The 72,089-nt window shown below is 41.9% G+C and overlaps 1 protein-coding gene across 1 annotated transcript; it reads right to left on the reverse strand.

Annotated features, from left to right (window-relative positions):
- Positions 1–8,186: 8,186 nt before the first annotated feature.
- On the reverse strand, positions 8,187–55,722 carry GNA13 (G protein subunit alpha 13). Its single transcript, XM_002827733.6, has 4 exons — positions 55,222–55,722; positions 52,418–52,644; positions 17,122–17,172; positions 8,187–13,704 (listed from the first exon to the last, which is right to left on the reverse strand). The coding sequence occupies exons 1-4, from the start codon at positions 55,502–55,504 to the stop codon at positions 13,132–13,134; spliced, it is 1,134 nt and encodes a 377-aa protein (XP_002827779.1). The 5' UTR covers positions 55,505–55,722; the 3' UTR covers positions 8,187–13,131.
- Positions 55,723–72,089: the final 16,367 nt, after the last annotated feature.

A 72,089-nucleotide genomic window follows, 5' to 3' on the forward strand; every position in this document is an offset into this window, starting at 1 on the left:
AGCACTCCATATTAGAATCTAATGCTCGATGATCTGTCGCTGTCTCCCATCAACCCCAGATGGGACTGTCTAGTTGCGGGAAAACAAGCTCACTGCTCCCACTGATTCTACATTATGGTGAGTTGTATAATTATTTCATTATACATTACAATGTAATAATAACAGAAATAAAGTGCGCAATAAATGTACCATGCTTTAATCATCCCAAATCCACTATCCGCACCCGGCCCGTGGAAAAATTGTCTTCCACAAAACCGGTCCCTGGTGCCAAAAAGGTTGGGGACCACTGCCCTAGAACAATCTCCCTACAACCCACGGCTTCAGCCGCTGTGCGTGTAGCTTACATTCTGTTCTTTTATTTATCAGACCTCTCCACTGAGCTTGAAACCTGTAGATCCAGCTGCAGGTAGATACCCCAAAAGGACCTCAGACTCAGCATGTCCCTCAGAGCCCACCTGGCCCACCCAAGTCTGTTTCTTCCCCCAGATGTCCTATTTCAGGAATGGCTCCATCCAGTTGCTCCACCAGAAACCTGGGGAGCCTGCTGGGTTTCACCCTCTTCCCTCCACCTGCTGCTTCCAAGTGCTCCGTCCAGTTTTCCGCCTGAAGTATCCTTTTCATTCACCTCCTTCTAATTCCATTGCTAATGTATAAGCTCAGGTATCTTGCTTTTCCTGTACCTCAGCAGCCCTCACTTGAGTTCTTGCCTCCGGCCAGTTGTCACCCTCACTGGGATTACTGTGATACTGCTGAGGTCATGTCATTCTGCTTCTCGTTTTTCTTTTTCTTTTTTCTTTTTTTTTTTTTTTTTTTGAGATGGAGTCTTACTCTGTCACCCAGTCTGGAGTGTAGTGGTGCGAACTCAGCTCATTGCAACCACCTCCCAGGTTCAAACGATTCTCCTGCCTCAGCCTGCTTAGCAGCTGAGATTACAGGAGTGTGCCATGCCCGGCTAATTTTTTTTTTTGACAGAGTCTTGCTCTGGCGCCCAGGCTAGAGTGCAGTGGCGTGATTTCGGCTCACCGCAACCTCCACCTCTCAGGTTCAAGCGATTCTCTCACCCCAGCCTCCTGAGTAGCTGGGATTACAGGCTTGCGCCACCATGCCTGGCTAATTTTTGTATTTTTAGTAGAGACGGTGTTTCACCATGTTGGTCAGGCTGGGCTCAAACTCCTGACCTCAAGTGATCTGCCTGCCTTGGCCTCCCGAAGTGCTGGGATGACAGGCATGAGCCATTGCACTCGGCCCCATTCCACTTCTTATAATGCTTACTGGTTTTTCATGCCCATGGGATAAAAGCCAACGGTGTTGATCTGGCACGTGAGGACCTCCATGACATGCTTACTGCTCATTTCCTCAGCTTTACCTCTTGCTACTCATCCACCACCTTTCTATCTTCCAACTGGTTGGGGTTCTTGCTGCCACCCAACTTGTAAGCCCCACACACCTCAGTGCCTTTGCACGTGCGGTACCCTCTGTCTAGAACTCCCTTCCATACCTGTGTCTGACTCATCTTTTATCATAGTCTTTCATATTTTTGTTTCCCTTACTAAACAGTGAACTTTTGGGGGTGGGGATTAGGGAACTCTTTCTCCTCCTTACCCTCATCATCTTACAGAAGGCTATTCAGTGAAAGGTGCTCGATCAAAGCTAGATAATGAAAGAACTCCCGGCTTTCTTACTGACACAATGTTCCACCATCTGGCATGCAGCCTTTCCTGCGGGTTAGGTCTAGGTAAATTTAAGACATCTTTAAAGCCCCAGCCCAAACACCTTCTCTTCCACAAAAGTGTCCCTGCCAGGCTGGGCAACACAGTGAGACCCTGACTCTACAAAAAAAAAAAAAATAGTTGGGCACGGTGGCATGCACCTGTGGTCCTAGCTACTTGGGAGGCTGAGGCAGGAACACCACTTGAGCCCAGGAGGTCAAGGCTACAGTGAATTGTGATCCTGCTTCTGCAATCCACCCTGGGTGACAGAGTGAGACTGTGCCTCAAAAAAAGAAAAAAAAAAAAAAAGGCTGGGCACAGTGGCTCATGCCTGTAATCCTAACACTTTGTGGGGCTGAGGTGGGCGGATCTCCTAAGGTCAGGAGTTCAAGACCAGCCTGGCCAACATGGTGAAACCCTGTCTCTACTAAAAATATGAAAAATTAGCTGGGTGTGGTGGTGCACGCCTGTAGTCCCAGCTACTTGGGAGGCTGAGGCAGGAGAATTGTTTGAACCCAGGAGGCGGAGGTTGCAGTAAGCCGAGATTGCGCCACTGCACTCCAGCCTGGGCGACAGAGTGAAACTCCATCTCAAAAAAAAAAAAAAAAAAAAAAGAAAAAGAAAAAAAGTGTCCTTGATTCCACCTAGATGGAAGGAATTGCCTTTCTCTGAAGGCTTGAAGCATTTTATCTAATCCCCTCGAATGGTATCTTGGCTTAAGTATTTATGCACCTATATTTTCTCCCCTGCTGGACTGTAAGCATCTTGAATTCAACTCCATATGTGGATCATTTTCTTATCACCCAAAGTGTCCAGCACATGGGTGACGTAGTAGACATTTAACAAATTCAGTTAAATTCTACAAACATTTTTTGAGCACTTCTATATACCCATCAAGCTACTAGACTGAGGATTCAGAGGCAAATGAGACAAATACAGTGATCTCTGACTTCCAGGAGTTCACAGTCTAATCTAGAAGTCAGACTGGAAGACAAATAGTTACACATGTGATGAGCGAGATCAATGCAGTAGGTGAACTCTTGTAAAGCAAGCAAGGGGAGGTGTACTCTGTGCAGGGCAAATGCAGGGCTGATCTTCTGCCTCTAAATGTTTATTAAGTTTTTTCTTCATATAAAAGTAACCAATCCTCTTCGTAGAAAATTTAGAAAACAGAAAAGTGTAAAGAGGACGAAATACTTTGTGATTCCCATCACTCAGAAAAGCTAACATTTTGCTATATTTACTTTTAGTCTCTTCGCTAACTTTGTGGAGTGACTGAAGTCTCAAATTCTTTGAACAGCCTTATTGAGATATAATTCATATGCTATAAAACTGGAGAGCCAGTCTCCATACTGGCAGGGTGGCATTCTCTCCACTCCTCCACAGTCAGATTCTCATCACAATTTGATTGAGATTTGAATTTGATTGAGTCTGATGGGCACTCAAAGAGCTTAATAGGAGCATCTGTGTAGCAATATCGAGTTCACAGCACAGCGGAGTGGAGGAGCTAAGAATCTGTGAACAATAATAGCTTCAAAATAAGGTACAGAGGTCAGGTGAGGTGGCTCATGCCTACAATCCCAGCACTTCGGGAGGCTGAGGTGGGCAGATTGTTTGAGCTCAGGAGTTAGAGACCAGCCTGGGTAATATAGGGAGACCTCATCTCTACCAAAAAAAAAAAAAAATTAGCCAGATGTGGTGGTGCGTAACTGTGGTCCCAGCTACTTGAGAGGCTGAGGTGGGAGGATCACTTAAACCTGGGAGGTCAAAGCAAAAGTGAGCTATGATTGTGCCACTGCACTCCAGCCTGGGTGGCAGAGTGAGACCCTATCTCAATAAATAATAGTAATAATAATAATAATAGTAATGTAGAATGATTTAAGTGCCTTGAAAAAGCAGTAACATGGGATAAGTACTCAGAGAAAGAACTGCTTCTAGCCCAGGATGCACAGCAATTGGGATATCCTCCTTTGAACTGGGACTTGAAGGATGAGTAGGATTTGCCATGTGGCAAACAGAAGCAGAGAGAAGAGGTGTGGGGCAAAGAAGCCATCTAGTTTAGCTAGAGTGGAGGAAGCTGGAAGGGAAGGCCGGTTAGAAAAAGGTTGATGCGGCTGGGCATGGTGGCTCACACCTGTAATCTCAGCACCGTGGGAGGCCGAGGTGGGCGGATCACAAGGTCAGGAGTTTGAGACCAGCCTGGCCAACATGGTGAAACCCTGTCTTTACTAAAAATACAAAAATTAGCCAGGCATGGTGGCGCGTGCCTGTAATCCCGGCTACTGGGGAGGCTGAGGTGAGAGAATCGCCTGAAACCAGGAGGCGGAGATTGCAGTGAGCCAAGACCGAGCCACTGCACTCCAGCCTAGTGACAGAGTGAGACTCCGTCTCAAAAAAAAAAGAAAAGAAAAGAAAGAAAAAGGTTGATGCTGGGTCCTGAATGGTGTGGATGCTGTGCAGGGAGTTGGAACACTCTTCTGTCTCACGCACTACAGAAAGGAATAATATCCAGTATTCCTGTGTTGGATTAACGCTTCTTATTTCCATTAAGTTGGGCACCCCGCTCTTCATCTAGAATATATTCCCCTTTTATATCGATGTATGGCATCTTCCCCCAGACTATAACCTGCTACAAATGCAAGGCTTGCCTGCAGAAAATTAGCCTTGATCTGTAATTTCATTAATAGAGCCAAGCTGTGGGTGCTGTGAGGTTCATTTTTTATTTCTTTCGAGATTGAGTCTTGCTCTGTCGCTCAGGCTGGAATGCAGTGGCGATCTCGGCTCGCTGCAGCCTCCGCCTCCCAGGCTCAAGCGGTTCTCCTGCCTCAGCTTCCCGAGTAGCTGGGACTACAGGCATGTGCCACCACGCCTAGCTAATTTTTGTATTTTTAGTAGAGATGGGGTTTCACCACGTTGGCCAGGCTGGTCTCGAACTCCTGACCTCAGGTGATCCACCCGCCTCGGCCTCCCAAAGTGCTGGAATTATAGGCGTGAGGCACCAGCACCCGGGGAGGTTCATTTTTTTCAGAACAAAATTTCAACTAAGTCTGATGGTAAAATCAGCTAGTTAAATCCCACAAAGCTTACAAGAACTGGGGATTTTCCACGTAGAATAACGTGAAAGTAAAACGAAACGACTTTTTCTCCCCCCAAGGTCAGCAGTTCTTGGCCTTCAGTTCATTTTATGTTCCGTCTCCCCTTCACCAGTTGGCAGGGGCAGAAAATCAAGCGTGTCTAAGGCGGCAGTGTAGGCCATTACGGAAGAATCATCGACTTTAAAAAAGACTTGATAGCTTCTGTTTTCCTACCATGAACCTTCATGAGGAAAGGAAAAATCAACATACTCCTCCACTCAGTATAAATGTTAATTCTGGACACAACTTCCCTCAGTATTCTTGTGGCAAGCAGAGAAGCTGAACACAGCCTCCTTGAATGGCTAATTTGTATCCCATATTTGTTTGAGCCTTTTGTTTTCTTGGTGTACTTCAAAGAAAAAGGAACACTGTGAAATATTCTTGCACAGCATTTTCATGGATACCCCTTACGCCAACCACAGTACCGTATTTCAGAGGCCCCACTAATTTCTGAGGAAAAATTACGTGTACTTTTATTTGTTTACTTATTTATTTAGAGCCGGAGTCTTGCTTTGTTGCCCAGGCTGGAGTGCAGTGGCACAATCTTGGCTCACTGCAACCTCCCCATCCCGGGTTAAAGTGATTCTCCTGCTTCAGCCTCGTGAGTTGCTGGGACTGCAGGCGTGTGCCGCCACAGCCAGCTAGTTTTTGTATTTTTAGTAGAGATAGGGTTTCACTGTGTTAGCCAGGCTGGTCTCGAATTCCTGACATCAGGTGATCCGCCAGCCTAGGCCTCCCAAAGTGCTGGGATTACAGGTGTGAGCCACCGCTCTAGGCCTTTATTTTTGTTTTAAATTTTTTTGAGTTGGAGTCTCGCTTTGTCGCCCAGGCTGGAGTGCAGTGGCGCGATCTTGGGTCATTGCAACCTCTGCTTCCCAGATACAAGCAATTCTCCTGCCTCAGCCTCCCAAGTAGCTGGCATTACAGGCGCCTGCCACAGGTCTGGCTAATTTTTGTTATTTTTAGTAGAGACGTGGTTTTACCATGTTGGCTAGGCTGGTCTTGAACTCCTGACCTCAAGTGATCCACCCACCTTAGCCTCCCAAAGTGCTGGGATTACAGGCGTGAACCACCACGCCTGGCCTATAGCATGTATTTTAAAACACTGCCCTGGGCCATCTGCTTTTTGAGGATTTGCCAAATTTCCCAAGTCACCAAAACAGATCTCTGGTTTAACCTGTAAACCTTAAGTTTCCTATATTCTCAGGACCAAAAAGTCTCCCTTTTCTTTTTCAACAACCCACTCTGTGGGCAATGAAACAGGTCATTTTGGGAGCACATCCTGTACTGACACGACATCCCACAGCGCCAATTAACCAGGACTGTGCCCACTTTGCTACACAATAGGTTTGTATTGTTTCTTTTTACACAGATACATATTCCCTTGTCCCAACAACAGCATAAAAAAGGTGTTTTTGTTTTTTAAATGACCTCTTGGTTTGTTTGGGGATTCAAATGCTCAAGTGAGTCTAGTTTCAATTTTTAAAGATCTTAAATCTCTCCCAGAAAGACTTTAATGACCTGTTTCCAAAGTCACAGATTTTTAGATGTTAATAGTTAGACTAAAAGTCCAAATTTCCTAACCCAGTTTCTCTTGAGATCAACAGTAAAATTTCATGTTAGAGGTGAGAACCTGGAAAAGAATTTTTATTTGCCAGAGAGGTTGGAGCCAGAGCAGCTAGGAGTACAGCCATTACCTCCAGCCATTTCCTCACACCTGCTTTGCAACACCAAGAGAAAGCCCTTCATTCTGTTTAGGGGAAGAGCAGTACAAGCACAGCTTTATCTATCTGTCTATCTATTTACTTAGAGACAAGGTCTGGATTTATCACCCGGGCTGGAGTGCAGTGGCGCGATCTTGGCTCACTGCAACCTCCACGGCCTCCCGAGTAGCTGGGGGACTACAGGCCCATGCCACCGTGCCCATCTAATTTTTGTAAAGACGGGATTTCACCATGTTGTCCAGGCTGGTCTCGAACTCGTGAGCTCAAGTGATCAGCCAGCCTTGGCCTCCCAAAGTGCTGGGATCACAAGCGTGAGCCACCACGCCCAGCCATAGCTTTCAATACACGCCAGGTAAGAAAAGGCGTAAAGATGCCAAGTGATTTGACAACTGCTAACTTAGCGGAAAGCGTAAAGGGAAAAGATGAGTAGTAACCACAGAAGGTGCGCTTGATACGATTTGATGAGAATGATACTTTCTCTCTCTGGTTCCCAAACGCATAACCCAGTCTAATCATGTGAAAAACGCCAAATTTCAACAGAAGGGCATTCTACAAAATACCTGACCAGTACTCCTCAAAACTGCCAAAGTCCTCAAGCCTGTAATCCCAGCAATTTGGGAGACCCAGGCAGGCAAATCACTTGAGCTCAGGAGTTCCAGACCAGTCTGGGCAACATGGCAAAACTCTGTCTCCACTAAAAACACAAAAAGGAGCTGGGTGTGGTGGCACGCACCTGTAATCCCAGCTACTTGGGTGGCTGAGGCAGGAGAATCACTTGAACCTGGGAGGCGGAGGCTGCAGTGAGCTGAGATCGGGCCACTGCACTCCAGCCTGGGTGACAAAGGAGTGAGACCCTGTCTCAAAAAGAAAAAACAAAAACAAAAAACACCTGCCAAAGTAATCAAAAACAGAAAGTCTGAGAAACAGGAGTCTGTTAATTACCAAGAAGAGCTGAAGGAGACATGACAAGTCAATGTAATGTCGTGTGCTGGATGGATCCTGGAACACAAGTAAGACATTAGGGGAAAACTAAGGAAATAAGAACAAAGTATGGGCTTTAGTGAATAATGTTATCAGTATTGGTTCATTAATTATGACAAATGTACCAAAGTAATGCAAGACAGTAACTACAGGAACTATTATAAGGGGTGTGGAGTATAGGGGAACTCTGTACTGTCTTGAAATTTTTCTGTAAATCATAATCTAACATGAAGTTTATTTTTTTAAAAAAGATGAGTGGTCAACGTTGGCTTGTCTCCAAACATTAATTACAACAGACGTAACAGAATTATTAATATTGTCACAGCTGGATGAACTGAGCTCAGGTACACCCTAATACAGTTTCAGTGGCCATAAGAGGAGAGAAAACAAGTGGTTTCTCTTCCCCTATTCCCTTGTCAAAATATATTGTGTCTGAGAACTTCCTTGGAAGAAGTCCACATCTCCATTTCTAGTAAGAAGTTTCTAGACTAATATTCAAGCCAAGTGGCATTGATTGGGATTCTGCTGAAGTAGATTTCTGTGCCTTAACTCAGTCCCTAGATGAAACTTTTGCTTTCAAACTTTCAGTATCTGCTTTACACTTTACAATTACCAAACTGTTAAATAACATCATAGTATTGAATCATTTACAAATGTTTATTAAATGTCAGTAATTTTTACAAACCAAATATTAATAGCAAGAGGCAAATATTTTGCAAAATATGTACAAAAGTAAAAAGCTGTAATGAACTAACAACTCATTTTATAAAATCAAACCACTCTTTCCACTTTTAGACCTCCTTTAGAAATAATTTATTGCCCATCCTGAACTAAAGCTCTGACAAAAAAATTTACAACAATTATCAGATAATGTGCTTAGTTCCTGGAAAGTTATAAAAAGATATATGTAAAAAAAAACCAAAACAAAACCCTAAGCCACAAATATTTTATAGACCTAATACAAGTCATGTTTTGTTAGGTACAGTATCTACGGGGTTATTACAAAATATACTTTTTTATAAGGCTTCTTGTGGTAAATGAGCTCTCACCAGAGTAGAGTAGTTTAGAAAAGCCACTTCAAACGTTTTGCGATCCTGCCTTCAAGAGGTAAAAGGTAAATGGCATAGTTTGTTGCACTGTTGCATATACTTTGCAAGAATTAATCTCTACCCCTTTCTTTCCTAGTACCACCAAATAGGCATGATTAAGGACAATTTATCACTTACTATGGCAAAAAATATCATAAACAAGCTTTCTTAATACAAACCAAAGTCACATACCAAGTAGTATATGACGTTCAGTGATATTCACTGACTGAAAATTTATGCACATTGAGTTCCAGCATACTCTGATCCATCTGTAAACTTTCATCATTAACAGCAGATTTGTATATGTCACAAAACTCTCCTTATCAAGCCATAAAATATTGCCGTATCATTCATGCTTTCAAAACAATGTTCATATAAGCTCTCGCATTTGAAACCAGATGGTAAGACCTGAATGCTACAAGAGTGAACATAACTTAAATGCTAACTATACGTTCAAGTACAGACATAAGAATGCTAGTGGTACAAACACTGTACTCCAAATAATGTTGCTAATCACCTACCAGCCTAAGACTAATATCTACTTGATGGAACTTGAAAAAGCCATAAAGTCCAACTTGTTTAAAATATTCAGACTTAGACTTACACTTCAAGATCTAGTATACATTTATTAAGCCCTAACCTCGTACCATAAAAAAATGGGCATGTGCTATATTTGGGACATGCGGACACCCCCACACCCACCCACAATCTCTCCCCTCCTCATGTTTACTAGACTGAAAAGCCACCCTGTATCCTATCATTAAAAAAAAAAAACAAAACAGAACAGTGCTTTTAGTCAAGCAGCACAACACAAGGACAGATAATCTGTGATTAACAGAAGCGAACACCTTAAAATGATGGGAGAGAGACAAATTAACTAGGTACTAAGTCAGATTTCCAAGTGAAAAAGACAAGCAAAACTTCTGGTCTTAATTTCTCAAATAAAACTAAAATAAATGAAATGGTAACAGAATGACTTTCTCTAAATTTATTAGGGAGTTTGTTACAAATGTTTGGGCTTTACAGGCATGATTTCATGGATTCAAACAAGAAATTAACACTGATATTTAGCCTTCTCATGACATACACAGAAATAACATTGCTACAAATTGCAATGGAGAGAATCTTGTTTCAAATGGCTTAGTTTGGGGTTTTGTCTAAATGTATCATTATATAATGAAAGCACCAATTTGAGGGTTTCTCAAATAGTGATTTGAATTTTAGGACATAACAGTATAACATGGTAACTTTATTCTTCATATATAAATAAGGCATAATTGGATGTGTAATAATGCTGAAAATACATTTTATCAAAAGCATAAATACAAGTATTTGGGTACACATTGAAAGTTAGGACTTAACCAATTTCTTCTTACAAAAAATGATAAGGACATATGGTATTTGTTGAATCTAAATCAGCACTTCTAATCATTTCTGGTATTAAGGTGATCTTATTTCCTTCCACTTTAAACCAACCACTGCCACCAACTGAATAAGGATTTCCCTAAACAGTCTCAATTTGAGAGACTAACCAGAGGACCTTTTCTATGCAAATTACATGCCAATACACCTTAAAAGAAAATAAGACAAAAGTGAATGATTTTTTTCATTCCATATTGCTTTCTTTGGTTGCAGAGCAATCCAGTGCCCTTTCCAGATAATAAAACTGAAATGAAGATTTCAATTTAATATTTGGCAGACAGCAACAATGCAGGTTATTAAAAATATTAAAGGGGCAGAGGCATGCTTTGAATTATTCAGATTTTCAGAAAACATTTGACAAAACCCTTTCTCTATAAAAGTTATGGTCTAAATTTATGTTGTTTTATAAGGCAACTGTGTATACTATACATTTCTTCAAGGTCAATGAAGACACTTGTGTGATATTTCTTCAGAATTAAATGAGAAGGCATTCAGATTTAAGAACAGAATGTAATACAGGATTAGGCACATTTTATTCCAAATCATAACCATAAAGATTTAGAAAATCAAATACATCAAAGAACTTTAAATCTAAATTACTTTTTTAGAGACTGGGGTAAGTTGGCATAGTGAAAATTATGAGCACCTTTTCAATTCTGTTCACTAAATTTCATCTCTCTCTTCATATAGTGGTATTTCAAAAGGATTCAGTTTTCATGATACAGGTGTAAGACTCCTTTCAAACGTTTTTAAAATACAACGTATAAAAAAATGTGGACTGAAGCCTTTAGATGGAATTTAAAAGTTCTACTGAATGTCAAAACAAGCCTAAGTTGAATATAAGTAATTCATTGCCTCAAAACATAGTCTAGATTTTAAAAGAATGTTGATTCTGAGACATTACATGCAGCAGGGAAGAAAACTGCAAATGCCCAAAATAACATGATATCTATTTGGTGTTTCAACACTTCTTGGTGGTAATCCAAATGGGGAAACTTGGTGATTTCTGCTTTGTCAGACAATACCTATGGTTCGTATCACAGATCTTAACTATGACTTAAGTAAGATGAAGTGTCCTCTTTCTATAGGGATCTAACTTGAGCCCTCACTGGAGTCAAATGTTTTGGCCATTCAATTTGCTAAATGTATGGGTAAACTCTCCACTGAATAGTCCAAATGTTACTGTGCACATATTCCGATATTCATTAGCACTGCAATTATGCTAATTTTGTGAATTTAAACAATGTATTCTTTTTGGCAAGAAGCACTAGATGTAGAACTATTCAAACATGCATTAGTGATACCATGAACACCTGCATCACGGTGCCGAGCTACGTATGTGTAGCTCACGGATTACCATGGCATGAAAACGCTAGAAGTTATATGGATACAATGATAGTGGAAGTTCAAATGTGAGAAAAGTCAGGTATGTCAAGAACAATCCCTGGTTAGTTCACTGAAAAGCCCCACTCTCATATCAGACAGCAAGACAGAACAACAGCCACTGACTTGGAAAGGCTGGGTGATCCATAACGACCAATCTTTCACGGACCAATAAAATACCTGAGTACACAGTCAGCTATACAGTAAAATGACAGATATCACAGTCTTAAAATTTTCAGAAAAAGTAGAAAAGCTGTCAGACTTTTCAAGCTGTCGCCAGCCTTGGACTTCTGTTTCTCTAATTGTAGCACTAAGTACAGCCTACAAGATAGTATTTCAGTACTGCAAACCAGCCATTCTGATGAGTTCACTATGAATGTATCTGCGATCACAAAGCTACTTTGTGGACACATTTTAATTTGGTAAGCAGTGGGGGGAGGTCAATGTAATCATCTTTAGGTGCGAACTAAAAAAATTACTACTGATCCTTAGAAGCATCCTTAAAACATTTAAAATATACCTCAAAAAAGCTGGACTTTCAACAACAACAATTATACAAATGTATACATACTGTATCTGTTAGAGACACACCAAGAATGAACAGGAATCTCAAATAATGCCTTCTTGAATAGTCTGACAGAAAAATACTGCCCTTAGCAAACTCCAAATAAACAAAACGATGCCACAAATGCCACAGTGTGGAGTAGATGGGACTGGACAGGACAGCAAAAGATAGATGTTTGTGATGATACAACAATGATTTCCTACAGTAAGGATTGGTCTTTACTGACCAACTGAGATAGGGCTTAAAAGTCAAATACATGACATTCTGGAACAGGTTAAGTTTATTTAGAAAGTTCTGTTACCAAGTTGCTTGCAGTTTTTAGTTGCTGCTATGGCCAGAATGTTTCACATATGGTACATTAAACTACATGATAATTAAATATGAGAAAGGCAAATTCTATTTCACTCATTAGGTTTGACCAAAACACGGTAAATAGTATTAGCTTGCCTTTTGCTCTCCCGTACCACCTGTGAACTCTTCATCAGCATCAGACCAAAGATCCTTATGTAGACTTGAAAACAGCAAGAACATTACCTTCAGAAACACAGAAATCTAAAAGCAAAACAGCTGTTGTGTATACAAGCAATTAAAATATGAAGGCTAAACCTTCTATAAATCTATAGAATGCCATTTCTTAGATCAAACTTTTTTCTAACAGCCCTTACAAAATAGGTCACCATAAAGCTGGGCAACAAGTGTCACTGCTATGTGTAAGGCGGACAGAAGATATCTTGTTTTGGAACTGAATATTCCTAACCTCATCCCTACAAGTATTTAAGGACACCTACGACACTTGGCACTGCAGGAGAATTCAGTTTGAAAAGTAGAATAATTTAAAGCCTGAAATATGCCTAGTCTGAGGTCAGCTGGGAAGTTTTAACTGGACTTGAATAGAAGCCATGGTGAAACAGATCAAAGCCTGCATTACAGCAAATCTTGGCGATGTCACTCAACAGCTTTCAGCCACAAACCAAAGGCCGCAGAAAAAGTACTAAGATTTTCAAGAAGTTAAAAGTAGAATTAAGATTGTTCTAATTCTGGTTGTAAACTGCTATTTTAAAAAACAAAACAAACAGAAAACATCAAAAACACAAAAAGATATTAAAACAGCAAGTCTTTTGTGCATCACTGTAGCATGAGCTGCTTGAGGTTGTCATGCAGAATAGTATCCTTCACGTCACGGAAAACGAGGCGGATGTTCTCCGTGTTGATAGCAGTGGTGAAGTGGTGGTATAAGGGCTTCTGCTGCTGGTCCCGGCGTTTGTTCCGGAAACATTCCACCAGGAATTTTTGGACGTCTCTTAAGCAGTGGGGATCCCCTTCAAATTCTAGGAAATAGTCTTTGATGCTCACAATTTGCACCTTCTCCTCAAGCAAGTCTGTCTTGTTTAAGAACAGAATTATGGAGACATTGCTGAAAACCCGGTTATTGACGATTGTTTCAAAAATGTTCAGAGACTCTGTAAGGCGATTGGTCAGTCGATCTTCCATAAGCACCTGGTCAAATTCACTTGAGGAAACAAGGAAAAGTATTGATGTCACACTGTCGAAACATTCAAACCAACGTTTCCTTTCTGATCTCTGACCACCTACATCAACCATTTTGAAAGGAACATTTTTTATTTCAAAGTCATATTCATGGATGCCTTTGGTGGGTCTTCTGGCAAGCAGAATATCTTGTTGTGATGGAATATAATCCTGGAAAAGAAAATAATTGTTTTATACTTAGTAATCCCGAAGTAATTCGAATTTTTAATGGACCACTAACTGGACTAGTGAATAGATATGCAAACAAAATGACCTTTTAAGTGACATTTTCAGATAGATTATGCTTATTATAAAATGCCAAGACTGGTCAGACATGGTGGGTCATGCCTATAATCCCAGCACTTTGGGAGGCTGAGGCAGGAGGACTGCTTGCGAAGCCCAGAGTTTGAGAGTATCCTGGGCAATATAGCAAGACCCCACTTGTGCTCCCCACAACAAAAGCCAAGATACATTAAAATGTTAGCAGGACAGGTTCAAAATTTACTACAAATGGCCAGAATCTACTTGTTCTCATCCCTGCAATACTACTTAAAATTTAAGCTGAAGTCTTATCAATTGTTCTCACTCACCCTCACTGCTATATATCTACCTGCAATCTTACTCCCCACTATCAGCCACTCTTGGTTCTAGCCAGAGTGATCTTCCTGTCTGCATATCCACCTTCTCCACACTGCTCCTTGCTCCTCTATTAAAAGCAATGGGGGCTGGGCGCGGTGGCTCACGCTTGTAATCCCAGCACTTTGGGAGGCCAAGACAGGCGGATCATGAGGTCAGGAGATTGAGACCATCCTGGATAACACAGTGAAACCCCATCTCTACTAAAAATACAAAAAAATTAGCCAGGTGTGGTGGCAGGTGCCTGTAGTCCCAGCTACTCAGGAGGCTGAGGCAGGCGAGTGGTGTGAACCCAGGAGGTGGAGCTTGCAGTGAGCTGAGATCACGCCACTGCACTCCAGCCTGGGTGACAGAGCAAGACTTTGTCTCAAAAAAAAAAAAAAAAAAAAAAAAAAAAGGCAATGGGATCTGATTCCAGTGCCAATTCACAAGGATCACTTCCCAGTTCCAAGTTCTGCCCACCTCTCTCTAACCTATTCTAAAAGTTCTTTTACTGTGCAACCTCACTCATGACTTAGAACTTCTATGTTTTCATTGCTGCTATATTACATGTGTGAAAAACCCTTTCTCTACTATAATTAACTATATTCTAGCTTTCTTACTTATTGACCCAAGAACTCAAAGTAGTCACTTACTCTGAGTGTCAGCACCTCCGTCTGTGAAATGGAGGTGATCACACTTGGTCTATCTACCTGGGAGGGAGGGTTGTTGCAAGGATCAAATGAGCTCTTCTCTGCACTCTTGGTCAGTGAACTCTAAGACCCTGAACAAACAGAAGCTGCTGGTCACACAAGTCACCGGCTACTCTGTGATGGCACACTTCCTTATGCAATGTAACTGGTTCTTCCTTGTCAGTCTAGCATTTTTCCAAAACTACAACACAACTTTCTGGTAATACATGAACGGGACAGCTAATATTTATCATCAAGGTCAAAATATTTTAAAAATCAAGGCAGGATTTAAAACAATGCTGACTGTTATTTACAATGCTGCACTTTATGCCTTTCTGAATAGTGTCATATGATTTTGAAATTTCATTACAACAAGAATACTCATTGTCTCAAAATGATGCAATGGAATTAAGAATATATATATATACATATTTTTTTGAGATGGAGTCTTGCTCTGTTGCCCAGATTGGAGTGCAGTGGTGGAATCTCGGCTCACTGCAACCTCTGCCTCCCGGGTTCAAGCGATTCTCCTCCTCAGCCTCCCAAATAGCTGGGACTACAGGTGTGCACCACCAAGGCCGGCTAATTCTTTGTATTTTTAGTAAAGACGGGGTTTCGCCATTTTGGCCAGGCTGGTCTCGAACTCCTGACCTCAAGTGATCCGCCCGCCTCAGCCTCCCAATGTGCTGGGATTATGGGCGTGAGCCACTGCACCTGGCCAGAATTTCGAATTTTTTAAAAGTAGGTGGATTCTTAGTTACTGGCAACCAACAGCCATTCATTAACTCTAGAGGACTCAAGTGTTAGCTTTTCCATGTTTTCTTCTAGCTTTGTTCACATACACGCCTGCTTTATTTATAATCAGCATATGCACACAGCGTTCAGCCTACCTCTACATTTTTGCTTAATATTTTGTGAACTGTTCCATATGCTGATACAATCATACCTCATTTTAAAAGACAATAAAATACACCAAATGCATTAATGTGCTGTACTTTACATTAACATTCACCTACTAGTGGTCATTAAGGTTGTTTCCAATTTTTAGCCATAATTAACAGAAATACTGCAATTAAAATTCTCATGCACATGTTTTTTTTTCTTTTGGACTATTTCCTAGGATTAAAATAATCAGGGATACGATTATGACATTAAAGGTTACAAATATTTTAATGACTCTGGATATTTAACACCCAAATGCTTTCTAGAAGGCAATACCAATTTACAGCATACACCTATGCCAGCTCCTTCAGAAACACACCGGGCCCTGAGCTTTTAAAAAATGTAATTCCATAAAAATAAAAAGTTCTCTATTATTGTCTCTATTAAAGCTAATAATCTAGTTAGCAATCTAAAGGCTGCTTCACATGAAGCACAGAACTTCATGCAGTCAAGTGCTAAACAGTCTGGCAGAGCAGAGTATGTTGATGAGGACACACACATACTAGCTGTGTGAAGAAGGAGAAACTTGCCTTATGAGGAGGCAAATGAAGCTGTGCTACATTTAGAGAGTAACAGATGACTCTAAGGCAATGGCTTTCAAAATTTTCCTAAGCAGCAGAAACCTTTCTCCCAGTGAACTCTTCTGTGTACGCCCAATACAGAAGTCAAACAAGCGGAGCTGCTCTGCCTGCAGTGGGCCCCGCTGGCCACAGCGCCAGCTTAGAGCTGCTGGCTCTGAGGAATACCTACAGGAAAATGATAAACTCTCTTTTCAAGGGCGACTCCCCCTGCCTCATGGAGTCTTCTTCAGCCTTTAAAATCTAGCCCTCCTACTCCGTAACTTGACACAAAGGGGCATGAATTCGAAAATGTCATTTGTCAAAAGATTTGGAAATCAGTCAACCCACTGTGTTCTATTTCTGTTTACAAACAACCTCTAAAGACACTAAAGTATAATAGATAATGCACAATATCATTTTCAAACACAAACTTCTTTCTCTAAACTGTTTTACTTCCAAGAAATAGCAGATAAAGCATTCCTCAAGAAAATGGTAGAGACCTGGACAGTTAGAGGGAGAAAAAAGAAGTGTCATGATTAAACAATAAAAATACTTTCACTTTGAAAAAATAAAAATCATTCAATATTCTGAGCTACCAATCACTCTAAATAAAGCAGGGAAGAATCAGAATGCCACCACTAAAAAAAAAAAAGAGAGAGAGAGAGACAAAGAAAGAAGCAAATAGCTTAATACATAATTTTTCTAAATTTCCTAACATCGATATCCTGACTTCTGCTTTCAAATGGCACTAAACAGAAACATTCGGTTTAAACACTTACTGGTTCTCCAAGTTTATCCAAGTTATCCAGGAAATATTTTACAGATTCACCCTAAAAACAAGAAGAAAACAAATAGTTATTAGGGCTTAGAAATGGAAGATCTTGTTACAACGGTTTATATCATACTGTCTGGTTGTACACTTAACCCAAACAGACTTTGTTTAGTCACCAATGTCAGACAGCTAACCTTCCTAAAAACATATAAAACATCTGCTCTGTCAGAGTGCTAAATCTGCAAAGGCAGGCTGATTTCACAAATGCTTACCAGAATCAATATCCCAAGTGATCATCTACTTGGACAGAATTACACACATGCTTTTTGCTGTAACTACGTATCCACAGTGAAGACATATAATTAGAAGATGAAAACTGCTTTTGAGATAAAACATAAATCTACATATAAAATTTAAGTGACAGTCTTTTTGTCTACATTTTCTAGCTTAATAGTGACGGTAGTTATCTTCAGAGACAAACCAAACCAGAGATGAGGTAAGAATACTGTACAAAATCCCCCAACCACAGGCATGGACAGGCGTGCCTTGCTCAGGAAGGTCCTGGATAGTGCTGCCAGCTTCACATCTCCAACAGGTCTCTTCCCGAGTGGCCTATCCTTTCTGAGCCCAGTTTTCTCTACAAAACTTTCAAACAATTTCAAACATCTAAACTGTACGAGAATACATTCCTAACATGAAAACGCTTGACCAGAGGACACAGAGAAGAGGGGAACTATTTTGGCAAAGAAGGGGTCTGTGTCCGAGTCTCCTAGTCCTCACCCCCTGCGTTTCACTTTCCCGCGGGATTCTACAGCTGCAGCACTGCCCCTGCCTGAAGCTACTTCCAAGTGTTCCTGAAGCAGCACCTCATTTAGTATGCCTGGGAATCATGTGAAGATCTCCTCACACTGCAGGCTCCGGTTTAGTAGGTCTGGGTGGGACCCCAGTTTCTGCAATCCAAGGAGTGCCTGGGACCACACTTTGAGTCACAAAGCTTGAAAGTAGCAGTTCTGTAATTTTTTGGTCTCAAGATCACACAATATGATCCAGCAATGGCACTGCTAGGTATATACCCAAAAGAAAGGAAATGAGCATATGGCGGAGAGAGATATCTGCACCCCCACGTTTACTGCGGCACTCTTCACAAAAGCCAAGATTTGGAAGCAGCCTAAGCGTCCATCAACAGATGAATGGATAAAGAAAATGTGATACACATACAGAATGGAGTCCTATTTAGCTATAAAAAAGAAAGATTCAGTCATTTGCAACAACATATATGAACTGTAGGTCATTATGTTAAGTGAAGTGAGACAGGCACAGAAAGACAAACATTGCATGCTATCACTTATTGGTAGGAGCTAAAAATCAAAGCAATTGAACCCATGGAGAGAGAGAAAAGGGTGGTTACCAAGGGCTGGGAAGGGCAGCAGGGGTTGGGGTGGCAGGAGGTGGGGACGGCTAATAGGTACAAAAGATAGTTAAAGCGAATGAATATGGACCAGTATTTGATAGCACAACAGGGTGACTACAGTCACTAATAATTTAAGTGTACATTTAGAAATAACTAAAAGAGTATAATTGGATTGTTTGTAACATAAAGGATAAATGCCTGAAGGGAGAGATACCCTATCTCCCATGAGTGACATGAGTGATTATTACGCATTGCATGCCTCTATCAAAACAGCTCATGTACGCCAGAAATATATCAATCTATTATGTGCCCACAAAAATTAAAAACAGAAAAATTAAAAAAATAAAAATGGAGGACATGGAAACAAATGATGATGTCTCTAGACTCAATAAGCTCAACAGCTTCTGATCACTTCTTTTTGTGTTTAGTGTCCTCATTCAAATTTTATACAAAGCTCAGTACGAGGCAACTGGTATCCTCTCCTCCTACCTTCCAAAAGTGTCTGGCAGATAAAATATGAATTACTGGGAGAAAGTTACCCTTCAATATTTTTTTCCTAACAATTTCAGAAGTGATCAAAGTCTTCTTGTTTTCTAATATTAATGTTAAGGAACAGATGTGAATTTCAGTCCTTTCTCTAACAAGGAGTGATTCTGGCCAAGTCTCTCAACTCCTCCAGGACTCCATTTCCCCCAGAGTTACATGAAGAAGTTCAGTGGTTCAACGGATAACCAACCACTTAAGTTCTGCCCTGTGCAACAATTTCAGTTAGTTCCACTGATTTAAAGTTAAGTTCTCCTTTCCTCATATGCCATGTGTCTGTTAATCCTAAATCTGCTTTTGTTGTGACTCATTCAAGTGGTGTTGCTTCCCCGTTCTTTGCTAATAAGTAAAGGATTTAATGTATTGTGCAAGAATATTACGGGTTTAAGACTCACTTTTTGCTGGTTATAACTTGAGACTCTCATATTTTTCACAGTTCATTTTATGTTACTGAAGGGAATTTTTTTTTTTTTTTTTTGAGACAGGGTCTCAATCTGTTGCCCAGGCTGGGGTGCAATGGCGCGATCTTGGCTCACTACAACCTCCACCTCCCGGGTTCAAGCCATTCTCCTGCCTCAGCCTCTGGGGTAGCTGGGATTATAGGTGTGTGCCTCGGCGCCTGGCTAATTTTTGTATTTTTAGTAGAGACAGGGTTTCTCCATGTTGGCCAGGCTGGTCTTGAACTCCTGACCTCAGGTGATCCACCCGTCTCGGCCTCCCAAAGTGCTGGGATTACAGGTGTGAGCCACCATGACCGGCCTGGAAATTTTAAAAATAAAATTTCAAAGAAATTTCATTTCACAGTTAACACTTTAAACACTTAAGATTGTTTTATTCGGCCCTTAGCTCTTGTTTCTCTGTTCAGAAGACTACAGGTAAGTTTCTAGGTTACTGTAGTAAGGCTGAAAAGTAAAAGTAGCATGGCACTCTGAAAAGTGTTCCAATATTTCTTTAGCCTTGTGGATATTTCAGCTCCATTTAAATGGCATAGCAGCCAGTGTTACCTGGGTTCTAGCCCGAAGACAGACTTTATTACTGACAAAGTCAACGAACAATAGTAGATAAGCTTCAGTTACCCTTTGAATATCAGAAGTCTATGAGGTTCCATGAACCATATTTCATACGAGTTTTACAAAGTGGTGTCTAAGCTGGGAATGGCTTCAATGTTGCCCCCACTTCACAACAATAATTTGTTATAAACATTCTTTGCTTGTAAAGACAAAATGGGTCTGGAGTCCTAAGCTTGAAGGTCACAGAAAAGCTAAGAACAAAAGTTAGAAAATAATTTCTATTAAACAAATTCATAGTCATACAGAGAGAGGCTTAGCAGCTTATCAACCCAGTTACTGAACAAGTGACATTTGTATTCAATGCTCTCTTCTGCACAGCTAAAATATAAAAAGGAAAGGATTTAGAATGCACTTCTTTAAAAGGATATGGAATTTAAGCTGGATAGCCAAAGAACACACAAGAAGAACTGATCTGCTGTTTTAGAACATACTCAAAAACACCAGTGGCTTTATGTCAATAAGAAAAGGGCAACTCTGCTTATAGAAAATAGGTAAAGAGTAGAGTTTTTTAGTTCAAAGTCTGATTCATGCCTTAAGAATATAACATAAGGTTTACAGAGATGGGTATCAAATATAGATTTTCTAATAAAAAGCAAGGTAAACATTCTAGAAAGCAATTTGGCAATATGTATTAAGATCTTTCAAATGATCCTCAACACAGTACCACTGAAAAAGTATATACAACTACAACAGTGCTAGTGAATTACTATTATGGCAGAAGGAAGAGCTGGTTGACAGCAAATGGATTGCTCCTTATATTTATCTAGATTCTGGACCAAGGGTCTGTCCACAAACTATATAGCCTGAAGGCCAAATCCAACCCAATGCCTGTTTTCGTACGACTCATTTTTAAATGGTTGGGGAAAAAAATTAAAAGACTATTTCATGATATATAAAAATGATATGAAATTCAAACTTCAATATCCATAAATAAAAATGCACTGGAACACAGCCACGCTCACCTGTTGGTGTACTGTCTATGGGAACTTCCAGGCTACAACAGCAGAGGTGAGGAGTGGAGACTGAGGCAGTATGTTGCACTCTCATCACTTTGCACCACTGCTTGGTGCACCACAAACTGCAGTGACACAGTTATAACTTGAAAATATTCCAAGTGTCACCAGTATTGCCACACCATGACATTAAAAAAAAAAAAGGGAGTAAATACACATCCATCCAAATAAAAAGAAGGCCCTGAATACCACACTTTTAAGGCACAGTGGGATGTAAATAATTTTGCTATCAAATTCCATGGTAAAGCATTATTTATTATGCAATGACACTATAGCTATGCTAGAAGAATACAATGTATGCCAACATTTACAGACTAAGCTTTCTTCAATCCTCCCAACCCACAGAAAAGCAACGGTCATAAAACAAAGACAAAACACATGCAAAATTTTAAAATGGAATAGCTTATCACTGCAGAATTTCTTCACTAAAACAAAAAATGAAATGAGGCTGCAACCAAAGTGTTTTCAAGTTTTCAAAGTTTTTGTTAGACAAGCAAGGAATGCCATTTGCCAAGTGAGTGAGTAGCTCATGTTTGATTGTAACAGCTGAAGAAATATGGCCAGAGAAAATAACCTTGTTTAAGACTATTAGCCTTTCAGTGAGAGCAGTTGCTCAGAGTTGAGGACACTCGGAACAACCATCAACTGTCAATTAAGAAACATGGCAAATTATTTCAGTGGTTTTCCTTGGCTCTTGCTGAGTTTATTACCACAATGCTCAGTTGTTGTTTACTTAGGGAATCAATGCTAAGTTTGAAGTGACTGAAGAACCAGCCTGTATGAATAGTCCATGTGGAAGCGCTACGTGTGAGAGTATTTTCAGAGAAGCTGAGAAAACACTAAATGAGTACAACCTAAACTGGAATATGCTAGGCTGTGTTACAACTGATGGTGGTAAAAATGCATGGAAGAGAAAAGGGGTCAAACGTGCAAAACCTGTGTAAGGGTTACTCACTGCATTACTCATGAGCATGTACCTTGTGGGAAACACATGAATCTATCGTGCTCGTGAACGAGTAATGTCAGTGATGAATTTAACACACTCCTGTGAACTTGACCATCAGCAGGTCATGAGTTTCTGTCAGAAACAAAAGGTGAAAATTCTGACACAGTTTGATGACTTAGCAGCGCTAAAGTTTTACTGACTTTTTTCTGAGCACAGGGATGGAACTGATTTCTTTTCCTGAACAAGAACTACCCTTAACCACTATTGTTGAACACTGAATGGTTTCGGAAATTAGCCTTAGGGCAGACTTGATTTCTGAATGAATTCAACCTAAAATTACAAGGCAAAACAGCATTGTTGGTGAAACTTACACTCTGGTAAAGTGTAACATTTCGACAGCTAGCATAGTTTTAATCAAAACAATGTCAAACTGCTTTATATACTTCCTTTGCTGTCAAAAGTTAAAACAAGAAGTGAGACTTCCATTCCCATACAAATTTCCAGTGGACATAATATTTCTAAACTCTAACTACAGTTCCAACAGCATCTTTCAGACCCCTATGTAAGTGCAAAGGAAATTTCCATATTTCAAAATCCATTTAACTATGCAAACAAAGAGTTTCTACCTAACCTTCAAGTGGTTAATCTGCAATGTAATGACATGCTAAGAGGCAAACACTGAGAAGAATCTAACAGGATTCTATAAGTATCTTTCAAGCATTGACTATGCTCAATAAAAATCATATGCTATGGCTGGCACGGTGGCTTACAACTGTAATCCCAGCACTTTGGGAGGACGCCAAAGCGGGAGGATTGCTTGAGCCCAGGAGTTTAAAACCCGCCTAGGCAACATACTGAGACCCATCTCTACAAAAAGTTAAAAAATTAGCTGGGTGTGGTGGCATGTGCCTGTAGTCCCAACTACTAGGGAGGGTGAGGTAGGAGGATCACCTGAGCCCAGGGGTTGAGGCTGCAATGAGCTGTGATCATGGCACTGCACTCCAGCCTGGGCGACAGAGCAAGACCTTCTCCAAAAAATAAAAAAATAAAAAATCATATGCTCATTTGGTAGTATCTGTGTGAAAATATATTTTCAAGAATGAAATGTGTAAAATCTCATTACAGATCAGAATGGAGGAATATCTGCAACTGACTTTGACAAAAAATGCTAAAACGTTGAATCCCAATAAACAAAATGTTATTCCCACAAAAGAATCCAATTTTTTTCACATTCGTAGCCACAAAAACTTGCACACAAGTTTATATTTTTAATCTCATCAATAAAAATTTTTATATAAATACCTACATAATGCCCTTGATTTCCTCCCTTGGCACGCAGTGCCTAAAATATTATACTATCTGACCCTTTACACATTTCTAGACCAATGATTCTTAATCCTGGTAATCTATCAGAATTACCTAATGTGTTTATTAAAAATACAGATTCCCAGGTCTCCAAACAAATCCACCCAATCAAAATCTTAGCAAGTTCCGAGAGAAGTTGATTCTGATGTAGCCAGCCCTAGCATTACTTCAAATCTGGATATATATTTTACTCAAAACTAGATTTCATATTAATTTCATCTTTTAGGATCAATTACACAAAATCTGTTTCTAAAGTCTAAAAATGCCAAGATAAGAAATTTAGTTTAGTTTTTATCTTACTGTAAAAGTGGGCTTGTTTTTTGTTTTCTTGAGATAGGGTCTCAACTCTGGTTATCCAGGCTGGAGTACAGTGGCACAATGTAGCCACTGTCGAGGCTCACTGTAGCCTTGACCACCCGGGCTCAGGTGATTCTCCCACTTCAGCCTCCAGCATAGCTGGGATTACAGGCACTTGCTACCATGCCTGGCTAATTGTTTGTATTTTTAGTAGAGATGGGGTTTCACTATGTTGCCCAGGGTGGTCTCAAACTCCTGGACTCAAGCAACCCACCCACTTCGGCCTCTGGGAGTGCTGGGATTATATAAGCATGAGCCACCACACCCAGCTGTAAAAGTGGATTTCAAGCAGTATTTGCATTCTTCATAATTCACCACATCTCACAAGAAAATATCAGGCCTTCTTTTGGGATATCTGAATCATAAACAATAAAATTAAGTCTATATATAGCTTCCTCTTTTAAAAAAACTTATTTGACAATTCTGACAAACTTTATTTCCTACTGTACTACAGTTCTAGCTGCCTACTTGTCTATACCCCTAGAGCCTATTTTCAAATGTTCACCATAGTCCACAGCTTTCAAGCTAACTCAGATTTTGTGGTTAAAAATTAATGGACCTGATACTCCAGATGTAACATTACTGAACGTGCCGAGAAGCATGGATGGGAAAAGTTATCGTTAAGTGCTACTTATATTTTAGCAATAGGACTCTAAGGAACTTGAAAACTCAATTAAACTTACAAAATTAATTTGCTTCTATAATAGACACCTAAACATTGCATGATAGGTAAATAAGCAATTAAAAATGCTTAATAAGCAGCACTCCCTGGCCAGGTTCAGTGGCTCAATGCCTGCAATCCCAGCACTTTGGGAGGCTAAGGAGGGAGGATCGCCTGAGCCCAGGAGTTCGAGACCCAGCCTAGAACACATAGAGAGATGCCATCTCTACAAAAAAAAAAAAATTAGCCGGGTGTGGTAGTGCACGCCTGTGGTCCCAGCTATTTGGGAGGCTGAGGTGGGAGGATCACTTGAGCCTAGGAGTTCAAGACTGCAGTGAGCCACGACTAAAAAGCAGCACCCTCCATCATTTTACGTGGTAAACAGGTAAAAAAACTGCACTATGATGAAAACAGCAGATAAGACACAACAAAAAAAATTATAAGTAATGTATAAGGTTTTAATTTTCAGAGTTAAAATGAGAGGCCTACCCTGCCAAACATTATTATGATTTTATATATTTGTTAATCATCACTAAAAACCCAAAAACTATACAATTTTCTATATTTTATACTCTCAAAATAAGACCAAATCACTACTCTGCCAAAATAAAAAAAAAAAAACCATAAGACAAAACAAAAATCACATCCAACCCTTAAACAAACCTCAAATCCTTCAAATCAAGACTACACTATCCCTCTGAGTCAGGTCAGAGTCCCAATACCAACATAATTGACAAACACAATTTATCACTTTATCATCTGATCCCCAAAGGGAATGATGACCTATAAATAGTTATCAGTATCAGGAAGCCATGACTAGAAAATACTCTATGGCTTAGATGTAAGACTTTCCATTAAAAACAAAAACAAAACAGTACTAATTTTCACAAATCATAAGCCAAGTTTATATAGGCTGTAAAATAAAGCCATTTCCAAAGTAAGTATAATTAAAGAAATAATTTTTTGCCAAATGAATCTTACACTAAAGAATTACAAATTCATCAAAAAATATGAAGCAGAGGGGGTTCATTAAAATACAGAACTTCTAGATCATTCAAGATCTAATATATATAGTATGAACTCCCTTTTAAGAAAATTGCATAGAAAATGAGATTGTAGGGAAACTCATCAAAATGTAACAGTGGTTATAAAGACATATACATGAACCTTTTCCAAGCATATTCGATTTTTTGTTTGTTTGTTTGTTTTTTTGAGATGGAGTTTTGCTCTTGTTGCCCAGGCTGGTGTGCAATGGCAGGATCTTGGCTCACCACAACCTCCGCCTCCCAGGTTCAAGCGATCCTTCTGCCTCAGCCTTCCAAGTAGCTGGGATTACAAGCATGAGCCCCCATGACCAGCTAATTTTGTATTTTTAGTGGAGACAGGGTTTCTCCATGTTGGTCAGGCTGGTCTCGAACTACCGGCCTCAGGTGATCCGCCCACCTTGGCCTCCCAAAATGCTGGGATTACAAGCGTGAGCCACCGCGCCCGGCCTCCTTTCCCGGCATATTCTTAAGGCTCACTACTTTCTGAAGCAGAAGGAAAGAAACCATTTTATGAAAATCTAGTTTACTGACTTCCTAATAATTTTTCTACAATTCTGATCTTAACACTAGCACTTTTGTGTCCTTTCTCTTGCCTCAGAAATCCAAAGTGCACCTGTCTTTCTCAAATCATCCAGATTTATTTATATAGTAAAGCCAAATTCCCACCTCACACCCCTCCCCTGCGTTTTTGTTTTTTTTTTTTTTTTCAAATTCCTGGGCTCAAGCAGTCCTCCTGCCTCAGCCTTCCAAGTAGCTGGGATAACAGGTGTACCACCACAAGCAGCCACTGGAGGCCCTTTAAAAATCTAAGAAAATCTTTTGCTTAAATTTCCATAGTGGTTTTATCAGCACCTCCTATGGCATGAGTCATTTTCTACCTCATATGCAATCATCTGTGTACTTGTTTTATTTCCTTTTCTACAATGTATTGTTCCTGGGGATAGTTTTTGCCTTCTTAGTCACTGTATCCCTCTAAATATTTGCATATAGTGTTAAATAATATATATGTTTGAAAAAAGTGAGTATCACAGAATTGGACTCTCTTTGAAATTAGGAACACTGACATGCTAATTTCTCCTTTACAACAAAAGGCTTTCCTAAGAATGATGGGAGAGGCCAAAACAAAACCAAATATTCAAAACTTCTATCAGTTAAGAAAACAAGGCTGGGCGTGGTGGCTCATGCCTGTAATCCCAGCACTTTGAGAGGTCAAGGTGGGCAGATCACTTGAGGCCAGGAGTTTAAGACCAGTCTGGCCAACATGGTGAAATCCCATCTACTAAAAGTACAAACATTAGGCTGGGCGCGGTGGCTCACGCCTGTAATCCCAGCACTCTGGGAGGCTGAGGTGGGCGGATCACGAGGTCAGGAGATCGAGCCCACCGTGAAACCCCGTCTCTACTAAAAATACAAAAAATTAGCCGGGCGCGGTGGCAGGTGCCTGTAGTCCCAGCTACTCGGGAGGCTGAGGCAGGAGAAGGCGTGAACCCGGGAGGCGGAGCTTGCAGTGAGCTGAGATCGCGTCACTGAACTACAGCCTGGGCGACAGAGCGAGACTCCATCTCAAAAAACAAAACAAAACAAAAGTACAAACATTAGGCGGGCATGGTGATGGGCTCCTGTAGTCTCAGCTACTTGGAAGGCTGAGGCAGGAGAACTGCTTGAACCCGGGAGGCAGAGGTTGCAGTGAGTTGAGATCACGTCACTGCACTCCAGCCTGAGCGACAGAGTGAGACTGTCTCCCAAAAAAAAAAAAAAAAAAGAATACCACCTACCATATAAGGAAGAAAGTGGAAAAAAAAAAACCCCACTTCACAGGTGATTCTTAAGGTTGCTCATCATCTACTTGCAAGAACCACTGTAATTATAATTTTCCTAAATGGTAGCAGTTGCCTTTTGTAATTAGCTCACTGGTACTTAGGGCATTTCATGAAATACTTGAGCCTAAAAAGAAGACTGTTTCACGTGTCATGAGAGGTATGACTGTAGATCACCTGTCTTGGCCTCAACACTAGGATGATAGCGCCACAACCTTAAGCAACCTTCAGGTCACCAAGAGAGATGAAAGTCAAGGAATACAGATCAAACTATCTCTAATTCCTGCCTCCCTACGGTTACTCTTCAGCTCCACACCACCTTCTTCTTCCAATCTGCAGCCTCCACTTACCCCACCTACACACTTTCCAGAGAGCTACAGCCTCTACATGCAGTCTCTAGAATCTAGCCTTCCCCAACTAGGTGACAGTTTCCTTAAAGAGGAATACTACGGATTTTGTTTCTTAAAAAGGAGGTAAAAACAAAAAGAAAAAGAAAAAAAAAAAGGAGGCAGAGTTACTGATATAATACTGAGAAGTTCACCTGAATGAGAAACATTAATGATGTTGGGAAAAACTTGGTGAACACTGAAGGATCAAGGATACTGTTCAGTTGTGCTGCTGAGTCAAAAAGTATTTACCAAGAACTACCTAAAATAGGAGAAATATAATAGTATCTGATAAAATGCTGAATTAGTTATGCAGTTAGCATGTCTCGTGTTTGAAGCCTCCAGCTAGTCCCAGCTGACTATCTCCAACATTATCTCCTACTTTTCCCTATGAAACAAGCTCCATGCTCATCTCCCCAAGCTTCTGGAAAATTCTGTGCATATTCCTACCTCCTCTACCTAACACCATTTCCCCCACACGCCTCTGCTTCCACCTCTCCTTCTGGGGTTCTTACTATTATACAGGGAGCAAAGATAAATTTTAAGTTGGAAGACAGCTTGGAGAACAAGTAACCTTATGCTCCATTTTACAGATGAGAAGCCTAAGGGTCAGGGAAGTTAGGTGGCTTAGCCAACAAAACTGTTTCAGTGGCAGAACCAAGAATTTAATGTATCCTGATTCTTATTTTTCCCCTACCTCCACTGCAACTTCCCAACTCTCGGTAATCATACTCTTCACTCAATATCTTTTGCACTTATGGTTTATGCCACTCATGGCAATTCTTTATTTTTATATGTAGTCCTACATGTCAAATTTAGACTCCAAATCTCTTTGCTACACCTCCCTGTATCCTAGGATAGCAATTTTACCCTGTACAGAGCAATAGCTACATAAACATCTGTTAAATTTTTTGTATTATAACTTCCCCTTTATGACATCCTGTTTCCACCTTCTTATTTCTACAAATGTCAGAGTTGTCACAAGCATAATACATTGAACGGGAAGGTTTTTTTTTTTAAAGGCAACTTTCTGCCACTAAATTCCACTTGTTTATAAATGTAAATGCTAAAGACAGAAAAGAGATCAACTCAAATGTACATGGCAAAGATCTTCAGTGGCATAAAGTGCGTGACTCTTTTCAATAAGTCTGAATGCTTTGAAGAGCACTGTAGGCAGTGGTACGGGAAGATGCTAAGACAAAACGGGAAGCTCCTACTCCATGTAAGTAACCATTCAGTGTTAACATCAGTCAAAAAGACATCCCATAAAAGTGATAAAGTATCCTGGTAGTTCAAAGAGAATAATATAAAGATAATAAAAAGAATAATATAAAGATAGAATTTGGAAGGGGCAAAGATGATGACAAATCTTCCTAACTGCTTTTTCTCTGAGCAGATTTAGAAACTTTCTAAATATTTATAATCCTGAAGTTTCAGCAGATCCAAATTCAAAGTAATGACCAAGCAGGGCTATTAACTACTCCAAGACTAGATCTCCAGATGCTGGTGAAGAATCACAGATCATGCAGAATTTGAAAGGTTTGTTTTTGTCATAGACAGTATATATTCTAATGATTAATACCAGAAATCTGACAAAGGTCAAATTCTGATAATGAGAATGTTAGGTAATAATATGCATCACACATGTAATTAACTTCATTTTACTGGATTTTATAGACTATAATGAAGGTCAGAGACTATCACACTCAAGCAGGCTATTCAAAAGTTTGTTTGCTACTAAAATAAAACATCACTGCTTAATCTTGTAAAATGTCCAGAATTTAACTGCAGGCCAATTAAGAATGTACGTAAATGGTAGAAATTTCACTTTGAAAAAAACAAGCCAATTATAAAGGACAAAATAAAGTGAATTAAAAAGTTTCCAATTTTGGCCGGGCATGGCTGCTCATGCTTGTAATCTCAGCACTTTGGGAGGCCGAGGTCAGAGGACTTTTTGAGCCCAGGAGTTCAAGACCAGCCTGGGCAACATAGCAAGACCCCATCTCAATTTTTTAAAAAAGTATCAAATTTTTATGTGTTGAGATCTCTTTAGTTATGAGGCTAACATCACCTACAATTGTCTTTTAAAAGTAAACAGCTCAAAAAATATTGAAAGTAAAAGAAAATCTATATTACCAAGATAATTAAGTAGAGTTTCTTCTGAAACCTAAGTATACATGTGATTCCAAAAATGAAAGTATAATTCAAAGTTAATATCCAGTTTTTCTTTATAGAGAACCAACCAAGTACTATAAAGAGCAGAACATCTTAATTACTAGCATACACAGCCTACTACATACCTTGGCTATATGGCATGGCCTATTGCTTCTAGGCTACAAACCTGTACAGCACGTTACTGTACTGAATAGGGTAGGCAACTGTAATACAATGGTAAGTATTCATGTATCTAAACATAGGAAAGGTTCAGTAAAGATATACTACAAAAGATTTTAAAAATGCTACACCTGTATAGGGCAGCTCCCTTATCATCTTATGGGGCCGCCATCTTTTATGCAGTCAGTCCTTGACAAAAACATCTTCCTGGCACACGACTGTAAACGTCTGTGTTCTAAAACAGCAAAGCCCAATGGTTTAAATGGTTTACACACTTCCCATGCATATATAAGTCCTTTGTTTTGCAAGTTTGGAACATTTCAAAGAGGAAAAAGAATCAAGTGATATGAGAGAAAACTGGAAATCTAAGTTTATTCATACTTAATCACAACTGTGAGTTACTTTTATTAGCATAAGGTTTTTATATACCTATAATGTGCTTTTAATTTCCATCAGTGTTATAATCCCAAAACACATCCACGTCAAAATGTTTTCTAAATATTCATTAGGCAGGACTCATTAAGCATATGCTTGGGAAAAGCTATTCAATAGCAAACTTATTAGCTTGCTTTTAAAAGAGACCTAAGAGTTGGGCATGGTGGTGCGTGCCTGTAATTCCAGCTACTCAGGAGGCTGAGGCAGGGGGATCTATTGAGCCCAGGAGTTCTACACCAACCTGGACAACATAGAGAGACTGTGTGTGTGTGTGTGTGTGTGTATAAAAGAGACCTAGATATAGGCTTTTATCAATAATTCACATATGTATACACTAATAATTTCAGTCCTGGAAACATCTTGATAAAGTCATATATAAATAAGGAGTTGTTCATTATAACAGTAGGCTTATAATGAAGTCTATTCAGAAGCCATTCCCTCTAGCATGTACTTACATAAAGTTTTCAGCAAGAATTAAATGCCAAACATAAATAGATACAAAATGGAAAACTCTGGGGTTAAGGCTGGTTAATCAACCAAGACTTTTCGATTCAACCCGAGGATATGGCTAGTAAAAAGACAGAAGGTAATATTTATTAGTACTTACACTCAATTTCCCACCCTATCTGTCCTTTCTCTCTCGTCTCTCCACATATTAACATAAAAATATGAAATATACCATGACATTGTTCTGCCCACACTATCTGAAATCTATTACATGCAATTCCTTAAAGACAGTAAATACAAAACCAGGCCTGATTACATTTTAAGTTTATTCACAGCTTTGAAAATGATTTTAAAGTTAAAAAATCTTGGAACCTTCCTATTTCAAACATTTGAAATACACTACCTCTTATCCCAGGTCTTTCTCCCTTTAATTTTTATTTCAAATTAAGTGTGATAAAGAATGACTTCAGAAGGTCTTCCCAGTCCAGAGGCTGGCTTTACATACAGCATACAAAACTCTCCTCCTGGTTCTCAGAGCTTACCATGGACCAGTTTCACTTCTTTTATTTAATGCCTTTCCAACATTCTCATTTTGTTTGGTTGTCACAAGGGACCTATTCTATTGGTCTTTATCTTTGATATTGCCTTTTCTGCCCCATGGCTTTCTCTATGACTTCATTTTTCTCTGGAAAAAAACACAGTATTAGGCTGGGTGCGGCGGCTCATGTCTGTAATTCCAGCACTTTGGGAGGCTGAGGTGGGTGGATCACCTGAGGTTAGGAGTTCTACACTAGCCTGGCCAACTTGGTGAAACCCTGCCTCTACTCAAAATGCTAAAATTAGCCAGTGGCTAATTAGTGGTGGCTGGCATCTGTAATCCCAGCTACTCAGGAAGCTGAGGCAGGAGAATTGCTTGAAACCAGGAGGCAGATGTTGCAGTGAGCCAAGATCGTGCCACTGCACTCTAGCCTGGGCAACAGAGCGAGACTCCATCTTAAAAAAAAAAAAAATCACAGTACTTGATGTGATGTATAGGATATGTTTTCAACGAGGGTAATATTGTCATCGTTATCATTAGAGCATAGTTAGGTTGGACACACTGGCTACACCTGTAATCCCAATGCTTTGGGAGGCCAAGGTGGGAGGATCGCTTGAGCCCAGGAGTTCGAGACCAGCCTGGGCAACAGAGCAAGACCCCATCTCTAAAAAAAAAGAAGAAATCAGCTGGGTGTGGGTGTGTGGTAGACCTGTAGTCCAGCTACTACGAGGCTGAAGCAGAAGGATTGCCTGAGCCCAGATGTGCAAGGCCATAGTGAGCTATGATTGCACCACTGCACTCCAGCCTGGGTGACAAAATGAGACCCTGCCTTTAAAAAAAATAATTAAAAAAAAAAATAAAAAAAATTACAGCATACTCAAAGTACCACCAGTCATGCCTTTCTGTTTAGTTCAGGAGGAGTAAAATGTTTAGTTCATGAGGAACAAAACTTATAGCCGACAAGCCATTTTCCTTTGCTGTGTAGATACATAAAAATTAAGCAGACTCCAAGTGAATACACAGTTCCAAATTTCTTGCCAGCAATTTCTATGTACATCAGTTAAAATTTCCAAAAGAGGCCGGGCTTCGTGGCTCACGCCTGTGATCCCAACACTTTGGGAGGCCGAGGTGGGCGGATCACAAGGTCAGGAGTTTGAGACCAGCCTGGCCAATATGGTGAAACCCCATCTCTACTAAAACTACAAAAATTAGCTGGGCGTGGTGGGGGGCGCCTGTAGTCCCAGCTACTTGAGAGGCTGAGGCAGGACTTGAACTCGGGAGGCGGAGGTTGCAGTGAGCCAAGATCACCCTGCTACACTCCAGCCTGGGCAACAGAGCAGGACTCCGTCTCAAAAAAAAAAAAAAAAAAGAAAGAAATTCCAAAAGAACCAAAATTAGTCAGTTACATCATAAACCATCACAATATTTGAAAATTTTTTTCAAATTAAGTATCTTTCCAGACCAATGTAAGACAGTCTATAATAGCATAAGTAGAATACTACCTTTATCTCATTTAGATAAGTTATTTCAATGTTTTCTAGCATATAAGCTACAAAAATAAACTACTGCACATGAAATAAGAGCTTTTTTGGAAAGAACTTATTACGTTATTCTAGAAATTGCCTTTTTCTTGTTGCTGCTCACAAATTAATAAATTCTTCTTTATGTCAAGTTTTTGTGTTGGCCTTATCACCAAAATAATTTAAGGCTAATAATTTTTTTTTTTTTTTTTTTTTTTGAGATGGAGTCTCGCTCTGTTGCCCAGGCTGGAGTGCAGTGGCGCTATCTCAGGTCACTGCAATCTCCGCCTCCCAGGTTCACGCCATTTTCCTGCCTCAGCCTTCCGAGTAGCTGGGACTACAGACACCCGCCACCATGCCCAGCTAATTTTTTGTATTTTTAGTAGAGACGGGGTTTCACCTTGTTAGCCAGGATGGTCTCGATCTCCTGACCTTGTGATCCACCCGCCTCGGCCTCCCAAAGTGCTGAGATTACAGGTGTGAGCCACCGTGCCTGGCCCAAGGCTAATAATCTTAATGATCCAAGTGTTCTAGGAGTACTTCCATAGTCCTATCAAATGTTAACACAAAATTTACAATGCAGTTTAGTAATTCTCCTACTACAGAAGTCACAAAAAAAGGACCTTACTAAAATGCTTCATCGTGGAGAAACAGAGAAAAAAGTTTTAGCCGTATGTTTAGTATTTATTTTATTTTATTTTTTTGAGATGGAGTTTTGCTCTTGTTGCCCAGGCTGGAGTGCAATGGCACGGTCTCAGCTCACTGCAACCTCCACCTCCCTGGTTCAAGCAATTCTCCTGCCTCAGCCTCCTGAGCACCTGGGATTACAGGCATGCAACACCACGCCTGGCTAATTTTGTATTTTTAGTAGAGATGGAGTTTCTCCATGTTTGTCAGGCTGGTCTTGAACTCCCGACCTCAGGTGATCCACCCGCCTTGGCCTCCCAAAGTGCTAGGATTACAGGCGTGAGCCACGGTACTTAACAAAATTAAGTACAAATTTTAAATGTGAGAAAGGGTCACTGCAGAAATGGGTCAGCTCTGACATCATATATATTGCTGATCAGGTAGCAACATGGTAATATTTACCCCATATTTGTTCCATGTTACCATTTAGCACCACTATCTTCTCTTGACTATAAAAATACATATATACTGGGAAGAATTTTCCATTTAAATAAAAAATCCACGTCTATTTCTAAAAAATGCCTTGCTGTTCCTCTGAGAAAATCACCTCCTCCAGGAAATGCTCATGATGCAACATTAAATGAACAGGATATAAAGTTGTACAGAAAGTACAAACAAGCTTATCTCCACAACCAATATTGTATTCAAATACTGGAAGGAAATACACCAAAATGTCAGTGGAGATGTCCTGAGATGGTAGGATAGTGGCTAACTGGATGATATTTTACAATGAACCATGTATGTTTTAAATTTTTAAACTTAAAAAAAAACAAGCTAATTAAAGTTCTGGAGCCTGTAAAGTCATGAGCAGACAAACCACTTTCCTACTCTTCAGTTTTCACGTAATGATAACAACAGAAAACTTAAGAGTTCTGAGCCTTGAAAAATCCCTCAAGGTTAAAATACTTTTTTGAAAAGGGCCAATCATATATAATCCCATCAGCATATCAAGAAATATTTAGCTTTGTCAGAACTAGAACCCTTCGTTGTAAATTTTTTTTTTTTTTAGATTCCCAAAAAGCAATGACTTCAATTGTTAAAAAGAAAAAAAGAATATGCTGTTTTCCAACACAGGACATACTTCCCAAATACAGTTTCAATTCCTCCACTATCTAAACAGAGGCGCCTATAAGAGCGCTTCATAATACCCCGAAGTCCTCGTGAATGCACTCCAGGTGGAAAATTCTGCTGTGATGATGTGCTAAAAAATACCCTATAACTCAAATATTACACAATAATCAACACTAATTAATAAGGTAATTCTACGCCTATGATCACAAAACAGGTGAAAGGAAAACCCAGATGACTTTATTCCCAGTTTAGAGTTCAATCATTATCCCAACCAAACTCTCTCCAGCAGAAAATTTCCACACAGCCTATAAGGAGCACTAAATACTTTCCCATCCTTATCCTTCATCCAGTCAGGCAGCAAAGCAGGCCAACCTGTAAATATTTTCAAAAGCTGATGAATGTGAAAATTAGCTCAAAATGTATACTACCAGCTCCTGTTTCCAAGTCCCGATTTGGTCAATTTTGTTACTAAGGAAGCAATAAAGCAAGGCAGTTGAGTATCAGACTCGGGCTTTGGAATCCTACAACCCGGAGTCTGAATCTTGGCTCTGTCACTAAAACTAGCTGGGCCAGGCACGGTGGCTCACGCCTGTAATCCCAGAACTTTGGGAGACCAAGGCGGATGGATTGCTTGAGGCCAGGAGTTCGAGACCAGCCTGGCCAACATGGCAAAACGCCGTCTCTATTAAAACTACAAAAATTAGGTGGGTGTTGTGGTGCATGCCTGTAGTCCCAGCTACTCAGGAAGGTGAGGCATAAGAATCGCTTGAATCTGCAGGACAGAGGTTGGAGTGAGCCTACATCGTGCCACTGCACTCCAGCCTGGGTGAAAGAGTGAGACTATGTCCCAAATAAATAAATATATAAATAAATAAAACTAGCTGTGACCTTAGCCTCTATGTATCCTTCACCTCTGTGGCCGTATGCTTTACTTACAACATGAACAGAACTCAACTACATGCTCTCTTAGGTCTTTTCTAGGTTAATAAAGAGTGATCCTGCACACTCTTGGCAGAACAGCTGCTAGTGCAGTAAATGATCGCACTGATCATTTCATTTGCTCCCCACTAGATTGGGAGCCCCCATTAAGGCAACCAGACAGGCAGTTCACTTGGGTTGCTAGGGCCTACTCTGGGCCAAGAACATACTAGGGGCAGGTATTCAGTACATGTTTGCTGAAGAATGAATGAGTGCAATGTATATAACTGATCAGGTTATTACAAATTGGAAATGATCATAAGTAAAATAATCAAGAATAAAGTGAAAAACTCTCCTGTATTTGCCTGACCTAACAGATTAACAATCTTATGAACTAATATTTAATACTTCTGAGACTGAAATTCAAATAAATTGGTTAATATAAATACAATGTCCTCTCAAACTTTAAAAATGTCAGAAAAGCCACAACTTACTAAGCCAGAGGGTTGAATGTACTGTAAAAGGGAAAAGAGAACAGTGAGCTTGACTTCAACTGAATCTTCTCCACTTCTCGCCTCTCTCTCCTCTTAAGCCCTTCTAAGCTGGCCTCTCCCTCACCAGGGCACCTGCTGCCATAGTCAGCATATCCAACTTTCCTGTGCCAACATCAATGAACATGTCATTCTTCCTAGACCTCTCAATGGCACAGGACACCGTTGACCACTTTTTTCTTCTTGAAACACTTTCCTGGCTTCCATGACGTGACATGTGCCTATATTTCTTCTACCTTTCTGGCCATTTCTGCTAGGATCTCCTCCTCTGAACATTCTCAAAAGATGTGGAGGTTTCTCAAGACTCTACTGTCAGACTGAGCACAGTGGCTCACACCTGTAATCCCAACACATTGGGAGGCTGAGACAGGCAGATTGCTTGAACCCAGGAGTTCGAGACCAGCCTAGGCAACATGGAGAGAGACCTGGCCCCTACAAAAATGAAAAAGACTCTACCATGAGCCCTCATCTCTTCTTTTTACACCCTTTCCCTGAGTAATCATATCAGAAAAATTATACTCAGTAATTATTTCACAGACATTAAGTAATTATTTCACAGACATTAAATATCTCCTAGATACAAACACCTCCTGAATTTCTATCTCTAGCCCCAAACTGTTCTGGATTCAAGACTCATGTATCAAACTGTCTACCTGGTATCTCCACCCATATATCTCACAGAGATCTCAACCTAGTACTTAAGCTCGTTGACTTCCAACAGGGTTATGCCTCAACAAACCCATCACTTAAGATGAAAATATCGTTAAGTCAAAAACACATTTATGGCCAGGTGAAGTGGCTCATGCCTGTAATCCCAGCACTTTGGGAGGCTGAGGCAGACAGATCACAAGGTCAGGAGTTCGAGACCAGCCTGGCCAATATGGTGAAACCCTGTCTCTACTAAAAATACAAAAATTCACCAGGACTGGTGGCATGTGCCTGTAATCTCAGCTACTTGGGAAGCTGAGGTAGGAGAATCGCTTGAAGCTCGGAGGCGGAGGTTGCAGTGAGCCGAGATTGCGCCACTGCACTCTAGCCTGGGCGACAGAGCGAGACACCATCTCAAAAAAAAAAAAAAACCATTTATTTTTAGAGACAGGGTCTTGCTTTGTCACTCAGGCTTGAGTACAGAGGCATAATCACGGCTCACTGCAGCCTCAACCTCCTGGGCTCAAGGGATCCTCCCACCTCAGCTCTGAGTAGCTGGGACCACAGGCATACACCACCATACCCAACTATTTTTTTGTATTTTTAGTAGAGATGGGGTTGCGGGGGGCGTTTCTCACCATGTTGGCGAGGCTGGTCTCGAGCTCTTGAGTTCAAGCAATCCGCCCACCTTGGCCTCCCAATGTGTTGGGATTACAGGCTGTGAGCCACCGTGCCCGGCCCAAAAATACATTTAATACATCTAACCCACCAAGCATCACAGCTTAGCCTAACCTCCCTTAAACATGCTCGGAACACTTACATCAGTTGATAGGTGGGCAAAATCATCTAGCACAAAGCTTATTTTATAATAAAGTGTCGAATATCTCACAACGTTTACTGAATACCATACTGAAAGTGAAAAACATAACGGCTGTATGGGTACCTGAAGTACAGTTTCTACTAAATGTGTATTGCATTTACACCACCGTAAAGTTAAAAAATCTGAAGTCAAACCACAGTAAACCAGGGACTGTTTGTATGCCCAAACTAAACTCTTAATCAGCCCCCTCAAATATCATTCTCCCATGATCCTGTGATTTGAGTAAATAGCACCAATATCCACCTAGGTGATAAAGCCAGAAACCTGAGTCACTCTTAATATATGCCTTTCTTCCCTACCCCACATCCAATCTAGCAGATCCCAATGATTTTCCCTACAAAGTATATCCTGAATCCATTTTCTTCTCTTATCTCTACAGCCACCACCTGACAACAAGCTGCTTGCTCTGCAATAGTCTCCAAATTCTGGAACTGGTTAGGACGAAGAACAGTATCTGGTGCAAAGGCTCTCCCTCACTCCCCTCTAACTTCCACACAGCAGCCTGAGTGATCTTGCTTAAAATCCTTTGGTGGCTTCCCAAGGCAGTCGGAGAAACCCCAAACTTCTCAACATGGACTACAAGGCCTGGCAGTCACAGGCTGCTGCCTGCCTCTTCCACCTCAGTTCTCCCTCACTCACTCCTCTATCCTGGCCTGGATCACGTTTTCTGACCAGCAGTAAGTTTTTTTCCAACTTTGCACATGGTGCTCATTCTGCCTAGAGCATTCTTCCCCCTCCTTTCCTGGAGGACTTTCTCATCCATGGGATCTGAACCTAAATGTTGCCTCCTCAGACCATCCTCTTGGTCTTTCATTGTTTCTCTTCCTTCAGAGCATTTACCACATGCGTAATTACATATTTGTTTGCATATTTCATGTAGGTTACTCTGACTAGCATCTCACATCAACGCAGAGATTACTTTCATTTGGTTCACTAGCAAACACCTAGCCCACAAAAAGGTAATTGACTCATTAATAGAGGTTCAGTAACACGTGACTGCATGGCTGCTGAAAGCTACCAGTGAACTGTTACCAGACCTGTTTCAGAATAACACATTTCCTGTAATCTACTACCTAGGGCTTTCCTGTCTTCTCATCACTTTTTACATTCGCTAGTTACTTTTTATATAGAATAAAATATAATTACATATACAAATATCACATGAACATATTCTTACCAGGAAAAGTATTTCTATAGAATGAAGCTTAATAAAATACTTTTTCAAAAAAAAGATACAGTAAGGCCAACTGTGCAAAATACTGTATAACAAGGGAACCTTGGTTCTCTTACTTAACTATTAAACTGTAACACCAACTTTAAAATTGGTTGCAACATTTAATCATAACATACCATAATTGGAAAAGTCAAGAAAAAATGGAAGCAAGTATAATTCTCCTTGTTCTAGTCTAGAGTTGAAATGTATATTATCTTTATGGCAACAGTTTAAAGTCCCTACCATGTTTGAAGCTGTGGCAAATAGTTTAACAGTAAATGTGGCAAGCTGGTAACAGTTAAAAATAGCAAATCATTTGTATTACAATATTTTTAACTGAATTGGATAAATCACATTTTCTTTTTAAAATTTGCAATTAGGATAAATGATATTTGCAACTTTGTGAACATACAGTATTATTTAGGTTTTTTTTTTTTTTTTGAGACAGAGTCTCGCTCTGTCACCAGGCTGGAGTGCCGTGGCATGACCTCATTTCACTGCAACCTCCAACTCCCTGGTTCAAGCCTCAGCCTCCCAAGTAGCTGGGATTACAGGTGCCCGCCACCACGCCCAGCTAATTTTTGTATTTTTAGTAGAGACGGGTTTCACCATGTTCGCCAGGATGGTCTCGCTCTCCTGACCTTGTGATCTGCCCGCCTTGTGCTGGGATTACAGGCATGAGCCACCCTGCCCAGCCAATAATTTAGGTTTTTAAAAACCTGTTAAAAATTTAGAAACCATCTTATAGTTGAATAGCAACTTTATCTGTCTAAAGTATACTCCTGTACATTCTCTCATGTGTTAGGCTTACTGTAGCAGAGTTGGCCAGGCAATAACTTGTGAGCAACTCTCTAGCAACATGGAAATTCTGGGGCAGCTGCTCATTGCTAGTAGCTTCCATAAATGTTGCTTTTATTTAATATCAATGAAAAGATACAACCACATTTCACACCATGATGCTTAAATAAAAATCACATGATGATATATCTAATTTTCTATATAACTTCTGAGCCAATTCATCCTATTTAGCAGAAAAACAATTTTTTAAAAAGAGACTAAGAAAACAGTAACCAAGATGTAGAAAAGGAAAGTGAAAGTCTCTCACCCCAATTCATTATTCCAGCTCTTTTTCTTTAACCTTTCCAGAAGAGTTTAAAGAGAAAAGAAATGGCCTATTTACAAGCTAAATATAGCTGCCTTGGCTCAAATAACCCAATGACATTGTTTTATGTTTTTTGGGGAGAGGGAGGTGGTATAGAAGAGTTTTGTTTTTAAATGCTAAAATCAATACTTCTTTCTTTGAGGGGAGCAAATTTGAAATTTGCTAATTTTGCTCCATGAGAAAAAGTATATTCTCTAGACTAACTTTTTAGTTGGTTTTTATACAAAATAGTCAGAAGTTTTAAGATCTCACAAAAAACATGGAATCTAAAAAAAAAAAAAAAAATGTTTTGTGAACATATGAATTTTTTTACCTTGGAAATGAAGCTCTAACACCCTCTTTAACTAAGTACTCTCAACGCCTCTGCCAAGTCACAGGGCAGAGAAATGACAGAAAGGGAAGGAGTATGTCTGTGTGTGCATGTGGAAGGGGTGTGGGGAGCACCTCAGAGACAAAGGTGAAGGAAGAGGGGATGAAAGCAGCATATTCAGTGGGAGTGGTGAGCACTCTGCACCTGAGCCAGAGGTTATCTCCCCATGCCTCCAGCAGGAAGATAAATGACTTGTCTCACTCTGGTACATCTGAGGCATTTCAGGAACACATTCTCCAAACAATCAAATAATTTTGGCTACAAATCTCATCGTGATGAGAAGGATCAATACTGGTTAGTTTCACCAACCATCTATATAACACTCTATTATTTTCAAATGACATTTGATTCTTTAGAGTTGTATGTTTTTCCATTTACAAAGACACACAAGGACTAGCCATAAAAATACAGACCCATTGTTTGTAAAATGTTTTCACTTGTTTAAAAAGGTACTGTGAAAAAATGAACCAGCCAGCCGCAGTGGCTCACGCCTGTAATCCCCGCACTTAGGGAGGCCAAGGCGGGTGGGTCACCTGAGGTCAGGAGTTCAAGCCCAGCCTGACCAAAATGGAGAAACCTTGTCTCTACTAAAAATACAAAATTAGCCAGGCATAGTGGCGCATGCATGTAATCCCAGCTACTTGGGAGCCTGAGGCAGGAGAATTGCTTGAACCTGGGAGGCAGAGGTTGCCGTGAGCTGAGATCATGCCATTGTACTCCAGCCTGGGTAACAAGAGCGAAACTCTGTCTCAAAAAAAAAAAAAAAAGAAGAACCACATCATAAGTTTTTGATCTGAAAATCAAGCAAAGCGGTATCACTAGGTAACAAGAACTAATGTAACAAGGTGGCTGGGCATGGTGGCTCAAGTCTATAATCCCAACACTTTGGGAGGCTGAGGTGGGCAGATCAATTGAGGTCAGGAGTTCCAGACCAGCATGGCCAACATGGTGAAACCCCATCTCTACCAAAAATACAAAAATTAGCCGGGCATGGTGGTGTGGGCCTGTAGTCCCAGCTACTTGGGAGGCCAAGGCAGGAGAATCACTTGAACCCGGGAGAGGGAGGCTACAGTGAGCCAAGAGTGCGCCACCGCATTCCAGCCTGGGCAACAGAGCGAGACTCCATCTCAAAAAAAAAGAACTAATGTAACAAGGAAAACCTCAAATCTCTCTTCAACATGTGGTCCTAGAGACAACATACAGTCTGATAAGAAAACACAAGTAATATATTCTACATTATTCAGAATTTTTTATGTTGGTAATCAGGTTTAGAGAGTAAATCAAAGTTTATAGTGCTTTATTTTTCTACACAGCTACTTAGGTGCATAAAGCCCATTAGGAATACTAATAACTAATATTAATAATATGGTTAATACAAGTTCGGGTACTGTGGGGCTTTACATGGGTTATCTCATGTCCTCGTCACAATAATAATAGTAGGTCCCTAATAATAGATCATCCTCATTTTACAGTTGCAGAATTAGAAATTCAGAGGCTGAAGGACTTGCCTGAGCTCACACAGCGAGTGGCAGCCGGAAGAGGAACTCTGGCTGCTGCCTTACTCCACTTTATCCCACAGCATGGCACAAAACCAAATCCAATCTTAAGGCCATCACATGAAACCAAATGTAAAAATGTTTTGCAATATATAAAATCATTAAGTTTGAACATGTTTATTAATTTTTTTTTTTTTTAGACAAGGTCTTGCTCTGTCTCTCAGGCTGGAGTGCAGTGGTGCAATCTCAGGTCACTGCAACTCTGCCTCCCAGGCTCAAGCAGTCCTCTTGTTTCAGACCCCCAAGTAGCTGGGACCACAGGTGTGCACCACCATGCTAGACTAATTTTTGTGTATTTTGTAGAGGCAGGGTTTTAGCATGTTGCCCAGGCTGGTCTCAAACTCCTGGACTCAAGCAATCTGCTCACCTCAGCCTTCCAAAGTGCTGAGATTACAGGTGTGAGCCACTGCACTTGGACTGAATGTGGTTTATTTTAATTTGTATGGAAGATAAAAGCTTTTAAAAAGTCACAGCACAACCAAGCACACAGATTTTACTATTTAGATTAAAAAACAAAAATATCTGTAGGCCAGGATTGATAAAAAATGAAAACAAGAACAAAACAAACAAACAAAAATCAACAAAGAGTTCCACTAAAGTATTCTGGATCTACTGCAGAGTAGATGGTGATGAAAAAGTTTACCCACTGCATGGATTTAAAAATCCTTTCGAGGCTGGGCACAGTGGCTCACACCTGAAATCCCAGCACTGTAGGAGGCCAAGATGGGAGAATCATTTGAGGCCAGGAGTTCAAGGCCACCCTGGTCAACACAGTGAGACCTCATTTCAGAAAATAACAAAAAAACTAGCCGGGTGTGGTAGTATGAGCCAGTAATCTCAGCTACTTGGGAGACTGAGGTGGGAAGATTGCTTGAGCTGGGGAGGTCAAGGCTACATACAGTAAGCCATGACTGTGCCACTGCACACCGGCCTGGGGAACAGAGCAAGACCCTGTCTCAAAAAGTAAAAAAAAGAAAAAATACTTTCAGTTCATTTTGCCAAAGGAAGAGTGATTACATTTGGAAGATTAAGATAAATAGCTACCATCAATGCAACAGATCGGTACTTTGGCCAAGTGCACTGAAGTTCAGTTCTCAAAACAAAACTATTTTCTTGATCCATATCAGCTCATTCTAATACTGCTCTACTAATGTGGCTATAACAAGTTCTTTTGAATAAAAGGCATCTTGTAAACAAGACAGGTTCACAATATAGACAAAGGTGAATAGTATATAGCTAGGGAAAAACGAAATACTTTCAAGCAGGGAAATAAAAATCACTTCTAATTTCCAGAAATACACACTTAAAAAAAAATTAGGTCACTTTTAACTGGAACAAAAATTTGTGACAAGCCAGGCACGGTGGTGGCTCACGCCTGTAGTCCCAGCACTTTGGGAGGCTGAGGTGGGAGAATTAATCGAACCCAGGAATTCAAGACCAGCCTGGGCAACCCAGCAAAACCCCATCTCTTAAAAAACAGGAAAAAAAAAAAAACAAACAAACAAAAGAAAAAACTTCGTGAGAAATTGCAATCTTGAGTGCTCAGAGGCAGTATGAAAACTGTGACATGATTACACGAGAAGCATTTCAAAGGAGTTCATAAAAAGTTAACAACAGGCCGCGCTCACGCCTGTAATCCCAACATTTTGGGAGGCTAAGGCAGACAGATCACTTGAGGTCAGGAGTTCAAGACCAGCCCGGCCAACATGGTGAAATCCTGTCTCCACTAAAAATACAAAAATTAGCCAGGCATGGTGGCCCATACCTGTAATCCCAGGTACTCGGGAGGCTGAGGCAGGAGAATTGCTTGAGCCTGGGAGGTGGAGGTTTCAGTGAACCAAGATCACGCCACTGCACTCCAGCGTGGGCAACAAAGTGACTCCATCTCAAAAAAAAAAGAAAAAGAAAAAAAAGTATTCTGGTGTCTCCTTCTCTAAAACAAAAGCAAATCTGACAAATTACATACAAGACAGGCAATAAAGATGGCACTGTCCTAGAATAATGTTGGCAATCTCTTTCAGCTAACTGGTTGCCATTAAACTTCTATTTTTCAGAATACATTAAAAACTGTGTTCAGCCAGGCACAGCGGCTCACACCTGTCATCCCAGCACTTTGGGAGGCTAAGACATGCAGATTACCTGCGGTCAGGAGTTTGAGACCAGCCTGGCCAACATGGTGAAACCCCATCTCTACTAAAAATACAAAAATTAGCTGGGTATGGTGGTGCATGCTTGTAGTCCCAATTACTTGGGAGGCTGGGTCAGGGCTTGAACCTGGGAAGTGGAAGATGCAATGAGCTGGGATCATGCCCTCCAGCCTGGGCAACAGATCAAGACTCTATCTCAAAACAAAAACAAAAACAAAAACAAAAAAAACCAAACCAAACTGTGTCCACTGATGAAACATCAGTTGAGAATCACTAGTAGTTAGTTTTCAAGGGGGTAAAGATTCAAACTGAACCTTTACCAAGCTGAATAGTGATTAGGATAAAATGTACCATTCAAAGTTAGTAAATTTACTATTAAACATTGCTTAAGATTACTTATATCGTTACTATAATAAAGAAAGAAGAAATGGTACAAGGATATTAGGAAAGTTCAGGATATAAAAATAACTATGTGACTATCAGTGTAACACCAAACATTCTTAAATAAAACCCTACATGCACTTAAAATAATGTGCTAAAACTTAACAGGGGAGTGTTTATTATTTGTATGTATGGGTGGTGGTCAGAAGTTGGGAATGAAAGACAAGAAGAATGCTCCACAGATGCCATGTTTGAGTGCTAGTAAAATGGTTTGGTGGCCAGAGCTTGGACTAGGAGTCAGCAGATTGGGACTGCGGTGTCTATTCTATTATTATTTACTAGGCCTGTGAACTGAAGCATCTCAAGGAATCTTTCTGAGTCTCCATTTTTTAATCTGTGAAATGCAGATAACAGTATATCTTGTTTTGCTTTTTTGGGGACCTGACACTTCAGGATTCTTTCTCCTTTTTAAATATAGCACTATATGATCATGAATGTGATAGGGATTTGAAAAGTGCCAAGCAAATGTTGTTATAAAACATAAGGTATTAAATAATTATTATAATTAAACAATTATTATAACTATCAGTACTATGAATTAATTTTATTTTTATTTATTTTTGAGACAGGATCTCACTCTGTTGGCCAGGCTGGAGTGCAATGGTGCTATCATAGCTCACTGCAACCTCAAACTCCTGGGCTCAAGCGATCTCCTTCTCTCAGCCTCCCAAGTAGGTGGGACTACAGGCACGTGCCACTGCGCTTGGCTAATTTTTAAAATTATTTGTAGAGATAGGATCTTGCTATGTTGGCCAGGCCGTTCTGGAATTCTTGGCCTCAAGCATTCCTCAGCCTGAATTAATTTTCTGAAGAAAGAAACTGGCACCTGTTTTGGGCTAATAGGACTGGATACCCCAACTTGGTTGGCTGCGCATATCTGTGAAAGATGAGCAGGGAACATTCAATCCAAGGAGTCCTTTGGCTATTATGCTTTTCTTTAAAGTAAGCTCACAAACCTTTTTCCTGGGTTAGGTCCACACTCTAGGTAAAGAGTTCTGAAACTAAAGTCTACTTTTCATAACAAAACTATTTACTTGTTCCATCTCTTAGTTGTTTAACAAACATTTTCAGAGAATCATAAATTATTGTGCCCCTAGCTTTGTTTAGCAATAAAAGGTAATACAGAAAGCAGCACAGTATTTTCCAATTCCACTTTAGCACCAAGAACCCAGACATCCTACAGCCAGTCAAGTTTTCACCCAAAAAAATGCAAACATGAACATTTCAACATAATAGAATATATTAAGTGATACCACCTACGTGTGCATGCACACACACCTCACAAAGCTGTATTAAAACTATAAGTGTAAACTTAAAGGAACTGAAGGAAATTTAAAAAAAGAAATTAATTAAAAAGAAAAAAAAACCTCGTTTTTAACGTAAATAAACATAAAGCTCTGGGTTTACAAGATTTGGATAAAATGTAACCACTCTGACATCTGATCAATTTCATCAAAAGGAAATTAAACTCAACTTTAAAATCTCTACTATCTCTGGCTGGGTGAGGTGGCTCACTACTGTAATCCCAGCACTTTAGGAGGCTGAAGCAGGAGGATCACTTGAGCCCAGGAGTCCCAAGGTTACAGTGAACTATGATCACACCACTGCACTCCAGCCTGTGTAACAGAGTGAGACTCTGTTTCTAAAAAATATTAATTAAGATAAAAACCTCTACTATCTCTAATGTTATATATAATCTTTATTTTATATGGGATGAAATATTTAACACTAATCCTAGAATCAAAAGATACCCAATAGGTTTTTAGCAACTCAAAGTCCTTGCTTGACTATACTTATAGAGAAAATGGACCAATCATCCAAAAGAAACATAGTATTTCACAACTGAAAGTAGCAATTCTTTACTATTTAAAGCAAATCCAAATTAGCATTAATTAATAAATAAATGACCCTGATTCTTTTTTTTTTTTTTTTTTAAGAGGGAGGGGGCTGTCTTCACTATGTTACTCACATTGGACTTGAACTCTTGAGCTCAAGCAATCCTCCTGTCTCCCCAGAAGCTGGGACTACAGGAGCTTCAAATGACTCTTGATTGTATTATATTTCAAATACATGCTGCAGTGCAAATAAATTTAAAAAAAAAAGTAGCTGAAACTGAAGTTTCTAGAATACTTAGTTGGACCTCCCCTTTTTACAGGCCAATCATGGAGCTAAATGGTTACTTTGTTACACAGATTGAGGGAGTAAATCTCTGTGTTAATGAATACACTATCTTATCGGCTTCAAGAGGAATAACCTCAAGCATAAAAAGAAAAGAATTAAGTCTAACTGAAGGTACCATGATTAGCAAAAACAGTTTGGTTTCAGGAATTGCAAAGACAGACTGGCCATTACAGGAAGTTGTATTAATGCTGACAATGTTAAATTGTTTACAGAAAGTAGGAAGCTGTGGGATGTTCCTCCCACTGTCACACACACTGTCCTGTCCTACGTAACCAGTGTTGCTTATATTTCTCAATAAGTGAATATAAATTAAACAAAAAAAAAGTTGGAAATGACTCCTAGCCATTTTGTCAGTTTTCATCCATATCTCCAATTGTATCATCCAGCCAACCCCTGACTCTCATCTCTTTATTCATCTGAGTTACCAAATTATCTAGCTATTGTCACATAAGAAGGTTTTCTAAAGACAGGGTAACTCAAAAGTGCAGTGGCAGGCTATGCTGAATGTACAGCCAGAGTAGAGTATTTCAAATATTTAATTCAGTACTAAAACAGGCCACTTCTTACAATACATTATCCTCAATGTGCTAATTTATAATAACTAGAAAGGTACCTTAAGTTATAAAGAATGTGAATCTTATATTTTTCTTTTCCACAGTAAGCTATTTAGCTGACCCATAATGGAACTAACCAAAAAAGGAAATGTTTGCCTTTGGGAACTTAGAAAGAAAAACATTCATGTTTACACCCAAAGTTATTACTAACAAATGAGTAGTCTGCTAAAAACCTAAGCTGTGTTATCAACACCCTATCCCTTGTCCTGAAAATTGATTATAGGGCAGTTGTTCATCTTAGGCAAAATGTTAAGTCATGTAGAGCCTTAAAACCTGTCAGTTTTTAATTTGCATTAATAAGTTTAATAATCAAATCATTAGTTGAAACGAAAAGGTTAATTTTAATTAGTTACTTTATCTGCTAACCTCTCCTATTTCTTCTGATGTTTACCTTTCCTATCCAAAATTCAAAGACATGTTGCTAAACATAACAAAAACACATTCAATCCCCCCCAAATAAAAATTATAATTACACTAGAACTTTCCACTTCCTAGAAAATTAGGAAACTATTATAGAAATAATCCATATTTCCCAGAAGGAACTTAATGTAGAATTAAATTATATTATATATTTTTTAATTTTTATTTTTTTGAGACAGGGTCTCACTCTGACGTTCAAGCTGGAGTGCAGTGGCATGATCTCCACTCACTGCAACCTCCACCTCCTGAGTTCAAGCGATTCTTGTGCCTCAGTCTCCTGAGTAGCTAGCACTACAGGTACATACCACCCTGCCTGGCTAATTTTTGTTTTTGTTTTTGGTTTTTGTTTTTGGTAGAGATGGGGTTTCACCATGTCAGCCAGGCTGGTTTCCAACTCCTGACCTCAAGTGATCTGCCTGCCTCAGCCTCCCAAAGAGCCGGGATTGCAGATATTTTATTTTTTTAGAAGATCTTTGTAATTAAGAATGTCTGAAAAACGAGGAAATAAGTGTCAGGCACTATGCTAGTGGGAGAGAAAAAGACAAACTAGGGATACCAAAGGACTTCTACATGACTGATAGCCACACATGAAAGCTGTGACTCTAACACACATAATGGGTACTGTGAAGAGTGAGAGAAGTAAGCATGCTAGGGAAAGCAAAGGACACAGAGATCTCCATTCTAGCCAAGAAGACTGGAGATGCTTCAAATAAAGAGACATAGCCCCTAAGGCACTATTCCTGGGGAAAGGGAGGGGGCACGGAGCAAATTCATCCAAATCACCTATGGCTATTTGCTAAAAACACAGATCACTGGGTCCCATCCCAGAATCCAGAATCAGATCCTCAGGTATGAAGTCTGAGCATCTACTTGTTTGTTTTAACAAGCATTCCAGTCCATGGGGTCCATGGGCCACATTTAGTGTGATTATCACTGCATTAAGTGAAGGGTAAGACCAAGTAACAGATAGGGTAAAGAATAATTCTGGCAGAGGGACTACGCATGACGAGAGCTATAAAAGCAAAAAATTGGGGTATGTGGGAATCAAGAGATTACAGAGTATGTCCAGTGGCGTAATGAAATATATTGCTGGAATCACAAGTAAGCTAGCTAGAGTCTTGACTCCCACAAAGAAGCTGAACTCTGTTCTGAAGACAATGGTGAGCCACCAAAGCTTTCTGAGCAAACCAATGCTGTGTTTGAACAAGACTGCCTTGGAGTCCAAGCAAGAGGTAGCAGGACACAAAATAGAGGAAAGGAGGCAATGAATGCAAGAGATGTTACAGAGGTAGAAAAATCAGAACTTGGGGAGCTGCTGCATGTAGATGAGTAGATGGAATTGATGATGACTTTGAGGAAAATTTTAAGTAAGCCAAGTGCCTTCTCAGTGCCTGACACTATGCCAAGCACCACAGCACATCCAAGAGTTTAAGAGTCATTAAGTCAACATAATAATGGAGCATCTATATGTGTCAGGTGCTATTAACAATGCTGAAGCCACGCACAGTGGCTCATGCCTGTAATCTCAACATTTTGGGAAGCCAAGGCAGGAGGACTGCTTGAGGTCAGGAGTCCAGGACCAGCACTGGCCACATAGCAAGACCCCGTCTCTACAAAAATTTTTTTTAAAATTAGCTGGGTGTGACGGCACACACCTGTAGTCCTAGCTACTTGGGAGACTGAAGCTGGAGAATCACTTGAGCCCAGGAGTTGAGTCTACAGTGAGCTATGATCACAACAGTGCACTCCAGCCTGGGCAACAGTGAGACCTCGTCTCTTAAAAAACAAAAAACAAAAAACCAAAAAACAATGCTGAGCGTAGACTCAGGAAAAAAGAGTCTCTGTCCTCCAGAAGTTTAAAATTAGGTCTTGCTCTGTTCCTCTTGTCTTGTCTCTACTTTTCATCATGGAAAAAAGTATTTCTGGAACTTATCTCTCCTCATCTTTGAGGACTTCTTTGCTCCTTAAGGATCAACTGGCTCAAGTCAACAAAAAGCAGGTCCTCATCCTGAGTGGTTTTACCTATTCGTTCTTAATCACAAAGATATACTTAGGGATGCTTTCTCAACAATGAGGACATGACAGTCCTGATGTGAGACAGTTAGACGTAAGCTTCCAAATTAAAAAACTGTCCATGAAACCCAACTTTAATTAAATGGACTTAGGGCAAATACGGAACTTCCCCACAGAGAACTTTCAGGTATGCAGTTCTTCATTTATTCATTTAATCCATATGCACTGTATGCTTATTACAGATGAATGTTTCTTCTCTGACCTGGAAGGATGAATAGAGCCTGAGAAAATTGAGTTGAAAGTGTGTGGTTTGTTGAGAAAATGAACTAAGAAGAAAGGAGAATAAGCAGCACTTAAAAACAGGAGGTAGATGGCCAGGCGCAGTGGCACATGCCTATAATCCCAGCACTTTGGGAGGGCGAGGCAAGCGCATCACCTGAGGTCAGGAGTTAGAGACCAGCTTGACCAACATGGAGAAACACTGTCTCTACTAAAAATACAAAATTAGCTAGGTGTGGTGGCGCATGCCTGTAATCTCAGCTACTCGGGAAGCTGAGGCAGGAGAATCGCCTGAACCCGGGAGGTGGAGGTGAGCCAAGATCGTGCCATTGCACTCCAGCCTGGGCAACAAGAGCAAAACTCTCTCTCAAAAAAACACCAAAAAACAAATAACAGGAGGTAGAGTGATAGGCGATGGAAAGGGGTATATGGAAGAACTCATGCAAGCAAGTCTACAAAAATAAAGTAATAAACATTGATCAAAGGACAAAACTAACCAGAAATCTGGGAATTGGATGGAGGTCATTTGTCAAGTTAAATTCATCATTTTCAACATGCAATACTGGCAGCTACTCAATTTTAACAATAATGTGAGACAGTCCCTGCCTTTCAGAAATAAACACATTACTTGAAAAGACAAGATACAAACATGATAGAAGAGAACAAGACGGTAAATAATCAAATGCTAGTTGAATGACAGACATAAAAGCCGTAATTCAAATACAGTCAAAATTAAGGTGTCAGTTTTATAAAAAGCTATCGTGAACACGTTCCTAGAACTTTTAAAAGGCAAGACTGCTTCTAAGTATAAATAATAACAGCAAGGACTGCTGGTTGTACATCACTTTGCAGCCACACCCATTAATGTGTATTAATGTTGGTGACATCATCAAACAACTTCCTAAGCAGCTTATTTATTTATTTATTTTTTTGGAGATGGAGTTCTGCTCTTGTTGCCCAGGCTGGAGTGCAGTGGCGCAAACTTGGCTTACTGCAACCTCTGCTTCCTGGGTTCAAGCGAGTCTCCTGCTTCAGCCTCCTGAGTAGCCAGGATTACAGGTGCCTGCCACCACACCTGGCTAATTTTTGTATTTTTAGAAGAGACGGTGTTTCACCATGTTGGCCAGGCTGGTCTCGAACTTCCGACATCAGGTGATCCACCCGCCTCAGACTCCCAAAGTGCTGGGATTACAGGCATGAGCCACCGTGCCCAGCCAGCAGTTTTACTTTTAACTGTCACTTCATTTTAATCATATTAGAGTAAAACACTTCAGATCTGAACTACCTCCAAATTACATACAGTCTAGATTTCTATCACTGCTGGAATCTTCCTGGTCTTTGGCAAATAAAACCCAATCACAGCATTCACAGTTAAATTACAAAACACTTGATTAAAAATCTGTTTCAACTGTATTCTATATTTTTAACCTGGATTGGATACTTTTATTCCAAACCTGTCTTCAATGCTGTGTAACAGCTACAAAGTATTTTATGGGTAGTCTTGTTTAAGAAAAAAGGGGAAAAATGCCTGGCGCAATGCCAGCAATTTGGGAGGTCAAAGTGGGCAGATCACCTGAGGTCAGGAGTTCGAGATCAGCCTGGCCAACACGGTGAAACTGCCTCTACTAAAAAGACAAAAATTTAGCCAGGTGTGGTGGCACACGCCTATAGACCCAGCTACACAGGAGGCTGACGCACGAGAGTTGCTTGAACCCTGGGGGCAGAGGTTGCAGTGGGCCAAGATCACACTACTGCACTCCAGCCTGGGCAACAGAGACTCCGTCTCAAAATAAACCCCCAAAAAACAAAAAAACAAATTTCTGAGGCTACAATTTTGGATAGATACATTATATTATGGAAGTCAGTGAAAAAAGTGTGCTAAAATCAGATACAGGTTGAGTATCCCTTATCCAAATGCCTGGGACCAGAAGTGTTTTGGATTTTGAATTTTTTCAGATTTTTGAAATATCTGCATATACAAGATATGCTGGGAATGGGACTCAAGTCTAAACTAGAAATTCATTTATGTTTCATATATACCTTAAGACATGTAGCCTAAAGGTAATTTTATACACTATTTTTACACGTAGTCATTACAGACCAGGACACATTAGGTCTGTGCCTTAGTCTTTCAGTCTGTTCCTCCATTTCAAATACTTTTAGATTTGGGAGCATCTCGAATTTTTGCATTAGGGATGTGCAACCTGTACTACTAAACATCATTAAAATAAAACCACACGTTTTAAAAGAGCAAATCTCTTACCAGTTGAAATTCTCGACGCCGGTCATAGGCATTCTGTATGCCGCTGTCTGCCCATAATGCTCTTATAGCAGGAAGATATTGTAAGAAAACCCTTGTTTCCACCATTCCTTGGGCTGCCATGGGGGCCCGGGTATCAAATGACATCATCTTATCTCCATGTTGCTGGTTTGAGTTTTCTCCCCAGGGAATATGAAGCTTCTCTCGAGCATCAACCAGCACCCTCATACCTTTGTTTAAAAAGAAGAAAAAAAATGTATGGAGAGGAATCATTACATATTATCATAAGTTTTTATTCCAGTATTATTTCCTTATACTTCTGAATTAACTTAGACAAACCTTCTTCAAAAATGAAGACCAACATCAAAAACAAATGTAACTTCTCAGAGGTTAAAAAAAATAACAGTTGCTCACTGTCTTAAAATTAGAGCCTTGAAAAGCAAATACTAATAGCACGATTCCCTTTCTGAAGGATTTTTAACATGTTCCAATTTATAAAATAACTTCTAGGGTAGAAGGTAGTCAAAAAAGAACCTAACTCAAGAAAGAAAAAGAACTTATGCTGCACAGACCAATGTCCAAGCTCAGAAGAAAACAGACACAACGAAGGTTTTATGAGCCTAAAAGATGTTCATTTATGAAACACTAAGAACCAACTACTATAGCTCCATGTTCTGTTTGTTCCTTCGGCACCCTAACCCAACATTGAGTCTTCTAGAACACACTGAAAATTTAAAAACTTCTTCCAGCCAAAGTTTCAATCCAGTTTAAGTCCCAGGATGGCCTTCAATTTCCCTAAAAGGGAGGAAGATAAACTGCAAAATAATACAAAATCGGACTCCAGCTCACAGAGGTTAGTTGAAACTCATTTTTCCTATCACTGATCTATTACTTTTATTACGTTTGATCAATCTGAACAGTCACTTGGCTATTAGGAAGTCATTTGTTTGAATAACTGAAAAACTGGAGTTTTTTTGTTTTCGTTTTTTTGTTTTTTTTAAAATAGAGACGAGGTCTGGCTATGTGGCCCAGCTGGTCTGGAACTCCTGGGCTCAAGCCATCCTCCCACTTTGGCCTCCCAAAGTGCTGGGATTGCAGGAGTAAGCCACCACGCCCAGCCTGAAAAACTGTTCTACTGTCAAATTTCATGTCAACTTGAAAAAACTAGATTCCTAATGACTTACATCATCTCATAATCAATGCTCAACATAGATCACACTTACAACTCAGTGTACATTAAGAACGAGGTGTTTACCAGGCTCACAATCAGTTAAAATGTTGATGCTATTCATTAACATAATTCCTTAAGTTCAGCTGCATCAGGTTACAAAGGTACCTTCAATTAAGGACTGTCAAGGCAGAGTCTGCAGCCTTGAAAGAGACCGTAATTAGTTTTGAGCTAAACATTACAGCAGGATAAATACAACTGTTCTTTACAGTTTAACTGCAGAGGTACTAGGGCTAGAGCTGGCTGTGGTCTAACGATTCTAATTCATTACTCCACAATGCCTGGCTCTTCAGGCAGTTTTCCTTTACCCAAACGCTGGAAGCTCGGGAGGCGGTTGGGGGGAGGTGGGGTGACATGCAGAAGTCCCTTATGTACTTCTTGAACAAAAATCCCACTTAAAAAGACCTGCAATCTGTAGCAAACTCCTAAACTGCTCCCCAGATAAAATAAAATCCACATGCACCTGAGTTACCAGGCGCTGCACCTAAATATTGCCAAAATGCCTTTTCTACAGAACATACTTGACACGCAGAAACATGAGTGTTAATTATCTTTCAAATGACAAAATAAAAACCATCTTTTCGATTTCTTTGAATGCCCAGAAATAAACAACTTGTTTATTTTTCACTTAAGAACAAAGTTTAATTTTAAAACTACTGTCAATAAAGAGCAGAGCCAATTATCTAACTCAACACTCATTCATTGTCTCCATCTGTACAGGATCCACATGACTTTTAGGCCAGTCTTCTTACTACTACATTTCATCTAAATAGAAGTAGTGGTACTCCCTTCCCGCCAGCCCCCAGTTACTTAGCGAAAAGGAGAGTGGAACATGTTGCACAGAAATTACACGTAAACATCCTACCTGACCGTGACACTGGGGCGAAAAAGCACAGATGCTACTTTTTCAGACTAACTGTATGGGTCCACTCTCTCCTGATTCCAGTACAGTCAACCTGACACTCTCTCAAGTTTCATATTCTCGTCCAAAAGGAGGCTGTCACCCTACGCCCTTGACAAGAAGTCTCGGGCAAAAAGTTCCCTTATTGCGACGGTTCCAGAACTCGCTTGCTTAGGAGACGGCCAAGGAAGCAGGCAGTTGGGAGCGCATGCGACCCCATGTGACTCGGGTCACCCAGCCAGCGTAGCGAGGTTCGGTCCACATCGCCCGAGCAGGGGATGGGGGTGAAGGGGCTAGGGCTGCTGTTGGTCTTCCTGCCTCATCCGCAGCGGGGAGGACAGGAGAGGTCTCCCCACACCCCGAGGCAGCACCCCGCTCGCCCCACTTCCCTCTCGCAGGGGGAGAGACCAGGACGCGGTGGGGGGTGGGGGAATGGCCGTGACGCCCACCGGGGAGACAAGGGGGAGAGCAGGGCTACCCCGAGCATCCTCTCGCCTGGGGGGCGAGGGCACCCCGGGCGGGCAGGGCCGGTTCCCGGGGCGCGCCCCCTTCCCGCCAGCCCGCCGGGCCCGTTCCTCCGCCAGCGACAGAGCGGACGAGGGCGGTGCCCGGCCCCGCGCCCGCCGCCGCCCCAGCCCCCCGGCCCTTAACCCCCGGCCCCCATTCCCGGCCCGGCACCTTTGATCACGTTGCTGTAAATGGTGGGGCGGAACTCCTCGCGCGCGCGCTGGTCGAAGTCCTGCCCGTGGATGATCCGCATCTGCTTCAGGAAGGTGGACTTGCCGCTCTCGCCCGCGCCCAGCAGCAGGATCTTCACCAGCCGCTTCACATAGGTCTTTTCCCGAGACAGGCATTTGTCGATCTCCTTGGACTTGCGCTGCTGCTCGGCCTCGCCACTCGTCAGCAGGCAGCCGGGGAAGCACACGGACAGCACGGACCGCGACGGCAGGAAGTCCGCCATCTTGCCGCCGCCGCCGCCGCTTCGGCGGGCCCCTCCGGCTCCCTCCACCTCCTCCTCCGGCGGCGGGCGGCTCCGGCACCGCGGCTCTAGGGCGGGGAGCGCGGCGGTGGCCCGAGCGCGCCCAGGGAGGGAGGGAACCAGCGAACTGACTCGCAGGGCGGGCCGGGCAGGGCGGGCCAGGGCAGCGGGGGAGGGAGGGAAGGAGGGCGGGCCCGGCCCGGGAGGGGCGGTGGCCCCGGAGCGTGCGCGCTCCCGCTGCCTCCCGGAGGCGCGCGCGCACGCCGCGACCGCTTCCCCGCCTCCCGCCCTGGGCGGCTAGTCACGAGCTCGATGTGTCGCTCGGGTGCCCGCGCCCGCAGCCGCGGCCGGGCGCGCGGGGAGGGCTGAGGAACTGCGGTCACGTGGGCCGGGGTGGGGAGCCCGACTTTCTGTTTCCCTTTCATGGCCTGAGCCCACTTGTGGGCAGAAGGGCTCCTTCCCCGAGGCCAGGAGGCCGGAGACCAGGTCCCGGACGCGGTTCTTTGGGCTCCCACTTAGCCACCCTTTCTCCCGCGTTGCGCGCCCGCTGCCCGCTGTCACCGCCCACCCGACCCATTTCGAGGCCACTGACTCCAAAGTTATTCGAACAGAACAGCCGGCGTGAGCCTGGCAGGCCTTTGGTGCATTTTATTTTATTTTTTCTTTTTTGAGACGGAGTCTCACTCTGTCGCCCAGGCTGGAGTGCATTGGCTCGATCTCGGCTCACTGCAACCTCCGCCTCCCAGGTTCAAGCCATCCTCCCACCTCAGCCTCCCAAGTAGCTGGGAGTACAGGCGTGTGCCATCACACCCGGCTACATTGTTTGTATTTATTTTTAGATACAGGGGCTCCCCCCTATGTTGCCCAGGCTGGTCTCGAACTCCTGAGCTCAAGCGATCCTCTAGCCTCGGCCTCCCACAGTGCGGGGATTCCAGACAGAGCCACCAGGCCCTGGCCTGGTGTGTTTTCTTAAGGTGACTCCCTTGACCTTCTAGTCTCCGAATCCCAGAACGGTAACCAAACGTCGTCCATCCCCACTTCCAGCTCTTTCTGGCATTTTCAGACCCCTGCCAGGGTTCTCTGTGAGGGGAAAGAACTGGAGTTGATGTTCACCTGAGACGTGCTACCAGGGGCTCTTAATGGCTCGCTCATGTGCATTCCACCTGGGCTGTGATGTGACTTCGGGGATGCTTGGCCGCGCCGGAATTAGTGAGTGGCAGCAGGAGGGTGAGGTCATGGTGAAAATCCCCTACACCGGACACTGTGATGCAGGCTCTTCCCAACAAGGAAGCAGATACACAAACACAACGAGGAATGGGAGCACGCAAATTTTAGCTTTCCTGCCAGATTACAGAGGATATGACCCGTCAAGGGACTTTTCTTCTGTCCTAACAGCAGATTCAGGCCAGGACACCTGAAAGAAGGCCAGGAGACAAGCCACAAGTGACAGCTGTGGGTTGGCAGAGAAACTGCTTAACCGGGACCCCCGAGAGCCGACCTCTTCATTCTTAGTATTTAGTTTCAAGTGGAAAAAGCCACTTTGGTCTGTCCCTGTTTTGGGCAATGCAACATAGCTTTGGGCTCCTGTGGCTCAGAAACTTCCTATGTATAAGGGAGCGGAGGTAAGAGGTCAGCATTCCAAGAAACTCCTGAACAGGTTTAAATTTTAAAATCGGTACTAATCAGTTACTCCCTGGGGTTGGGTTAATGACCGAGAAGCCTCGACTCAATAGATTGGCTGCAGTAAACAATGCCTGTAGTAGGATTATCTCCTGTGGCTCTGGCAAGCCCAGAGGGTGGACAGCCTACAATATACAAGTAGAGTAGGCTCACCTTCAATATCTGTAGATTGATAGAGTCAGAATCACTGAGCAGTGCTGTCAGGCAAAATATATGGTAAAAGCCCGCCCTGGATGGAGAATTTTTCCATTATCTCATCTAGTGTTTGGGAGGCCCTGTTCTCTAACCATGCAAGGACTCGCCTCTCCCAGGATTGGGGCATAGAACCTGTCCCCGAGCACTGTTTCCACATTGACCCCAGGTGCTAATCTGAACTCCAACAAAGAGGAGAGAAACTTGTAAGTTAGGTAGTTAACATCTTTTTTCAGAAGTGTGTGTAACATAATGGAAAACCAAGAATGCCTAGGAGGCGGGAAGGTATTCCTGCCCAGCCAGTTCATGTCGTGACATGCAGAGCAGCAGAGAAAGCTGTTTAAAGCCCTGCGTGTAAACTTGCCTTGGAACAAACTTGGCTCACATCGAGTCTGGCTGTTCTAGTCAGTGTAGTTTTTAAAAACAGACCTCTTTGACCTGAAAGTCGAAGGAAGAAGAAGAAGGAGGAGGAGGAAGGAGGAAAGAAAGAAAAAGAGGGCCGGGCACTGTAGCTCATGCCTGTAATCCCAGCAGTTTGGGAGGCTGAGGCAGGCAGATCACTTGAGCCCAGGAGTTCGAGACCAGCCTGGCCAACATGGTGAAACTTCATCTCTACTAAAAATACAAAAATGAGTGGGGTGTGGTGGTGGGCGCCTGTAGTCCCAGCTACTCGGGAGGCTGAGGCAGGAGAATTGCTTGAACGCGGGAGGCGGAGGTTGCAGTGAGCCGAGATCAGGCCACTGCACTCCAGCATGGGTGACAGAGTGAGACTCTCTGTCTCAAAAAAAAAAAAAAAAAAAAAAAAAAAAAGAATGAAAGAAAGAAAAAGAGACCTCTTTGGGCCAAACCTGGGGTTTGGCTGCAGCTGTCCAGCTTCTTCTAACTGGTGATCAAGACACCTTGTAAATTGTAAACATAAAAATGAGTTAGAGACTAGGTGGTTTCTCAAAGAGTTGAACATAGAATCGCCATATGACCCAGTAATTTTATCCTGGGTATAACCCCCAAAATACTAAAAAGAATTGAAAACAATGTTCAAACAAAAACTTGTATACCCACGTTCATGGCAGCACCATTTATAGTAGCCAAGAGATTAGCCGGCTGCAGTGGTTCACACCTGTAATCCAAACACTTAAGCCAGGAGTTTAAGAGCAGCCTGGGCAACATGGTGAAACCCTGTCTACAAAAAAAATATAAAAAGTAGGGGAAGGTGGTGTGCACCTGTGGTCCTAGCTACTCAGAAGGCTGAGGTGGGAAAATCGCTTGAGTCCAGGAAGCGGAGGCTGCAGTAAGCCAAAATTGCACCACTGCACTTCAGCCTGGGGAACAGAGCCAGACCCTGTCTCAAAAAAAAAAAAAAAAAAAAAAAAAGCCAGATGTGGTGGCACATACCTGTAGTTCTAGCTACTCAGGAGGCTGAGGCGGGAAGATTGCTTAAATGCAGGAGCTCAAGGCTACAGTGAGCTATGATCATGCTACTGAACTCTAGTCTGTGTGACAGAGTGAGACCCTATCTCTGAAAAACAAGACACAAAGAGGGGAACAACAGACACTGGGACCTACTTGAGGGTGGAAGGCAGGAGGAGGGAGAGGATTAAAAAAAAAATACCTGGTCAGGTGTGGTGGTTCACGCCTGTAATCCCAGCACTTTGGGAGGCTGAGGTGGGCGGATCACCTGAGGTCAGGAGTTCGAGACCAGCCTGGCCAATATGGCGAAACCCCATCTCTACTAAAAATACCAAAAATTAGGCGGGCATGGTGGCACGCGCCCGTAATCCCAGCTCCTCAGGAGGCTGAGACAGGAGAATTGTTTGAACCTGGGAGGCAGAAGTTGCAGTGAGCCTAGATCACGCCATTGCACTCTAGCCTGGGCAACAAGAGTGAAACTCCGTCTCAAAAAACAAAACAAAACGAAACAAAACAAAAAACATATCGCATACTATACTTATTACCTGAGTGACTAAATAATCTGTACACCAAACTCGAGATGAGCAGTTTACCTGTATAACAAACCTGCATATGTACTCCTAAACCTAAAATAAAAGTTAAAAAAACCCACAACAACAAAAAAGGAATAAACAAAAGGTGTCCAAATGTCCATCGATGAATGGATAAACCAAATGTCGTATATCTATACATTGCAATTATTCAGCCATAAAAAGGAATGAGGTGTTGACACATGCTACAACATAAATGAACTTTGAAAATACTAGGCTAAGTGAAACAAAAGGCCACATATTATAAGGTTCCACTTATGTGAAATGTCCAGAATAGGCCAATCCATAAAACAGAAAGCAGATGGGGTGAGGGAAGATGTGGGGAAACTGCTTAACGGTACAGAGTTTCGTTTTGGGATGACAAAAATGTTTTTGGAAATAGTGATGATGGTTGGAGAACATTGTGAATGTACTAAATGCCACTGAATTCTACACTGTAAAATGGTCACATGATTAATTTTATGTGAATTTTGCCACAATAAAAAAATGAATTGGGGAAAAAAATCTATATTGTATATTTATAATATATATGATATAAATATATATATTTAATTTTATTTTATTTTTTAATTTTTTTTTTTTTTTTTCCAAGACAGAGTCTTGCTCTGTCACCTAGAGCTAGCGTGCAGTGGCGTGATCTTGGCTCACTGCAACCTCTGCCTCCCGGGTTTAAGCAATTCTCCTGCCTCCGCCTCTGGAGTAGCTGGGAATACAGGCGCTGCCACCATGCCTGGCTAGTTTTTGTATTTTTAGTCTGCCTCCCAGGTTCAAGCAATTCTGCCTCAGCCTCCCGAGTAGCTGGGATTACAGGCGCCACCACCATGGCCGGCTAATTTTTGTTTTTTAGTAGAAACAGGGTTTGACCATGTTGGCCAGGCTGGTCTCAAACTCCTGACCTGGTGATCCGCCCACCTTGGCCTCCCAAAGTGCTGGGATTACAGGTGTGAACCACCGTGCCCAGCCAGAAAAATATTTTCTTTAAAAAGTCATTGGCATCATTTAAGGTTGAAGTGCTCACAGTGTGCAACATTCAAAGAATGCAAATGCCATTGTGTTTATTTCAAAATAATACTAACAATTGAAATTCTTTGCACCAGAAGGAAATCTAGCCATTGCTTCAGGTTACATTGTAATCATATTAATGATATTTTCATTTTCAGATACATTGTTTTGTAACTTAAAAAAAATCCAAACTTTTTAAGGGAGTGTAAAGTCTACTAGTTACAATTGAATCTGCTGGATGCTATATTTCCAACAGACCCAGATGTTAACTCATTGGAAGTGTCTGTATTGTTGCTAGCCAGTTAATCCATATGCAAATAGATTCAGATGTCCTGTGGAGCTGTGATAAAATAATTGTAGCAGTTGATTAGTTGCAATGTTCGTTTCTTTCTGGAAACTCAGTTTAGTGTCCGTCTTGCAAGATAAATAATTAAAGGTGTGACTAAAAACGAAATACATTTCCAAATAACTTTTCTCCTCTTGTCACCTTAGAAAGAAACAAGCTCTTTCCAACAATACTGCCAGTCTTGAAATCGATTTCTAACTCTTCTGGAAAGATAGGCTTCTTATAGTTACAGTTTATTTTCAATTAAAAAAAAAAAGGTCTTACTTAGCTTATTTGCCAGTCTTTGTGCCAAATAACTTTGAGCTGTTTACAAAAATCAGAATCATCCACAAAGGACAAAAAATGTGTCACCCTCAGACATGTTCAGAAGAATGTGCCAAAGGCTCTAGGAACAGTTCCAAAAGAGGTGTTGAAAATTTTTTTTGATGGGAAATATAATTTAAATAAGTGTTTCCCCTGCCAAGGTGACTACTCACTACTCAGGATGGGACAACGCCCATTTAGATATGTTTATTTAAAAATCTGTCACATTACTTGATGGTTAAACCTTGTGTTAATCCAGCCTTCTTATTACGAAACTCTCTTTTGTCTCACCATCAGTACAAAATAGGTGGATTCTAACCCTTCCTTACAGATAAAACAGGCGTAGACTTTTCTTACCTTCCATAAGGAAAGGAAGGGAATTCCCAAGCCCTCCCAAAATACAAATCCCTTGCATTTGTGTCATGTTTTAAATGCCTCAAAGCACTTTGACCTACTTTATCTCATTCTCTGCTCACAGTAGCCTGACTAGGAACACCCAACATTAACCTCGCTCCCATTGAGCAAATGACTCTCTGAAAGCCTCATTCACTGTGGCCAGTTGCAGAGATGGAACTGGAAGCTGCTTAGTCCAGTGCATTTTTTTTTTTTTTTTGTAGGAGATAAGATCTCGCTCTGTTGCCCAGGCTGCAGTGCAGTGGCACTATCATAGCTCACTGCAGCCTCGATCCTCCCACCTCAGCCTCCTGAGTAGCTAGGACTACAGGTGTGCCCCACCAGGCCTGGCAAATTTTTTAATTTTTAGTATGTTGCCCTGGTTGATTTTGAACTCTTGGGCTCAAGTGATCCTCCTGCCTTGGCCTCCCACAGTGCTGGGATTATAGACATGAATGACTGCACCCTGCCCCAATATTCTTGACTTTTTCTGTTGTTGTTGTTGTTGTTTAAGAGACAGGCTCTCACTATGTTGTTCAGGCTGGTCTTGAACTCCTGGCCACAAGCTATCCTCCCACCACAGCCTCCCAAAGTGCTGAGATTACAGGCATGAGCCACTATGCCTGGCCCCCCGTGCTCTTTTTGATGTACAAAAATTGCCGTAGTGCCCAGAATGCCCAAGTGTATGAATTTCAAACCTGAGACAAGTAGCTAACTGGACTTAACCTCCAGGCACCATAGAGTTCAGTACTTTCTTTATTTTTTTTCCAGCCCCTTTCAGGCTGACTGCCATCTTGAAGTTCCCCAGCTCAGACAGATCCTGGTAAGATGTTCTGTACTTTGAACTCAGGCTCTGGTTTGTAAAATATTCCAGGTGGCTGATGGAGAAATAAGAAAAGAGGAGCCAACCTTGTTTGTTTGTTTATTTGTATGATGCACAAGCCCCACACATTATTCACTTACCGTAAGGAAGATTTAAAAAGAAACCCTTTTGTGTGCGTGTGATGAAATTTGACGTTGCCTTTACCAGAATAAGCCTCTCGTGGAAAATTTTGTATGAAACTAGACATGTGGAATCAAATTGGTGGTGGTTTTGTTTGTTGTTGTTAATAACCGAAAACATGACTTTAATTATTGGTTGTGTTTTTCTCAGCCTCCAGAAAAGACCTATGGGCTGCTGTTGACCAGCTGAGACCTCAGCTCCTCCAAAGTCAGAAGCTGGTACTGTCTTAAAGGCACACTGGCACTCATAAAATCCTTCCACCTTGCTTACTGCGTCAGATAGGTTTAAGGGCAAATCTGTATGTAACACTCATCACAAGACTTTGCCTGTAAATCTGAGATTCGGAAAAACTCAAAACATCGTGCTCATCCCCTCTCCTTTATTTTTACTTACAGCTTTTAAAGCAGGGGGATACATTTTTAGTATTTTATTGCCTGTCAATGCGCTGCGCCTTGCCCGAAACGGATAACGATACTTTTAAATTATTTATGTATTTATTTTTATGAGACAGAGACTCACTCTGTCACCCAGGCTAGAGTGCAATGGCATGATCACAGCTTACTGCAGCCTCCAACTTCTAGGCTCAAGGGGCCCTTCTACCTCAGCCTCCCAAGTAGCTGGGACTACAGACCACCACACCCAACTAATTGTTTTATTTTTTGTAGAGACAGGTTCTCACTTTGTTCTCCAGGCTGGTCTTGAGCTCCTGGCCTCAAGTGAGCCTACCACCTCGGCCTCAAAAAGTGCTACGACTACAGAGGAGAGTCACTGTGCCTGGCCTAAGGATGCTTGAATGTAAATTCTGTTTCTCCAGTGAAGTTCAAGTTGGCAGTCTCAATTCATTCCTCCATGTAAAGATCTTCTGCTCGCAACCCGGCAGCAGACAGCAGTTTTCTTTCCCTTGGAACACTGGATTAGCAAGCTTGGACCTGCCCCTTCCAGCAGCCACACTCCTGGCTAGCTTGCTGTGTCTACAGGTAGCATCACACGTCATGGCCTGTAGACCTGGCCTTTGCCTCAGTACAGAATGCCAGGGCATGTCCTCTGGTTGAGTTTCTCATCGAGCAGTAAGGGCTCAGAGGATGCTGAGAAGTGGTCCATGCAGCCTTTGTCAGACCATAACACGTGGGCTCTCAGTGCAAATAATATCATAAGTTTTCTTTAAACTCCTGTGTCAGCTGCTACAGAAAAGAAAGGCCTGCTCACGATAGGATTCAGGGAAAGGCAGCAACTGCTGAGTCAGAATGACAGAATTAAAGGGCTTAGCAGATGAGGCACAGTAGCTGAGGTCCCTCATTTACTTTGTTTATTTAGAAACAGGGTCTTGGTCTGTCGCCATGCTGGAATGTAGTGGTGAGATCACTGCTCACTGCAGCCTTACCTACTAGGCTCAAACAATCCTCTTTCTTCAGCCTCCCAAGTAGCTGTGACCACAGGCACATGCCACCATGCCCTGCTAATTTTTAAATTTTTTGTATGGATGGGGGGGGCGTCTCACTATGTTACCCAGGCTGGTCTCAAACTCCTGGGCTCAAGCGATCTGCCCACCTCAGTCTCTCAAAGTGCTGGGATTACAGGCATGAGCCAATGCACCTGGCCCTCATTTGCTTTCGTTATTAGCTTTCTCCTGGTTGTGGAAAGGTTATGCCAGGCCCAAAGAGGAGAAGAGGAGAAAATAAAAACAAAGGAAGGTGCTGGGTGTGTGGCAAGCAATTGTGTATTTGTGATTGTTTCCCCTTTCTTTGCTAATTAACAGAACTGTAATAGGAAAAGCTCCCTTAAGATAGTGAGATACTGGGTGTGGTGGCTCACGCCTGTAATTCCAGCATTTTGGGAGACCAAGGTGGGAGGATTACTTGAACCCAGGAGTTTGAGACCAGCCTGGGCAACATGGCGAGATCCCATCTCTATATACGCATATACGTATATACGTATGTATACATACATATATATATATTTAAAGATAGCGAGGGAATCGACTTTTCTGTGGAAACCAGTATGGAGCATATCAGATTTTTTTTTTTTTTTGAGATGGAGTCTTGCTCTGTCACACTGGCTGGAGTGCAATGGTGAGATCTTGGTTCACTGCAATCTCTGCCTCCCAAATTCAAGTGATTCTCCTGCCTCAGCCTCCTGAGTAGCTGAGATTATAGGTGCGCACCACCACGCCTGGCTAAGTTTTATATTTTTAGTAGAGACGGAGTTTCACCATGTTGGTCAGGCTGGTCTCAAACTCCTGACCTTGTGATCCGCCCGCCTCGGTCTCCCAAAGTGCTGGGATTACAGGCTTGAGCCACTGCACCCGGCCCATATCAGATTGTTTGCTATTCATTTGGTTTTCCAGAGAAGGATGTAGTACAGTGGGGAGAACCCCAGGGAGAACTCAGTTAATAAAACAGAGCCTTGCCTTTCTTATCTGTAAACTGGGAGTTACACACACAGATTTATTGTAGGATTAAATTATAGAACCCCAGACTCAGTGTTTGTCCATAAATGGGAGGTTCAGTTTTAGATTTTTTGAGGAAGGAACAACAAAACTTCTTGAAAAGCCCTTTGAAGGTTTAGCAATGTTGTCACTGTCAGAATGCTCTCTCTCTATCTTTCCAAAGCCCTTCCTTTTATGGTTTAAACATAGTTGCTCTCTTTCTCATGCTCAGGCTCACTCACAGCCACAGGTGTGTCCCCAAACAGGATCTGTTTCTGGTGGAAAGGGCCTGATGCAGCAATAAGAAAAAAAAAAAATGCCTATTTGGGGTTATATCCAGAATCTCAACTCTGAAGAGAGGAAGGATTTACTAATTCCCACAAGCCTAAGGAATCACTTCTTCAGCCAGAGAGCAGAGGTTCGAGTAGGGATGCTGGCACAGTAGAGTAAGAGCAAGAGCTTTTATCTGAGAGGGTGGGGGGCTTGTGCAAAAGGGGAAAAAAAGGAGTGGGTTTTGTATTCTTTTTGTTTTGGAGACAGAGTCTCACTCTGTTGCCCAGCCTGGAGTGTAGTGGCACGATCTCAGCTTACTGCAACCTCTGCCTCCCGGGTTCAAGCAATTCTCCTGCCTCAGCCTCCCTAGTTGCTGGGATCACAGATGTGCGCCACCATGCCGGGCTAATTTTTTTGTATTTTTAGTAGAGATGGGGTTTCGCCACGTTAGCCAGGCTGGTCTCGAACTTCTGACCTCAAATGATCTGCCGGCCTCAGCCTCCTGAAGTGCTGGGATTACAGGCGTGAGCCACTGCACCCGGCCTGGGCTTTGTATTCTAATCTGGAAACTGGACATCATATTCTAATCTGGAAACTGGACATCAGAGGGTTTTGTAGGGGTTATATAAAAGAGCAGGTTATCCATGTTACCACGTTTTCTTCTATCAAAGTGCTGATTGTCCAGTTGATGGACTGGTATCTATGCCATCAAGGTCATGGGCAATGGGGGGTGCCTCATGGGCATGAATGTGGATGAGTCAGCCCGCACGCCCATGCTCTGTGTACTCCTTCACCCCCAGCAGCTGCCACTGGACAGCCCTCAGGCTTAGGGTGGGCACATCAGTGGTGCAGTCCTCCCTCAGCACAGCCCTACACCCAGACCTTGGCCTGCTTGAATGAATAGCCTTGTAGTCCCCACTACCTAGGGTTTGGTCTGAGGGGAAGTACAGGCTCTGGTAAGTCCCTTGGCGTTGCTCCATGTGTAGGGGTAGCACCAGGCGAGGGCCAGAGCAGGATCCTCTAAAGCACAGGCGGGCAGGGGCCTCTGTTGCCTGGAGCTAAGAGTGGTACTGGCTGGGAAGACATAATGCAACAGCATCTAAATTGCCCCTGTTTGACAGGGGCTGAACTAGACCTCCAAGTTCCCAGACTCTCGAAATGGATCCCAATAGGGACACTGAATGCTCGGCTGAAACACTGCATTGGATTCATGCAGTAGCCAGAGCTCGGCAGGGGACTGTCTGTGCCCTTCCCGTGCGTGCGAGCCTGCTGAGGCTCCTGTTGTCACTCTCCTTCCCAAGACTACCCAGGGCAAGAACCCAAAAGGCACTTTATAGAACAGCAGACACAAAATGCATTTTGGACTATCCCTCAGTTATTCTGTCACCCTGGATTTCTGCTAAGGGAAGAAAGTTACCCTCAAGGAATTAAACACACTTCAAGAGGAGGTGAGAGTTCTGCCCTGAGGTAGGGTGTGAAGCCCCTAAGGCTTTTCTTCCTCCATGATTTATGAGCTTAGTGTAGGCATTCAGAAGAGTGGAAGGTGAAAGGTGCTCAGATTTATAAAGATTAATACCTACAGGCCAGGCACGGGCGCAGTGGTTCATGCCTGTAATCCCAGCACTTTGGGAGGCCGAGGAGGGTGGATCATCTGAGGTCAGGAGTTCAAGACCAGCTTAGTCAACATGGTGAAACCCGTCTCTACTAAAAATACAAAAATTAGCCGGGTGTGGTGGTGCGTGCTTGTAGTCCCAGCTACTCTGGAGGCTGAGGCAGGAGAATCGCTTGAACCTGGGTGGGGAGGTTGCAGAGAGCAGCCTGGGGGACAGAGCAAGGCTCCGTTTCAAAAAAAAAAAAAAAAAAAGAAAGAAAAAGAAAAAGAAAAAATTAACACCTACTGCCTTAGATGGTTTTCTAAGGATCACAGATCCACAGAGACTGTGGGCTAATTTGTTACAACAATTAAGGAATTGGGAAAAGGGATGCTATTTAATTCCTCTTGGGACAAACACTCTTCACCCAATAGACTCACCAAGGAGAGCAAAATGAGTTCTGATGGAAAATCTAAACAAACTACATACTTAACAATTTTATGTCTTGTTTCCTGAAAGATTTGACCCTCAATGGTCCTATTCTTAATTACTTAATCCTTGACATAAATGAGGGAACAAATAATAGTAGTGATCACTTTATCAATAGGCAGAAACGATGAAGTATTTCTACAATGCCTTTCCCTCCATCCCTCAACCTAGTCTTCTCTTAAAATAACAGCATTTTCCCTTTCCTTTCCTTTCCTTTCCTTCCTCCTTCCCTCCCTCCCTTCTTCTCTCTCTCTCTTCTCTCTCTTTCTGTCTCTCCTTCCTTCCTTCCTTCTTTCCTTTCTTCCTTCTTTCTGCAGTGGCATGATCTTGGGCTCACTGCAACCTCCACCTCCCAGGTTCAAGTGATTCTTATGCCTCAGCCTCAGGGATTACAGGCACCCACCATCACGCCTGGCTAATTTTTGTATTTTTAGTAGAGACGGGGTTTCACCATGTTGGCCAGGCTGGCCAGAATAACAGCATTTTCTTAGGAATATATTTTTTTTTTGACAAATTACTGTCTTGGTTAGTTTTATGTCCATCCCGACAGTGCCAGCCATTTTTCAAGTTTTACCAGCAGTGGTAGAAAACACACAAAGTTCTCCTTGTTTTTGGTTTCCAGTCCATGTTGCCCCCTCTCCCATCCTTTCCTTCCTCCCCCTCCCTCCCAGCCCTTCCTTCCCTAGTCTCCTTTCCCAGGCTGCTCAAGATACCTGCCTCTGAGGTTCTATAGCATCCTCGCTTCTTTCCATCACGGCACTTGTCACCCTAGATTGTAATTGTCCCCTTCCTTGCCTACCACACCAGAATATGGGTTTTTTGAAGAAAGGGACACAGCTAATTTATTCTGTATCTTCAACACCTAGCATGGCATATAATAAAGGCCCCAATAGTATTTTTTAAAATTTTTTACTTTTTTAGAGACTGCATCTCGTTCTGTCACCCAGGCTGGAGTGCAGCAGCACAATCACAGTTCACTGCAGCCTTGAGCTCCTGGGCTCAAGTGATCCTTGTGCCTCAGCCTCATCACAGCTCACTGCAGCCTCTAACTCCTGGGCTCAAGTGATCCTCCTGCCTCAGCCTCCCAAGTAGCTGGAATTACAATTGTGCACCACCATGCCTGGCTAAGTTTCAAATTTTTTGTAGAGATGAGGTCTTGCTGTGTTGCCTAAGCTTCAGTGCAGTGGTATGATCACAGCCAATTTAATTTTTTTTTTTTTTTTTTTGAGACGGAGTATTGCTCTGTTGCCCAGGCTGGAGTGTAGTGGCATGATCTGCAAGCTCTGCATCCCGGGTTCATGCCATTCTCCTGCCTCAGCCTCCGGAGTAGCTGGGACTACAGGCACCCGCCACCAGGCCTGGCTAATGTTTTTTTTGTATTTTTAGTAGAGACGGGGTTCCACCGTGTTAGCCAGGATGGCCTTGATCTACTGACCTTGTGATCTACCCGCCTCAGCCTTCTGAAGTGCTGGGATTACAGGCGTGAGCCACTGCGCCTGGCTAAAAAAGTTTTTTTAGAGATGGGGTCTTGCTGTGGTGCCCAGGCTCATCTTGAACTCCTGGCCTCAAGCGATTTACCTTTCTCAGCCTTCCAAAGCACTGGGATTACAGATGTGAGTCACCACACCTGGGCAAGACGCAATAATTGAACATAATTTAAATGAGTATGCACCATCTCCAGGCAACCACCCTTCTTCCTGCATTTCTGAGGGTTGGGAGCTGGATTTGCTGTCCACCAGAATGATAGGGAACTATGCAATGGCTAGAAAAGAGACTTTTGGCTCATCTCTACTGGTTAGAACCGGAGTCCTGGGTCTTACTGCATACTATGCTACCTAGAAATGGGTAAATAGGCCGGGTGCAGTGGCTCACGCCTGTAATCCCAGCACTTTGGGAGGCCAAGGAGGGCAGATCACGAGATCAAGAGATCAAGACCATCCTGGCCAACATGGTGAAACCCTGTCTCTACTAAAAATACAAAAATTAGCTGGGTGTGGTGGTGCACGCCTGTAGTCCCAGCTACTCGGGAGGCTGAGGCAGGAGAATTGCTGGAACCCAGGAGGGGGAGGTTGCACATAATACCACATTGTGGGCTATTAAGTGGATCTAATTAAAGATGTATGTATGTTGGGGTGGGGATGGAGGATTGGGGCACAGCAGCCTACAACAGACATCAGTCTAGTAGCCTGCTCACAGATGGGTGAGTGGGACAGTCACGTTTCCCTGTGTAGGCCGGGGTAAACCAGAACTTCAGCCATCAATATCAACAGCAGATACTTCATGGATTCCCACTCCTATTAGATGTGAGCTGTGGTCAGAAAGAAGTCGGCGGGCATTTTCAAATCCCAGCTCTGGCACCTCGTGCATCTATCGGTTCCCGGTCATGACCCACCTAAGTTCTTTGAGCATCATTTACCTTATCTGAAAAATGGAGCTAATTATGCCCACACCTCAGGGTTGCTGAAAGGGTTAAGTATGATAACATATGTAAAGCACCTAGCAAAGTGCCTGGCCCATGATAGGAGTCCAGAAATAGTAGCCTTTGCTGCTAGGTATTGGAGATAAAAAATGGTAACAATGAAGTCATTATATACATATGAAGATTTTAAAAACCAACACAAAGTTGCATATACTGAGTTTTAAAGAAGGTGTGCTGATCATTCCTTCAGGAATGCAGAGACCAGAGCACTGTTAATATAAATACAATGCAAGCCACCTAGATAATTTTAAATATTCTGGTAGCCACATTAGAAAGGTTAAAAGTCCATGTGAGGTTTCTTAAAACTTAAAATTGTATAAATAAATAAAAATGTTAAAAGAAAGTGAAATTGATTTTGATAATATTTTATCAAGTCCAATATCTCTAAGGTATTATTTCAACATGTAATCAATATAAAGATCATTTAAGAGATATGAGACTAAGTCTTCAAAATCCAGTGTGTCTGGGCCAGGCGAGGTGGCTCATGCCTGTAATTCCAGCACTTTGGGAGGCTGAGGCAGGCAGATCACCTGAGATCAGGAGTTCGAGAGCAGCCTGGCCAACATGGTGAAACCCCATCTCTACTAAAAATACAGAAATTGGTCGGGTGTCACCACACCCGTTCCTGTGGTCCCAGCTACTCAGGAGGCTGACCCAGAAGAATCATTTGAACCTGGGAAGCGGAGGTTGCAGTGAGCCAAGGTTGCACCACTGCACTCCAGCCTAGGTGACGGAGTGAGACTTCATTTCAAAAAAAAAAAAAAAAAACAACCAGTGTGTCTGGAGGAAGAATTGTTTCTGAGAAAATAAAAGAGAAAGAAAAGAAAAGGAAAAGGAAAAGGAAAGAAAAGAAAAAGGAAAGAAAGAAAGAAAAAGAAAATTCAGTGCATGTGTTTTACATTTGCAGCAATCTCAGTTCAGATGTGAAATTTTCGTCAGAGATACTTCATCTGTATTTAGATTTCATAAAATTTGCAGTAGAAAAAGTAGATTCACAAAACCAAGCTGCTCCAAATGTAGTCATACAATTTCTAGTCAGAGTTAAGTGTCAGTCTTAAAATTAATTAAAATTAAATAAAATAAAAATTCCAATTAGTGACACTAGCCACATTTCAAGTGTTCAGTAGTTACCTGGAGCTAGCAGTTATTTCCTGGGCTAGTCCATGGGAAGTGGGCAGGAGCCTTGAATGATTGGATATGAGGAAAGGAGTAGGGAAAGGCAGATGGAATAGCCTGAGAGCTGGCATGCAGCTGGCGTGAGCCTGGGACAGTGTGGAAGCCAGTTTGATCAGGACCAACAAGCTAAGGCTGATGAGTCAGGGTAGAGTCAAATCGGGTTTGGACCTCAGGTTATGAGGTTAGCATTTTGTTCTGTTGTTAAACAGTAACCCCTGGAATATTTCTTTTCTTTTTTTTTTTTTTTTTTTTTTTTTGAGATAGAGATCTATCACCCAGGCTGGAGGGCAGTGGTGCCATCTTGGCTTACTGCAACCTCTGCCTCCTGGGTTCAAGCGATTCTCCTGCCTCAGCTTCCCGAGTCGCTGGGATACAGGCGTGCACCACCACACCTGGATAATTTTCATATTTTTAGTAGAGACAGGGTTTCCCCATGTTGGTCCCCAAGTTGGTCTAAAACTCCTGACCTCAAGTGATCTGCTTGCCTCGGCTTCCCAAAGTGCTGGGATTACAGGCATAAACCACCACGCCCAGCCAACGGGAATATTTCTGAGCAAGGGGTAGGCAATGTGAGCACTGTTTTAGGTTAACTGTCTGGCACCAGTGCCCATGAGGGGATGGAAAAAAAAGAGACACCATCCAGTGAGAGCAGGCTGGAGATGGCTGCAGTGATTCAGGTATGTGGTTAAAGCACCTGGCTAGCATGTGAGCCAATAGAACCATTCAGAGGCTTTACAAAGCCATACTCCAAAGGACTTAGAAACCAGCCAGGCTATTTAGAGATAGCTCTTTAGAGGAAAGAGGCAGAGAGGGCAGGAAGCTTGGGGCCTACGTGCCTGGGAGACTGGGTGGACACTGAAAAGTTAAAGGAACCAGGGTGATTCTGTTGGTTAGGACGTGACTCCCTAAGACAGATAACTGAACCCAGACCCTGGAATCTGTATTTTTTTAATGGATTTTTAAAAAGTAAATGTAAAATGTGTAACACCCACCCCACCCTCTGTATCACAGTGATCCTGGACTTTGCCCTGAGTCTCTGAGATTGTTCAGAGACACTCCTTTGTTCTAGGGAACTCTTTGAGTTGCTGGGTCCAAACAGGATTCAAATTAAAGGCGCTTCAAACTCAGAAGTGAGGGAAAAAGGCTAGGCAGCAACCCCTGGGCTCTCTGGCTTGCTATTTCTTACCCCGACATCTTTCCTGGGAAATGCATTACTT

The sequence above is a fragment of the Pongo abelii genome, chromosome 19 (genome assembly GCF_028885655.2).
Source record: "Pongo abelii isolate AG06213 chromosome 19, NHGRI_mPonAbe1-v2.0_pri, whole genome shotgun sequence".
In the NCBI taxonomy this organism is placed as follows: domain Eukaryota; kingdom Metazoa; phylum Chordata; class Mammalia; order Primates; family Hominidae; genus Pongo; species Pongo abelii.

Bases quoted from the DNA above. Each gene is read 5' to 3' on its own strand.
- GNA13 (XM_002827733.6), bottom strand. From the start codon at position 55,504: ATGGCGGACTTCCTGCCGTCGCGGTCCGTGCTGTCCGTGTGCTTCCCC. The intron at 17,173-52,417 runs GTAAGAGATTTG...TCTTGTTTTTAG, and splicing joins GGCGTCGAGAATTTCAACTG to GGTGAATCTGTAAAATATTT. The intron at 13,705-17,121 runs GTAAGTGTTTAA...TTTCTTTTCCAG, and splicing joins TGGATAAACTTGGAGAACCA to GATTATATTCCATCACAACA.